The sequence below is a fragment of the Aegilops tauschii genome, chromosome 3, assembly GCF_002575655.3.
Source record: "Aegilops tauschii subsp. strangulata cultivar AL8/78 chromosome 3, Aet v6.0, whole genome shotgun sequence".
Taxonomy (NCBI): Eukaryota; Viridiplantae; Streptophyta; class Magnoliopsida; order Poales; family Poaceae; genus Aegilops; species Aegilops tauschii.
Genome location: NC_053037.3, coordinates 481,675,641 through 481,733,131, shown reverse-complemented (window position 1 = coordinate 481,733,131; position 57,491 = coordinate 481,675,641). Strand labels below are relative to the sequence as shown.

General features: G+C 44.9%; 2 protein-coding genes across 3 annotated transcripts; one reads left to right on the top strand and one right to left on the bottom strand.

Moving 5' to 3' along the window:
• Window positions 1-29,551: 29,551 nt before the first annotated feature.
• On the top strand, window positions 29,552-34,276 carry LOC109761510 (O-fucosyltransferase 19). The gene is made up of 8 exons (XM_020320330.4): window positions 29,552-30,348; window positions 31,876-31,948; window positions 32,065-32,135; window positions 32,236-32,324; window positions 32,401-32,533; window positions 32,641-32,870; window positions 32,968-33,444; window positions 33,520-34,276. The coding sequence occupies exons 1-8, from the start codon at window positions 29,965-29,967 to the stop codon at window positions 33,719-33,721; spliced, it is 1,659 nt and encodes a 552-aa protein (XP_020175919.2). The 5' UTR covers window positions 29,552-29,964; the 3' UTR covers window positions 33,722-34,276.
• On the bottom strand, window positions 31,385-36,551 carry LOC109761511 (fructokinase-like 1, chloroplastic). 2 transcript variants are annotated; one of them, XM_040404442.2, is made up of 4 exons: window positions 35,573-36,550; window positions 34,634-35,443; window positions 34,261-34,401; window positions 31,385-31,671 (listed from the first exon to the last, which is right to left on the bottom strand). In XM_040404442.2, exons 1-2 carry the CDS (start codon window positions 36,458-36,460, stop codon window positions 34,751-34,753), a joined length of 1,581 nt encoding a protein of 526 aa, XP_040260376.1. In that variant the 5' UTR covers window positions 36,461-36,550; the 3' UTR covers window positions 31,385-31,671; window positions 34,261-34,401; window positions 34,634-34,750. The 2 variants fall into 2 exon arrangements, with proteins under 2 accessions (XP_040260376.1, XP_020175920.1); XM_020320331.4 differs by lacking the exon at window positions 34,261-34,401 and having other exon boundaries at window positions 35,573-36,551.
• Window positions 36,552-57,491: the final 20,940 nt, after the last annotated feature.

Sequence of the window (57,491 nt, the reverse complement as noted above, 5' to 3'; positions counted from 1 at the left end):
GTCCACAAAGTACAGTAGTGTCAGTGCTTTGTAGTTGTATGATAATTGATTGATGACAGAGACGCAATTGTCAGCAGAGACAGCCCGATTAGGGTGCAGCATGTTTGGTTCTTCCTCCTCTCATGGTCCCTTTTTTGTGTGTACCAAGCCGGTTTCTTCGACGTGCACATTTCCCCGTTTCCTTTTGCTATCAGCCGTCACGAACTTGATCAATGATCATGGCATGAGGTTGCTCCTAGGTGGACGCCTCATGTAGGCTCGTTGCTGGTTTGTAGGGTCGACCGGTGAGTCCTTGCTGCCGCTGGCAATGGGCTGCACGGGATCATGTGCTTGTTAAGTACAGTTTTGTTGCCATTTTTTTTGTTCGGTTTTGCTACCCATCGGTTGTCTAAAAATGCATATCAGATCAGTTGATTTCGACCAACACCTGAGGGTAGGGCAAGATGGGCGCCGCGACGAGTGACAACGAGGCGTGGGGACATCGGCGAGGCCAACATGAGTGACCCGGCGCCAAGGACAAAGTAGTAGCGGCAACGGGTTCGGGTGCCCGGGGGAGAGAGGGGAGGTTGTTATCGATGGTTGTTGTCGATGGGAAGTGGGTTGTGAGCCACGCTGTTCCATGCATGCCCCGAAATGGGCTATCCGAACCGAAATTCAAGCTCCACAGAGGGCCCGTATTCGGACGAGTAACTCCCCTAGATGGGTACCCCCCCCCCTTCCCTAAAAGGAAGGTGTTCGACTACCTAGCAGAAAAGAGCACGAGTCATCGACGATAGCGAGATCAAGAGGTGGACAGCTGAACCGACCAAGGTAAACTATAGATATGCAATACCCCGAGGAGGAGGAGACAGACTTCTAATTCCCTGACAAAGACAACAGAAGGATCGAAGCCCTAGTTTAGCCATATTTGTTCTAAGCCACCTCGTCTAGTTGGACCACCTCAAACACCAACTAACCTCATATCAAAGTTACTAGCCCCCCCCCCCCCCCCCAATTGTACTCGTTGATACATTTGTTCCATGAGAAAGTTACTTGCATGGCAAGGGCCCGAACCTAGGTAAATATCTTTCATGTGTCTGTCCAGTAGCTAGAGGTTAGGTCTCACTATCATACAAATCCACGTATGTTACAATACCAATGCTGGGTCCTTCTACAAAACACAATCGATAGGTGCCGGCAAATGGGTCGTAGCAGGGTTTAGAGAGAGGTAGCGGCATCGGCTTGGGCAGGGAACTACGGTGGTTCCATGAGGAAGAAGGACAATGCATCTGAGGGGGGGGGGGGATGACCATACCCGTTGGAGCTCACTCTAACGACGGGGACGAAATAGTTTGAAAACATTTTTCCCGGTCAACCATTGAATAGGTGGTCTGCTTATGTTTGATTTATCTTTCATTTGTTGTGTAAGCAGGGCCAGCCCTAATATTTTGGAGGCCCCGGTGCGAATTATATACAATGGACCTAACACGTATAATAGAGTAAAAATAACACTTCGGTCGGTATATATTACATATCAAAGTCATAATTATGTAAAAAAAATGCAATTTTAATTATCAAATAAGGTCTTAATATACCATGCATCCATGATAAATGGTACAAATGATGATTAAATAACACACATATACTCAATCGTAAGCAACCATTTAACAAATATATTATGGTGCCGTGTCGGGGGTGAGGGCAAGGATCCCCTAATATGGGAGCAAGCCCCCTCCTAATATATAAATGTGGAGCGGGCCAAACCCCATAATTCTAACTTAACTTCTTCCTTTAGAGAAATTCTAACTCAACTATGCATTCATGGTTTTTTGTAGGGAAGCCGGACGTGCGGGTGTCCAAGCTGAGCAACGCCAGCGCCAACACCGTCACCACCATCGGCAAGGCGGTGATGCTTTTGAAGAACTGCACATGAGCAACCAAGCACTTCATCGTTCACGTGACGACAAGCACCTACGATGAACATGTCGTCGTACCAAAAGTCTGCAACAACTTGGCGCTGATTGGCGATGGAATCGGCCGGACAATCATCACGGGTAACCTGTCCGACAGGATTGGTCACAACGTGAAGGAATCCACGACGATGAGTAAGCTTCCACCGATCGTCTTCCTCATATCAACACACTAGCAGCTAGTATCCTCTTTCCTAGCTACAGCGGTGCATCTTCCAGTGGGTAGAGTAGTGGCGGAGCTTCCCTAGGGCCAAAGGGGTCCATTGCCCCCCCCCCTACTCTAAAAAATTCATTATGTATACCCTTAATGTTAGGATTAAGTATCAAAGATTACTCAAACTTCAAGCATAATTTGCATTCTTTGCCCTTCAACAATCCCTGTCAAGCTTCGCCACTCTGTACATGCATGCAATCATGCAGGCACGAATAGGACCGGACCAAGGAGAAATTTTGAGGCAAGCATAATAAAGACATATATTGTGAAGAAGAAGATTAAAAGTGCCATATTTCAACTGAAAGATGGGAAAGGTGTTCATGAAAGCGCCAAAGTTCACAAGACCTCTAATAAACAGTATGTCATGCTTGGGGGTAAAGGACTAAAGGTCATTAAAGAAAATGGAGAAAGAGTTATGGAAGGAGTGTCAAATATTTTGGAGGCCCTAGTGCAGATTATATACAATGGACCTAACACGTATAATAGAGTAAACAAAAACACTTTCAGCGGTATATATTGCATATCATGAAAATCAAAGCCATAATTATGTAAAAAAATGTAATTTTAATTATCACACAAGGTCTTAATATACTCCCATGCATGCATGATAAATTGTATAAATGGTGATTATATAACATACATATACTTAGTCATAAGATTTAACAAATATTGTGTTGTGTCGGGGGATGAGGGCAAGGCTCCCCTAACATGGGAGCAAGCCCCCTCCTAATATATAAATGGGGAGTGGGCCAAACCCCATAATTCTTACTTAACTTCTTTTTTTAGGAAAATTCTAACTTAACTGCATTCATGGTTTTTTCTAGGGAAGCCGGACGTGCGGGTGTCCAAGCTGAGTGGTGCCGGCGCCAGCACCGTCACCACCATCGGCGAGGCAGTGATGCTTTCGAAGAATTGCATATGAGCAAGCAAGCACTTCATTGTTCACGTGACGACAGGACTGGTCACAAAAGTCTGCAACAACTTGGCACTGATCAACAATGGAATCGGCCGAACCATCATCACGGGGAACCTGTCCGACAGGACTGGTCACAATGCTAAGGAATCTGCGACGATGAGTAACCGCCGATCGTCTTCCTTACATCAATTCAAGTACATGTAGGGCCAAAGGGGACCATTGCCCCCCGACCCCTACTCTAAAAATTCATGTTAGGATTAAGTATCAGAGATTAGTCAAACTTCAAGCAAAATTTGCATTCCTTCCCCTTCAACAATCTCTGCCAAGCTCAGCCACTATGTACATACATGCAATCATTCAGGCACAAAAATCAAATTTCAGCTAGTCACCACCTTGCTGCACTACAAGTTTGAGCTAGTTATCTGTTGCGGAACGTAGTATTTCAAAAAAATTCCTACGATCATGCAAGATCTATCTAGGAGAAGCATAGCAACGAGCGCGGAGAGTGTGTCCGCGTACCCTCGTAGACCGAAAGCGGAAGCGTTATGACAATGCGGTTGATGTAGTCGTACGTCTTCACGATCCGACCGATCCTACCACCAAAGGTACGGCACCTCCGCGATCTGCACACGTTCAGCTCGGTGACGTCCCACGAACTCTAGATCCAGCTGAGGTCGAGGGAGAGTTTCGTCAGCACGACGGCGTGATGACGGTGATGATGAAGTTACCGACGCAGGGCTTCGCCTAAGCACTATAATGATATGACCGAGGTGGAAATCTGTGGAGGGGGGCACCGCACACGGCTAAGACAAATCTTGGAGTGCCTTTGGGGTGCCCCCTGCCCACGTATATAAAGGAGGGAGGAAGAGGAGGCCGGCCCTAGAAGGGGCGCGCCAAAGGGGGGAGTCCTACTTGGACTCCCGGTCCAAGTAGGATTCGGCCCCCCCTTTCCTATTCCAACTAGGAGAAGGAAGGGAAGGAGAAAGAGGGGAGAAGGAAGGAGGGGGGCGCCGCCCCCTCCTAGTCCAATTCGGACCAGCCCATGGGGGGGGGGCGGACACCCCTTGAGGCCCTTCTCTCCTTTCCCGTATGGCCCATTAAGGCCCACTACTTCCCCCGGTGAATTCCCGTAACTCTCCGATACTCCGAAAAATACCCGAATAACTCGGAACCTTTCCGATGTCTGAATATAGCCTTCCAATATATCAATCTTTACCTCTCGACCATTTCAAGACTCCTCGTCATGTTCGTGATCTCATCCGGGACCCCGAACAAACTTCGGTCACCACATCACATAACTCATAATACAAATCGTCATCGAACGTTAAGCGTGCGGACCCTACGGGTTCGAGAACTATGTAGACATGACCGAGACACATCTCCGGTCAATAACCAATAGCGGAACCTGGATGCTCATATTGGCTCCTACATAGTCTACGAAGATCTTTATCGGTCAAACCGCATAACAACATACGTTGTTCCCTTTGTCATCGGTATGTTACTTGCCCGAGATTCGATCGTCGGTATCATCATACCTAGTTCAATCTCATTACCGGCTAGTCTCTTTACTCGTTCCGTAATGCATCATCCCGCAACTAACTCATTAGTCACATTGCTTGCAAGGCTTATAGTGATGTGCATTACCGAGAGGGCCCAGAGATACCTCTCCGATACACGGAGTGACAAATCCTAATCTCGATCTATGCCAACCCAACAAACACCTTCAGAGACACCTGTAGAGCATATTTATAATCACTTAGTTACGTTGTGACGTTTGATAGCACACTAAGTGTTCCTCCGGTATTCGGGAGTTGCATAATCTCATAGTCATAGGAACACGTATAAGTCATGAAGAAAGCAATAGCAATAAACTAAGCGATCATAGTGCTAAGTTAACGGATGGGTCAAGTCAATCACATCATTCTCTAATGATGTGATCCCGTTCATCAAATGACAACACATGTCTATGGCTAGGAAACTTAACCATCTTTGATTAACGAGCTAGTCAAAGTAGAGGCATACTAGTGACACTCTGTTTGTCTATGTATTCACACATGTACTAAGTTTCCGGTTAATACAATTCTAGCATGAATAATAAACATTTATCATGATATAAGGAAATAAATAATAGCTTTATTATTGCCTCTAGGGCATATTTCTTTCAGTCTCCCACTTGCACTAGAGTCAATAATCTAGTTCACATCGCCATGTGATTTAACACCAATAGTTCACATCGTCATGTGATTTAACACTCTATAGTTCACATCGCCATGTGACCAATACCCAAAGGGTTTACTAGAGTCAATAATCTAGTTCACATCGCCATGTGATTAACACCCAAAGAGTACTAAGGTCTGATAATGTTTTGCTTGTGAGAGAGGTTTAGTCAATGGGTCTACCACATTCAGATCCGTCCGTATTTTGCAAATTTCTATGTCTACAATGCTCTGCGCGGAGCTACTCTAGCTAAATGCTCCCACTTTCAATATGTATCCATATCGAGACTCTGAGTCATTCAGATCAGTGTCAAAGCTTGCATCGACGTAATTCTTTACGACGAACTCTTTATCACCTCAATAACCAAGAAATATTTCCTTAGTCCTCTAAGGATAATTTTGACCAATTGCTAGTGATCTACTCCTAGATCACTATTGTACTCCCTTGCCAAACTCAGGGCAGGGTATATAATAGGTCTGGTACATAGCATGGCATACTTTATAGAACCTATGGCTGAGGCATAGGGAATGACTTTCATTCTCTCTCTATCTTCTACCGTGGTCGGGCTTTGAGTCTTACTTAACTTCACACCTAGCAACACAGGCAAGAACTCCTTCTTTGACTGTTCCATTTTGAACTACTTCAAAATCTTGTCAAGATATGTACTCATTGAAAAAACTTATCAAGCGTCTTGATCTATATCTATAGATCTCGATGCTCAATATGTAAGCAGCTTCACCAAGGTATTTCTTTGAAAAACTCCTTTCAAACACTCCTTTATGCTTTCCAGAAAATTATACATCATTTCCGATCAACAATATGTCTTTCACATATACTTATCAGAAAACTGTAGTGCTCCCACTCACTTTCTTGTAAATACATGCTTCACCGCAAGTCCGTATAAATCTATATGCTTTGATCAACTCATCAAAGCATATATTCCAACTCCGAGATGCTTGCACCTGTCCATAGATGGATCGCTGGAGCTTGCACACTTTGTTAGCACCTTTAGGACTGACAAAACCTTCTTGTTGTATCATATACAACTTTTTTTAAGAAATCCATTAAGGAGTGCAGTTTTGACATCCATTTGCCAGATTTCATCAAATGTGGCAATTGCTAACATGATTCGGACAGACTTAAGCATCGCTACGAGTGAGAAAATCTCATCGTAGTCAACACCTTGAACTTGTCGAAAACTTTTTGCGACAATTCGAGCTTTATAGATAGTAACACTACTATTAGCGTCCGTCTTCCTCTTGTAGATCCATTTAATCTTGGGATAATTAGATTTATGCCCCTAGTTGTGTCCCACTCGTCTGTTTTACCCCTAATTCCCAAAAGTCACTGGTTCTGTCCAAGTCACTTTGCTCCTATTATGCTTTTGCCCTTTGACCGTTTGACCATTAGTTTGAAGACTTCATAACTAATTCATACTAAATCATAAAAATGCAAATAAGATATCAAAATGTTCAGAAAAACATCACCTATATGTCAGTGTCATTTGCATTCATGAAAAAAGTGTTGGAAAGTGCCCATCTGAGTTTTAGCTCTTATGCTACCACCATGAATAGTAAAATCTAAAAAAGTTCAAAAAAATTTAAAAAAATGGTGGCAAAGAATGACAAATGTTTTAAGTGCCTGCCAAGTTTCATCAGGGAATAACATTCGTGGGTGCCGTGGCAAAAAAAACAATCAACACTCCAAAATAGATTACTTTTTTGCCACGACTTCCACGAATGTCGTTCCCTAATGAAACTTGGCAAGCACTTAGAACATTTGTTGTTCTTCGCCACCATATTTTTTTTGAATTTTTTGAATTTTTTTAGAGTTCACTATTCATGGTGGTATCAAAAGAGCTAAAACTCGGATGTGCACTTTCCGACACTTTTTTCATGAATGCAAATAAGACTGACATATAGGTGATGTTTTTCTGAATATTTTGGTATCTTATTTGCATTTTTCTGATTCAGTATGAATTAGTTATGAAGTTTTCAAACTGACGATCAAACGGTCAAAGGGCAAAAGCATAAGAGGAGCAAAGTGACTTGGACAGAACCGGTGACTTTTGGGAATTAGGGGTAAAACAGACGAGTGGGACACAACTAGGGGCATAAATCTAATTATCCCTTTATTCTTACTGGCTCGCCGTGAAGGAAATATGCCCTAGAGGCAATAATAAAGTTATTATTTATTTCCTTATATCATGATAAATGTTTATTATTCATGCTAGAATTGTATTAACCGGAAACATAATACTGTTGGAAATATGCCCTAGAGGCAATAATAAATGGTTATTATTATATTTCTTTGTTCATGATAATCGTCTATTATTCATGCTATAATTGTATTGTCCGGAAATCGTAATACATGTGTGAATACATAGACCACAACCTGTCCCTAGTAAGCCTCTAGTTGACTAGCTCGTTGATCAACAGATAGTCATGGTTTCCTGACTATGGACATTGGATGTCATTGATAACGGGATCACATCATTAGGAGAATGATGTGATGGACAAGACCCAATCCTAAGCATAGCATAAAAGATCGTGTAGTTTCGTTTGCTAGAGCTTTTCCAATGTCAAGTATCTTTTCCTTAGATCATGAGATCGTGCAACTCCCGGATACCATAGGAGTGCTTTGGGTGTGCCAAACGTCACAACGTAACTGGGTGACTATAAAGGTGCATTACGGGTATCTCCGAAAGTGTCTGTTGGGTTGGCACGGATCGAGACTGGGATTTGTCACTCCGTGTGACGGAGAGGTATCTCTGGGCCCACTCGGTAATGCATCATCATAATGAGCTCAATGTGACTAAGGCGTTAGTCACGGGATCATGCATTGCGGTACGAGTAAAGAGACTTGCCGGTAACGAGATTGAACAAGGTATTGGGATACTGACGATCGAATCTCGGGCAAGTAACATACCGATTGACAAAGGGAATTGCATACGGATTGATTGAATCCTCGACACCGTGGTTCATCCGATGATATCATCGTGGAACATGTGGGAGCCAACATGGGTATCCAGATCCCGCTGTTGGTTATTGACCGAAGAGGCGTCTCGGTCATGTCTGCATGTCTCCCGAACCCGTAGGGTCTACACACTTAAGGTCCGGTGACGCTAGGGTTGTAGAGATATATGTATGCGGAAACCCGAAAGTTGTTCGGAGTCCCGGATGAGATCCCGGACGTCACGAGAGGTTCCGGAATGGTCCGGAGGTAAAGATTTATATATGGGAAGTCTTATTTTGCTCGCCGGAAAAGTTTCGCGCTTTATCGGTATTGTACCGGGAGTGCCGAAAGGGGTCCGGGGGTCCACCAAGGGGTTCCACCAGCCCCGGGGGGCCACATGGGCTGTAAGGGGTGCGCCTTGGCCTATATGGGCCAAGGGCACCAGCCCTAAGAGGCCCATGCGCAAGAGATAAGAAAAAAAGGGAGAGTCCTAAAGGGGGAAGGCACCTCCGAGGTGCCTTGGGGGGGAAGGACTCCCCCCTGGCCGCACCCTTCCTTGGAGGAAGGGGCAAGGCTGCGCCCCCCCCTCTCCCTTGGCCCTATATATAGTGGGGGGAAGGGAGGGCAGCAACAGCTAAGCCTTGGGCGCCTCCCTCCTCCCCTGCAACACCTCTCTCTCTCGCAGAAGCTTGGCGAAGCCCTGCCGGAGACCCGCTACATCCACCACCACGCCGCCGTGCTGTTGGATCTCCATCAACCTCTCCTTCCCCCTTGATGGATCAAGAAGGAGGAGACGTCGCTGCACCGTACGTGTGTTGAACGCGGAGGTGCCGTCCGTTCGGCACTCGGTCATCGGTGATTTGGATCATGGCGAGTACGACTCCGTCATCCACGTTCATTGGAACGCTTCCGCTCGCGATCTACAAGGGTATGTAGATCCACTCCTTTCCCCTCGTTGCTAGTAGACTCCATAGATGCATCTTGGTGAGCGTAGGAAAATTTTAAATTATGCTACGATTCCCAACAGTGGCATCATGAGCCAGGTCTATGCGTAGTTACTATGCACGAGTAGAACACAAAGAAGTTGTGGGCGTTGAGTTTGCCAATTCTTCTTGCCGCTACTAGTCTTTTCTTGTTTCGGCGGCATTGTAGGATGAAGCGGCCCGAACCGACCTTACACGTACTCTTACGTGAGACAGGTTCCACCGACTGACATGCACTAGATGCATAAGGTGGCTAGCGGGTGTCTGTCTCTCCTACTTTAGTCGGAACGGATTCGATGAAAAGGGTCCTTATGAAGGGTAAATAGAAATTGGCAAATCACGTTGTGGTCATACGTAGGTAAGAAACGTTCTTGCTAGAAACCTACAAACCACGTAAAAACTTGCAACAACAATTAGAGGACGTCTAACTTGTTTTTGCAGCAAGTTCTATGTGATGTGATATGGCCAAAAGATGTGATGAATGATATATGTGATGTATGAGATTGATCATATTCTTGTAATAGGAATCACGACTTGCATGTCAATGAGTATGACAACCGGCAGGAGCCATAGGAGTTGTCTTTATTATTTTGTATGACCTGCGTGTCATTGAATAACGCCATGTAAATTACTTTACTTTATTGCTAAATGCGTTAGCCATAGAAGTAGAAGTAATCGTTGGCGTGACGACTTCATGAAGACACAATGATGGAGATCATGGTGTCATGCCGGTGACAAAGATGATCATGGTGCCCCGAAGATGGAGATCAAAGGAGCATGATGATATTGGCCATATCATGTCACTATTTGATTGCATGTGATGTTTATCATGTTTTTGCATCTTATTTGCTTAGAACGACGGTAGCAAGTAGGATGATCCCTTATAATAATTTCAAGAAAGTGTTCACCCTAACCGTGCACCGTTGCGAAGGTTCGTCGTTTCGAAGCACCACGTGATGATCGGGTGTGATAGATTCTTACGTTCGAATACAACGGGTGTTGACGAGCCTAGCATGTACAGACATGGCCTCGGAACACACGCAATACACTTAGGTTGACTTGACGAGCCTAGCATGTACAGACATGGCCTCGGAACACGGAGGACCGAAAGGTCGAGCATGAGTCGTATAGAAGATACGATCAACATGGAGATGTTCACCGATCTTGACTAGTCCGTCTCACGTGATGATCGGACACGGCCTAGTTGAACTCGGATCATGTTTCACTTAGATGACTAGAGGGATGTCTATCTGAGTGGGAGTTCATTAAATAATTTGATTAGATGAACTCAATTATCATGAACTTAGTCTAAAATCTTTACACTATGTCTTGTAGATCAAATGGCCAACGTTGTCCTCAATTTCAACGCGTTCCTAGAGAAAACCAAGCTGAAAGATTATGGCAGCAACTATACGGACTGGGTCCGGAACCTGAGGCCCATCCTCATAGTAGCCAAGAAAGATTATGTCTTAGAAGCACCGCTAGGTGATGCACCAATCCCACAGAACCAAGACGTTATGAACGCTTGGCAATCACGTGCTGATGATTACTCCCTCGTTCAGTGCGGCATGCTTTACAGCCTAGAACCGGGTCTCCAAAAGCGTTTTGAGAAACATGGAGCATATGAGATGTTCGAGGAGCTGAAACTAGTTTTCCAAGCTCATGCCCGGGTCGAGAGATATGATGTCTCCGACAAGTTCTTCAGCTGTAAAATGGAGGAGAACAGTTCTGTTAGTGAGCACATACTCAGAATATCTGGGTTGCACAACCGCTTGTCTCAGCTGGGAGTTAATCTCCCGGATGACGCGGTCATTGACAGAATCCTCCAGTCGCTTCCACCAAGCTACAAGAGCTTTGTGATGAACTACAATATGCAGGGGATGGAAAAGACCATTCCCGAGGTATATTCAATGCTGAAATCAGCGAAAGGGGAGATCAGAAAAGAACATCAAGTGTTGATGGTGAATAAAACCACCAAGTTCAAGAAGGGCAAAGGTAAGAAGAACTTCAAGAAGGACGGCAAGGGAGTTTCCGCGCCCGGTAAACCAGTTACTGGGAAGAAGTCAAAGAATGGACCCAAGCCCGGGACTGAGTGCTTTTATTGCAAGGGAAGTGGTCACTGGAAGCGGAACTGCCCCAAATATTTAGCGGACAAGAAGAAGGCCGGCAACACCCAAGGTATATGTGATATACAAGTAATTGATGTGTACCTTACCAGTACTCGTAGTAGCTCCTGGGTATTTGATACCGGTGCGGTTGCTCATATTTGTAACTCAAAGCAGGAACTACGGAATAAACGGAGACTGGCAAAGGACGAGGTGACGATGCGCGTCGGGAATGGTTCCAAGGTCGATGTGATCGCCGTCGGCACGCTACCTCTGCATCTACCCACGGGATTAGTTTTAAACCTCAATAATTGTTATTTAGTGCCAGCTTTGAGCATGAACATTGTGTCTGGATCTCGTTTAATTCGAGATGGCTACTCATTTAAATCCAAGAATAATGGTTGTTCTATTTATTTGAGAGAGATGTTTTATGGTCATGCCCCGCTGGTCAATGGTTTATTTTTGATGAATCTCGAACGTGATGTTACACATGTTCATAGTGTGAATACCAAAAGATGTAAAGTTGATAACGATAGTCCCACATACTTGTGGCACTGCCGCCTTGGTCACATTGGTGTCAAGCGCATGAAGAAGCTCCATGCAGATGGACTTTTGGAGTCTCTTGATTACGAATCATTTGACACGTGCGAACCATGCCTCATGGGTAAGATGACCAAGACTCCGTTCTCCGGAACATTGGAGCGAGCAACCAACTTATTGGAAATCATACATACAGATGTGTGTGGTCCAATGAGTGTTGAGGCTCGCGGAGGATATCGTTATGTTCTCACTCTCACTGATGATTTAAGTAGATATGGATATGTCTACCTAATGAAACACAAGTCTGAAACCTTTGAAAAGTTCAAGGAATTTCAGAGTGAAGTTGAGAATCAACGTGACAGGAGAATAAAATTCCTACGATCAGATCATGGTGGAGAATATTTAAGTCACGAGTTTGGTGCACACTTAAGGAAATGTGGAATAGTTTCACAACTCACGCCGCCTGGAACACCTCAGTGAAATGGTGTGTCCGAACGTCGTAATCGCACTCTATTGGATATGGTGCGATCTATGATGTCTCTTACCGATTTACCGCTCTCATTTTGGGGTTATGCTTTAGGGACTGCCGCATTCACTTTAAATAGGGCTCCGTCGAAATCCGTTGAGACGACACCGTATGAATTATGGTTTGGGAAGAAACCTAAGCTGTAGTTTCTAAAAGTTTGGGGATGCGATGCTTATGTCAAGAAACTTCAACCTGAAAAGCTCGAACCCAAATCGGAAAAATGCGTCTTCATAGGATACCCTAAGGAAACTGTTGGGTATACCTTCTACCTCAGATCCGAAGGCAAGATCTTCGTTGCCAAGAACGGGTCCTTTCTAGAGAAGGAGTTTCTCTCGAAAGAATTGAGTGGGAGGAAAGTGGAACTTGATGAGGTGATAGTCACCCTTCCGAACCGGAAAGTAGCGCAGCGCGGGAAAATGTTCCTGTGGTGCCTACACCGACTAGGGAGGAAGTTAATGATGATGATCATGAAGCTTCAGATCAAGTTACCGAACTTCGTAGGTCCACAAGGACACGTTCCGCACCAGAGTGGTACGGCAACCCTGTCCTGGAAATCATGTTGTTAGACAACGGTGAACCTTCGAACTATGAAGAAGCGATGGCGGGCCCGGATTCCGACAAATGGCTAGAAGCCATGAAATCCGAGATAGAATCCATGTATGAAAACAAAGTATGGACTTTGACTGACTTGCCCGATGAGCGGCGAGCCATAGAAAACAAATGGATCTTTAAGAAGAAGACGGACGCAGATGGTAATGTGACCATCTACAAAGCTCGACTTGTCGCTAAGGGTTATCGACAAGTTCAAGGGGTTGACTACGATGAGACTTTCTCACCCGTAGCGAAGCTGAAGTCCGTCCGAATCATGTTAGCAATTGCCGCATACTATGATTATGAGATATGGCAGATGGACGTCAAAACGGCATTCCTTAACGGCTTCCTTAAGGAAGAGTTGTATATGATGCAGCCGGAAGGTTTTGTCGATCCTAAGAATGCTAACAAAGTGTGCAAGCTCCAGCGCTCAATCTATGGGCTGGTGCAAGCATCTCGGAGTTGGAACATTCGCTTTGATGAGATGATCAAAGCGTTTGGGTTTACACAGACTTATGGAGAAGTCCTATGTTTACAAGAAAGTGAGTGGGAGCTCTGTAGCATTTCTCATATTATATGTGGATGACATACTATTGATGGGAAATGATATAGAATTCTTGGAAAGTATAAAGGCCTATTTGAATAAGTGTTTTTCAATGAAGGACCTTGGAGAAGCTGCTTATATATTAGGCGTCAAGATCTATAGAGATAGATCAAGACGCCTCATTGGTCTTTCACAGAGTACATACCTTGACAAGATATTGAAGAAGTTCAGTATGGATCAGTCCAAGAAGGGGTTCTTGCCTGTATTGCAAGGTGTGCAATTGAGCACGGCTCAATGCCCGACCACGGCAGAAGATATAGAAGAGATGAGTGTCATCCCCTATGCCTCGGCCATAGGGTCTATTATGTATGCCATGCTGTGTACCAGACCTGATGTAAACCTTGCCGTAAGTTTGGTAGGAAGGTACCAAAGTAATCCCGGCAAGGAACACTGGACAGCGGTCAAGAATATCCTGAAGTACCTGAAAAGGACTAAGGATATGTTTCTCGTTTATGGAGGTGACGAAGAGCTCGTCGTAAAGGGTTACGTCGACGCTAGCTTCGACACAGATCTGGATGACTCGAAGTCACAGACCGGATACGTGTATATTTTGAATGGAGGAGCAGTAAGCTGGTGCAGTTGCAAGCAAAGCGTCGTGGCGGGATCTACATGTGAAGTGGAGTACATGGCAGCCTCGGAGGTAGCACAGGAAGCAGTCTGGATGAAGGAGTTCATTACCGACCTAGGGGTGATTCCCAATGCGTCGGGCCCAATGACTCTCGTCTGTGACAACACTGGAGCTATTGCCCTTGCGAAGGAGCCCAGGTTTCACAGGAAGACCAGGCATATCAAGCGTCGCTTCAACTCCATTCGTCAAAGTGTTCAAAATGGAGACATAGATATTTGTAAAGTACACACGGACCTGAATGTAGCAGATCCGTTGACTAAACCTCTCCCTAGGGCAAAACATGATCAACACCAGGACGCAATGGGTGTTCGATTCATCACAATGTAACTAGATTATTGACTCTAGTGCAAGTGGGAGACTGTTGGAAATATGCCCTAGAGGCAATAATAAATGGTTATTATTATATTTCTTTGTTCATGATAATCGTCTATTATTCATGCTATAATTGTATTGTCCGGAAATCGTAATACATGTGTGAATACATAGACCACAACCTGTCCCTAGTAAGCCTCTAGTTGACTAGCTCGTTGATCAACAGATAGTCATGGTTTCCTGACTATGGACATTGGATGTCATTGATAACGGGATCACATCATTAGGAGAATGATGTGATGGACAAGACCCAATCCTAAGCATAGCATAAAAGATCGTGTAGTTTCGTTTGCTAGAGCTTTTCCAATGTCAACTATCTTTTCCTTAGATCATGAGATCGTGCAACTCCCGGATACCGTAGGAGTGCTTTGGGTGTGCCAAACGTCACAATGTAACTGGGTGACTATAAAGGTGCATTACGGGTATCTCCGAAAGTGTCTGTTGGGTTGGCACGGATCGAGACTGGGATTTGTCACTCCGTGTGACGGAGAGGTATCTCTGGGCCCACTCGGTAATGCATCATCATAATGAGCTCAATGTGACTAAGGCGTTAGTCACGGGATCATGCATTGCGGTACGAGTAAAGAGACTTGCCGGTAACGAGATTGAACAAGGTATTGGGATACTGACGATCGAATCTCGGGCAAGTAACATACCGATTGACAAAGGGAATTGCATACGGATTGATTGAATCCTCGACACCGTGGTTCATCCGATGATATCATCGTGGAACATGTGGGAGCCAACATGGGTATCCAGATCCTGCTGTTGGTTATTGACCGAAGAGGCGTCTCGGTCATGTCTGCATGTCTCCCGAACCCGTAGGGTCTACACACTTAAGGTCCGGTGACGCTAGGGTTGTAGAGATATATGTATGCGGAAACCCGAAAGTTGTTCGGAGTCCCGGATGAGATCCCGGACGTCACGAGAGGTTCCGGAATGGTCCGGAGGTAAAGATTTATATATGGGAAGTCTTATTTTGCTCGCCGGAAAAGTTTCGCGCTTTATCGGTATTGTACCGGGAGTGCCGAAAGGGGTCCGGGGGTCCACCAAGGGGTTCCACCAGCCCCGGGGGGCCACATGGGCTTTAAGGGGTGCGCCTTGGCCTATATGGGCCAAGGGCACCAGCCCTAAGAGGCCCATGCGCAAGAGATAAGAAAAAAAGGGAGAGTCCTAAAGGGGGAAGGCACCTCCGAGGTGCCTTGGGGGGGAAGGACTCCCCCCTGGCCGCACCCTTCCTTGGAGGAAGGGGCAAGGCTGCGCCCCCCCTCTCCCTTGGCCCTATATATAGTGGGGGGAAGGGAGGGCAGCAACAGCTAAGCCTTGGGCGCCTCCCTCCTCCCCTGCAACACCTCTCTCTCTCTCTCGCAGAAGCTTGGCGAAGCCCTGCCGGAGACCCGCTACATCCACCACCACGCCGTCGTGCTGTTGGATCTCCATCAACCTCTCCTTCCCCCTTGATGGATCAAGAAGGAGGAGACGTCGCTGCACCGTACGTGTGTTGAACGCGGAGGTGCCGTCCGTTCGGCACTCGGTCATCGGTGATTTGGATCACGGCGAGTACGACTCCGTCATCCACGTTCATTGGAACGCTTCCGCTCGCGATCTACAAGGGTATGTAGATCCACTCCTTTCCCCTCGTTGCTAGTAGACTCCATAGATGCATCTTGGTGAGCGTAGGAAAATTTTAAATTATGCTACGATTCCCAACAAATACTTGTGTGAATACTTGTGTGATCACAAGCACAAGAAGATGATGTTTATCGTTTATGCATCTTATCTTGCTTTGTTTGACGGTAGCATTGTAAGATGATCTCTCACTAAATTATCAAGGTATAAGTGTTCTCCCTGAGTATGCACCGTTGTGAAAGTTCTTCGTGCTGAGACACCACGTGATGATCGGGTGTGATAGGCTCTACGTTCAAATACAACGGGTGCAAAACAGTTGCACACGCGGAATACTCAGGTTAAACTTGACGAGCCTAGCATATAACAGATATGGCCTCAGAACACTGAGACCGAAAGGTCGAGCGTGAATCATATAGTAGATATGATCAACATAGTGATGTTCACCATTGAAACTACTCCATCTCACGTGATGATCGGACATGGTTTAGTTGATTTGGATCACGTGATCACTTAGAGGATTAGAGGGATGTCTATCTAAGTGGGAGGTCTTAAGTAATATGATTAATTGAACTTAAATTTATCATGAACTTAGTACCTGATAGTATTTTGCTTGTCTATGTTGATTGTAGATAGATGGCCCGTGCTGTTGTTCCTTTGAATTTTAATGCGTTCCTTGAGAAAGCAAAGTTGAAAGATGATGGTAGCAATTACATGGACTGGGTCCGTAACTTGAGGATTATCCTCATTGCTGCACAGAAGAATTACGTCCTGGAAGCACCGCTAGGTGCCAGACCTGCTGCAGGAGCAACACCAGATGTTATGAACGGCTGGCAGAGCAAAGCTGATGACTACTCGGTAGTTCAGTGTGCCATGCTTTATGGCTTAGAACCTGGACTTCAACGACATTTTGAATGTCATGGAGCATATGAGATGTTCCAGGAGTTGAAGTTAATATTTCAAGCAAATGCCCGGATTGAGAGATATGAAGTCGCCAATAAGTTCTACAGCTGTAAGATGGAGGAGAATAGTTCTGTCAGTGAGCATATACTCAAAATGTCTGGGTATAACAATCACTTGATTCAACTGGGAGTTAATCTTCCGGATGATAGCGTCATTGGCAGAATTCTTCAATCACTGCCACCAAGCTACAAGAGCATCGTGATGAACTATAACATGCAAGGGATGGATAAGACAATTCCCGAGCTCTTCGCAATGCTAAAGGCTGCGGAGGTAGAAATCAAGAAGGAGCATCAAGTGTTGATGGTCAACAAGACCACTAGTTTCAAGAAAAAGGGCAAAGGGAAGAAGAAGGGGAACTTCAAGAAGAACAACAAACAATTTGCTGCTCAGGAGAAGAAACCCAAGTCTGGACCTAAGCCTGAGACTGAGTGCTTCTACTGCAAACAGACTGGTCACTGGAAGCAGAATTGCCCCAAGTATTTGGCGAATAAGAAGGATGGCAAGGTGAACAAAGGTATATGTGATATACATGTTATTGATGTGTACCTTACTAATGCTCGCAGTAGCACCTAGGTATTTGATACTGGTTCTGTTGCTAATATTTGCAACTCGAAACAGGGACTACGGATTAAGCGAAGATTGGCTAAGGACGAGGTGACGATGCGCGTGGGAAATGGTTCCAAAGTCGATGTGATCGCGGTCGGCACGCTACCTCTACATCTACCTTCGGGATTAGTTTTAGACCTGAATAATTGTTATTTGGTGCCAGCGTTGAGCATGAACATTATATCTGGATCTTGTTTAATGCGAGACGGTTATTCATTTAAATCAGAGAATAATGGTTGTTCTATTTATATGAGTAATATCTTTTATGGTCATGCACCCTTGAAGAGTGGTCTATTTTTGTTGAATCTTGATAGTAGTGATACACATATTCATAATATTGAAGCCAAAAGATGCAGAGTTGATAATGATAGTGCAACTTATTTGTGGCACTGCCGTTTAGGTCATATCGGTGTAAAGCGCATGAAGAAACTCCATACTGATGGACTTTTGGAACCACTTGATTATGAATCACTTGGTACTTGCGAACCGTGCCTCATGGGCAAGATGACTAAAACGCCGTTCTCCGGAACTATGGAGCGAGCAACAGATTTGTTGGAAATCATACATACAGATGTATGTGGTTCGATGAATATTGAGGCTCGCGGCGGGTATCGTTATTTTCTCACCTTCACAGATGATTTAAGCAGATATAGGTATATCTACTTAATAAAACATAAGTCTGGAACATTTGAAAAGTTCAAAGAATTTCAGAGTGAAGTTGAAAATCATCGTAACAAGAAAATAAAGTTTCTACGATCTGATCGTGGATGAGAATATTGGAGTTACGAGTTTGGTCTTCATTTGAAACATGCGGAATAGTTTCGCAACTCACGCCACCCGGAACACCACAGCGTAATGGTGTGTCCGAACGTCGTAATCGTACTTTACTAGATATGGTGCGATCTATGATGTCTCTTACTGATTTACCGCTATCATTTTGGGGTTATGCTTTAGAGACGGCTACATTCACGTTAAATAGGGCACCATCAAAATCCGTTGAGACGACGCCTTATGAACTGTGGTTTGGCAAGAAACCAAAGTTGTCGTTTCTTAAAGTTTGGGGCTGCGATGCTTATGTGAAAAAGCTTCAACCTGATAAGCTCGAACCCAAATCGGAAAAATGTGTCTTCATAGGATACCCAAAAGAGACTGTTGGGTACACCTTCTATCACAGATCCAAAGGCAAGACTTTTGTTGCTAAATTTGGAATCTTTCTAGAGAAGGAGTTTCTCTCGAAAGAAGTGAGTGGGAGGAAAGTAGAACTTGATGAGGTAACTGTACCTGCTCCCTTATTGGAAAGTAGTTCATCACAGAAACCGATTTCTGTGACACCTACACCAATTAGTGAGGAAGTTAATGATGATGATCATGAGACTTCAGATCAAGTTGTTACTGAACCTCGTAGGTCAACCAGAGTAAGATCCGCACCAGAGTGGTACGGTAATCCTGTTCTGGAGGTTATGTTACTAGACCATGACGAACCTACGAACTATGAAGAAGCGATGGTGAGCCCAAATTCCGCAAAATGGCTTGAGGCCATGAAATCTAAGATGGGATCCATGTATGAGAGCAAAGTGTGGACTTTGGTTGACTTGCCCGATGATCGGCAAGCCATTGAGAATAAATGTATCTTCAAGAAAAAGACTGACGCTGACGGTAATGTTACTGTCTATAAAGCTCGACTTGTTGCGAAAGGTTTTCGACAAGTTCAAGGGATTGACAACGATGAGACTTTCTCACCCGTAGCGATGCTTAAGTCTGTCCGAATCATGTTAGCAATTGCCGCATTTTATGATTATGAAATTTGGCAAATGGATGTCAAAACTGCATTCCTGAATGGATTTCTGGAAGAAGAGTTGTATATGATGCAACCGGAAGGTTTTGTCGATCCAAAAGGAGCTAACAAAGTGTGCAAGGTCCAGCGATCCATTTATGGACTGGTGCAAGCCTCTCGGAGTTGGAATAAACGCTTTGATAGTGTGATCAAATCATTTGGTTTTATACAGACTTTTGGAGAAGCCTGTATTTACAAGAAAGTGCGTGGAAGCTCCGTAGCATTTCTGAAATTATATGTGGATGACATATTACTGATTGGAAATGATATAGAATTTTTGGATAGCATAAAAGGATACTTGAATAAGAGTTTTTCAATGAAGGTCCTCGGTGAAGCTGCTTATATATTGGGCATCAAAATCTATAGAGATAGATCAAGATGCTTAATTGGACTTTCACAAAGCACATACCTTGACAAAGTTTTGAAGAAGTTCAAAATGGATCAAGCAAAATTGAGTAAGACTCAATGCCCGACCACTTCAGAAGATAGAGAGAAGATGAAAGATGTTCCCTATGCTTCAGACATAGGCTCTATCATGTATGCAATGTTGTGTGCCAGACCTGATGTGTGCCTTGCTATAAGTTTAGCAGGGAGGTACCAAAGTAATCCAGGAGTGGATCACTGGACAGCGGTCAAGAACATCCTGAAATACCTGAAGAGGACTAAGGATATGTTTCTCGTTTATGGAGGTGACAAAGAGCTAGTCGTAAATGGTTACGTCGATGCAAGCTTTGACACTGATATGGATGATTCTAAATCGCAAACCGGATACGTGTTTACATTGAACGATGGAGCTGTCAGTTGGTGCAGTTCTAAAGAAAGCGTTGTGGCGGGATCTACGTGTGAAGCAGAGTACATAGCTGCTTCGGAAGCAGCAAATGAAGGAGTCCGGATGAAGGAGTTCATATCCGATGTAGGTGTCATACCTAGTGCATCGGGTCCAATGAAAATCTTTTGTGACAATACTGGTGCAATTCCCTTGGCAAAGGAATCCAGATTTCACAAGAGAACCAAGCACATCAAGAGACGCTTCAATTCCAACCGGGATCTAGTCCAGGTGGGAGACATAGAAATTTGCAAGATACATACAGATCTGAATGTTGCAGACCCGTTGACTAAGCCTCTTCCACGAGCAAAACATGATCAGCACCAAGGCTCCATGGGTGTTAGAATCATTACTGTGTAATCTATATTATTGACTCTAGTGGAAGTGGGAGACTGAAGGAAATATGCCCTAGAGGCAATAATAAAGTTATTATTTATTTCCTTATATCATGATAAATGTTTATTATTCATGCTAGAATTGTATTAACCGGAAACATAATACTTGTGTGAATACATAGACAAACAGAGTGTCACTAGTATGCCTCTACTTGACTAGCTCGTTGATCAAAGATGGTTATGTTTCCTAGCCATTGACATGAGTTGTCATTTGATCAACGGGATCACATCATTAGAAGAATGATGTGATTGACTTGACCCATTCCGTTAGCTTAGCACACGATCGTTTAGTATTCTGCTATTGCTTTCTTCATGACTTATACATGTTCCTATGACTATGAGATTATGCAACTCCCGTTTACCGGAGGAACACTTTGTGTGCTACCAAACGTCACAACGTAACTGGGTGATTATAAAGGTGCTCTACAGGTGTCTCCAAAGGTACTTGTTGGGTTGGCGTATTTCGAGATTAGGATTTGTCACTCCGATTGTCGGAGAGGTATCTCTGGGCCCACTCAGTAATGCACATCACTTAAGCCTTGCAAGCATTGCAAATAATGAGTTAGTTGCGGGATGATGTATTACGGAACGAGTAAAGAGACTTGCCGGTAACGAGATTGAACTAGGTATTGAGATACCGACGATCGAATCTCGGGCAAGTAACATACCGATGACAAAGGGAACAACGTATGTTGTTATGCGGTTTGACCGATAAAGATCTTCGTAGAATATGTGGGAGCCAATATGAGCATGCAGGTTCCGCTATTGGTTACTGGCCGAAGACGTGTCTCGGTCATGTCTACATAGTTCTCGAACCCGTAGGGTCCGCACGCTTAAAGTTTCGATGACAGTTATATTATGAGTTTATATGTTTTGATGTACCTAAGGTAGTTCGGAGTCCCGGATGTGATCACGGACATGACGAGGAGTCTCAAAATGGTTGAGACATGAAGATTGATATATTGGACGACTATATTCGGACACCGGAATGGTTCCGGGGGTTATTGGATATATACCAGAGTACCGGGGGTTACCGGAACCCCCCTGGGGGGGGGTTTAATGGGCCTACATGGGCCTTAGTGGAGAAGAGGAGGGGCGTCCAGGGCAGGCCGCGCGCCCCCTCCCCCTCTAGTCCGAATTGGACAAGGAGGGGGGGTGGTGCCCCCCTTTCCTTCCTCTCTCCCTCCTCCTTCCCCCTTCTCCTAATCCAACAAGGAAGGGAGGGAGTCCTACTCCCGGTGGGAGTAGGACTCCTCCTGGCACGCCTCCTCCTGGCCGGCCGCCTCTCCCCCCTTGCTCCTTTATATACGGGGGCAGGGGGCACCCCATAGACACAACAATTGATCATTGATCTTTTAGCCGTGTGCGGTGCCCCCCTCCACCATAGTCCACCTCGATAATATCGTAGCGGTGCTTAGGCGAAGCCCTGCGTCGGTAGAACATCATCATCGTCACCACGCCGTCGTGCTGACAAAACTCTCCCTCAACACTCGGCTGGATCAGAGTTCGAGGGACGTCATCGAGCTGAACGTGTGTTGAACTCAGAGGTGTCGTGCGTTCGGTACTTGATCGGTCGGATCGTGAAGACGTACAACTACATCAACCGCGTTGTGCTAACGCTTCCGCTTTCGGTCTACGAGGGTACGTGGACACACTCTCCCCTCTCGTTGCTATGCATCACCATGATCTTGCGTGTGCGTAGGATGTTTTTTGAAATTACTACGTTCCCCAACACGCCGATCATCGGGCAAGTCAATCAAAGTCCATACTTTGTTCTCGTACATGGATCCCATCTTAGATTTTATGGCCTCAAGCCATTTCGCGGAATCTGGGCTCATCATCGCTTCATCATAGTTCGTAGGTTCATCATGGTCTATTAAGATGACTTCCAGAACATGATTACTGTACCACTCTGGTGCGGATCGTACTCTGGTTGACCTACGAGGTTCGGTAGTAACTTGATCCGAAGTTTCATGATCATTATCATTAGCTTCCTCACTTAGTTGGTGTAGGCATCACTGGAACTGATTTCTATGATGAACTACTTTCTAATTCGAGAGAAGGTACAATTACCTTATCAAGTTCTACTTTCCTCCCACTCACTTCTTTCGAGAGAAACTCCTTCTCTAGAAAGGATCCATTCTTAGCAACAAATATCCTGCCTTCAGATCTGTGATAGAAGGTGTACCCAATAGTCTCCTTTGGGTATCCTATGAAGACACATTTCTCCGATTTGGGTTGGAGCTTATCAGGTTGAAACTTTTTCACATAAGCATCGCCGCCCCAAACTTTAAGAAACGACAGCTTAGGTTTCTTGCCAAACCACAGTTCATATGGTGTCGTCTCAACAGATTTAGATGGTGCCGTATTTAACGTGAATGCAGTTGTCTCTAATGCATAACCCCAAAACGATAGCGGTAAATCAGTAAGAGACATCATAGATCGCACCATATCTAATAAAGTGCGGTCACGATGTTCGTACACACCATTACGCTGTGGTGTTCCGGATGGCGTGAGTTGCAAAACTATTCCGCATTGTTTCAAATGAAGACCAAACTCGTAGCTCTAATATTCTCCTCTACGATCAGATCGTGGAAACTTTATTTTCTTGTTACGATGATTTTCTACTTCACTCTGAAATTCTTTGAACTTTTCAAATGTTTCAGACTTATGTTTCATTAAGTAGATATACCCATATCTACTCAAATCATCTGTGAAGGTCAGAAAATAACGATACCCGCCTCGAGCCTCAACACTCATCGGACCACATACATCAGTATGTATTATTTCCAATAAGTCAGTTGCTCGCTCCATTGTTCCGGAGAACGGAGTTTTAGTCATCTTGCCCATGGTTCGCAAGCATCAAGTGATTCATAATCAAGTGATTCCAAAAACCCATCAGCATGGAGTTTCTTCATGCGCTTTACACCAATATGACCTAAACGGCAGTGCCACAAATAAGTTGCACTATCATTATTAACTTTGCATCTTTTGGCTTCAATATTTATGAATATGTGTATCACTATGATTGAGATTCAATAAACCATTTATATTGAGTGTATGACCATAGAAGGTTTTATTCATGTAAATAGAACAATAATTATTCTTTGACTTAAATGAATAACGGTATTGCAATAAACATGATCCAATCATATTCATGCTCAACGCAAACACCAAATAACATTTATTTTAGGTTCAACACTAATCCCGAAGGTAAAGGGAGTGTGCGATGGTGATCTTATCAACCTTGGAATCACTTCCAAGACACATCATCACCTCGCCCTTAACTAGTCTCTATTTATTTTGCAACTCCCGTTTCAAGTTACTACTCTTAGCAACTGAACCAATATCAAATACTGAGGGGTTGCTATAAACACTAGTAAAATACACATCAATAACATGTATATCAAATATACCTTTGTTCACTTTGCCATCCTTCTTATCCGCCAAGTATCTAGGGCAGTTCCACTTCTAGTGACCATTTCCTTTGCAGTAGAAGCATTCAATTTCAGTCTTGGGTCTAGCTTTGGGATTCTTCATGGGAGTGGCAACTTGCTTGCCATTCTTTCTTGAAGTTTCCTTTCTTTTCCTTTGCTCTTTTACTTGAAACTAGTGGTCTTGTCAACCATCAACACTTGATGCTTTTTCTTGATTTCTACCTTTGCTAATCTTAGCATCGCGAAGAGCTCAGGAATCGTTTTTGTCATCCCTTGCATATTATAGTTCATCACGAAGTTCTAGTAGCTTGCTGATAGTGACTAGAGAATACTATCCATCACTATATTATCTGGAAGATTAACTCCCACTTGATTCAGGCAATTGTAGTACCCAGACAATCTGAGCACATGCTCACTGGTTGAGCTATTCTCCTCCATCTTGTAGGCAAAGTACTGTCAGAGGTCTCATACCTCTTGACACGGGCATGAGTATGAAATACCAGTTTCAACTCTTGGAACATCTTATATGCTCCGTGGCGTTCAAAACGTTTTTTTTAATCCTGGTTCTAAGCCGTATAGCATGGTGCACTAAACTATCAAGTAGTCATCATACTGAGCTTTGTCGAACGTTCATAACATCTGTATCTGCTCCTGCAATAGGTCTGTCACCTAGCGGTGCATCAAGGACATAATTCTTTTGTGCAGCAATGAGGATAATCCTCTGATCACGGACCAAGTCCGCATCATTGCTACTATCAACTTTCAACTTATTTTTCTCTAGGAACATATCAAAATTAAACGGGGAGCTACATCGCGAGCTATTGATCTACAACATAGATATGCAAATACTATCAGGACTAAGTTCATGATAAATTAAAGTTCAATTAATCATATTACTTTAAGAACTCCCACTTAGATAGACATCCCTCTAATCATCTAAGTGATCACGTGATCCATATCAACTAAACCATGTCCGATCATCACGTGAGATGGAGTAGTTTTCAATGTTGAACATCACTCATATCTACTATATGATTCACGCTCGACCTTTCGGTCTCAGTGTTCCGAGGCCATATCTGCATATGCTAGGCTCGTCAAGTTTAACCCGAGTATTCTGCGTGTGCAAAACTGGCTTGCACCCGTTGTATGTGAACGTAGAGCTTATCACACCCGATCATCACATAGTGTCTCGGCTCGACGAACTGTCGCAACGGTGCATACTCAGGGAGAACACTTATACCTTGAAATTTAGTGAGAGATCATCTTATAATGCTACCACCGTACTAAGCAAAATAAGATGCATAAAGGATAAACATCACATGCAATCAATATAAGTGATATGATATGGCCATCATCATCTTGTGCCTTTGATCTCCATCTCCAAAGCACCGTCATGATCACCATCGTCACCGGCTTGACACCTTGATCTCCATCGAAGCATCGTTATCGTCTCGCCAACTATTGCTTCTACGACTGTCGCTACCGCTTAGTGATAAAGTAAAGCAATTACATGGCGATTGAATTTCATACAACAAAGCGACAACCATAAGGCTCCTGCCAGTTACCGATAACGGTTACAAAACATGATCATCTCATACAACAATTTATATCACATCACGTCTTGACCATATCACATCACAACATGCACTGCAAAAACAAGTTAGACGTCCTCTACTTTGTTGTCACAAGTTTTACGTGGCTGCTACGGGCTTAGCAAGAACCGTTCTTACCTACGCATCAAAACTACAACGATTTTTTGTCAAGTATGCAGTTTTAACCTTCAACAAGGACCGGGCGTAGCCACACTTGATTCAACTAAAGTTGGAGAAACAGACACGCACTAGCCACCTCTGTGTGAAGCACGTCGTTAGAACTAGTCTCACGTAAGCGTACGCGTAATGTCGGTCTCGGCCGCTTCATCCAACAATACCGCCGAATCAAAGTATGACATGCTGGTAAGCAGTATGACTATTATCGCCCACAACTCGTTGTGTTCTACTCGTGCATATAACATCTACGCATAGACCTGGCTCGGATGCCACTGTTGGGGAACGTAGTATTTCAAAAAAATTCCTACGATCACGCAAGATCTATCTAGGAGAAGCATAGAAACGAGCGGGGAGAGTGTGTCCACGTACCCTCGTAGACCGAAAGTGGAAGCGTTATGACAACGCGGTTGATGTAGTCATACGTCTTCACGATCGATCCTAGCACCAAAGGAACGGCACCTCCACGATTTGCACACGTTCAGCTCGGTGACGTCCCACGAACTCTAGATCCAACTGAGGTCGAGGGAGAGTTTCGTTAGCACGACGGCCTGATGACGGTGATGATGAAGTTACCGACGCAGGGCTTCGCCTAAGCACTACAACGATATGACCGAGGTGGAAATCTGTGGAGGGAGGCACCGCACATGACTAAGACAAATCTTGGAGTGCCTTTGGGGTGCCCCCTTCCCACGTATATAAAGGAGGGAGGAAGAGGAGGCCGGCCCTAGAAGGGGCGCGCCAAAGGGGGGAGTCCTAGGATTCGGCCCCCCCTTTCCTATTCCAACTAGGAGAAGGAAGGGAAGGAGAAAGAGGGGAGAAGGAAGGAGGGGGCGCCGCCCCCTCCTAGTCCAATTCGGACCAGCCCATGGGGGGGCGCGCGGACACCCCTTGAGGCCCTTCTCTCCTTTCCCGTATGGCCCATTAAGGCCCACTACTTCCCCCGGCGAATTCCCGTAACTCTCCGGTACTCCGAAAAATACCCGAATAACTCGGAACCTTTCCGATATCCGAATATAGCCTTCCAATATATCAATCTTTACCTCTCGACCATTTTAAGACTCCTCGTCATGTCCGTGATCTCATCCGGGACCCCGAACAAACTTCGGTCATCAAATCACATAACTCATAATACAAATCGTCATCGAACGTTAAGCGTGCGGACCCTACGGGTTCGAGAACTATGTAGACATGACCGAGACACATCTCCGGTCAATAACCAATAGCAGAACCTGGATGCTCATATTGGCTCCTACATATTCTACGGAGATCTTTATCGGTCAAACCGCATAACAACATACATTGTTCCCTTTGTCATCGGTATGTTACTTGCCCGAGATTCGATTGCTGGTATCATCATACCTAGTTCAATCTCGTTACCGGCAAGTCTCTTTACTCGTTCTGTAATGCATCATCTCGCAACTAACTCATTAGTCACATTGCTTGCAAGGCTTATAGTGATGTGCATTACCGAGAGGGCCCAGAGATACCTCTCCGATACACGGAGTGACAAATCCTAATCTCGATCTATGCCAACCCAACAAACACCTTCGGAGACACCTGTAGAGCATCTTTATAATCACTCAGTTACGTTGTGACGTTTGATAGCACGCTAAGTGTTCCTCCGGTATTCGGGAGTTGCATAATCTCATAGTCATAGGAACACGTATAAGTCATGAAGAAAGCAATAGCAATAAACTAAACGATCATAGTGCTAAGTTAACGGATGGGTCAAGTCAATCACATCATTCTCTAATGATGTGATCCCGTTCATCAAATGACAACACATGTCTATGGCTAGGAAACTTAACCATCTTTGATTAACGAGCTAGTCAAAGTAGAGGCATATTAGTGACACTCTGTTTGTCTATGTATTCACACATGTACTAAGTTTCCGGTTAATACAATTCTAGCATGAATAATAAATATTTATCATGATATAAGGAAATAAATCATAACTTTATTATTGCCTCTAGGGTATATTTCTTCATTATCGTGAAAGCAGAGTTATTTGAAAGTGTCTAGGACCGGACCAAGGAGGAATCGTCTGAGGCAAGCGTAATAAAGACTTATATTATGGAGAAGATTAAAAGTGCCATATTTCAACTGAAAGATGAAAAATGTGTTCATGAAAGCGCCAAAGTTCACAAGACCTCTAATAAACAGTATGTCAAGCTTGGTGGTAAAGGACTGAAGGTCATTAAAGAAAATGGAGAAAGAGTTATGGAAGGAGTGTCAAATAGTTTCTTTGTGCAGCACCCGCTGAGAGTGATTACCTTTTTCTAAAGATGCTATATACTCCTACAACAATACATTTGATATGAGAGTACCAGTTTTATTACTTTTGCTATTTTCGAACTTTCCAGGCAAGAAAAGCAAAGAGGAGTTGTCACAAGGTTCGTGCTACAAAAGATGTAAATTGCATCTTGATATGGTCTTGACGCACCGAGGTTATAACAAATATGGTTATTTGACGTGCAGAACAGGAAGACAGAACTCCCCAAGTGTAAGGGCATGCACCAGCGTTGACAAGACGAACTTATCTTATGCTGTGCATGCCATTTAGAGCAGATAAAAAAATGTATCATGCAACGGATTACCTCTTAGTGTTATATCTGACAATTAATGTTTTCAACTCCTAAATTTTTGTAGGATGAGTTGGGAGAGAAAGAAATGAGAATATAAAGGCTCACTTTCTCCTAGCTAAGAGATGGTATCTTAGCAAGGAAGATAAGACAATTCTATCTATTGCACGCACTTATATCAATATCATCTCTTAGCTCTATATTTTCTAGTTTAGTACTATTCTCCTATATTGAGAGTTGAAAACGTTAATTGTCAGATATAACTTTTTTTAGCAGTCAACGGGGGCGATCGCCCACCTGAACTCATTTTTGTATTAATAAAAGACAGCGGATCGGTGATTACATAGCTCAACGGAGCAGAGAGAGAGAGAGAGAGAGAGAGAGAGAGAGAGAGAGAGAGAAGGGGGGAATCAGCTACAGATAGATTCACACCATAGCAGCAACGGGGCACAGTCAACGCGGGAGGGGGGGCCGGACGACCCACAATCGGAGGTGCTCCCGGACCGAATGCCGCAAGTCAAGATCGGAGCTCCGAATGTTATCAAACACCATCCGGTTTCGGGTCTTCCAAACAACCCAAAGGACACAACACATCGTCGTGCTTAGAAGCGGACGAGCCCAGGAGGGATGGCAGGCGGTGAAGGCACGCCAAACAAATTCAGCACAACAATCGATGGGCATACTGTGGCGGCCGAGAACGCGCTCCCACATCGGATACAAGTGGGGACACTCATCAGATATTGTCTGCCTCTTTACATCAGTTTAAACTTTTGGAGCCACTGGCTACAACATGAATTCTGTATGGTATCCCAGGTAAGAAGTCTTGAGTTGAAAACGCTGCGAAACGCAGTATCTTGAACGAACCTAACCAGGGCCCCCATCGGCTAAGCCCGCGCAACACGCCCGGAAAGGCGATCGATATAAAACGACGTGCCCGGCCACGCCAGGGAGCGTGCGAGGCGAGCGAGGGATCCATCGTCCGAGGCGCGAACTCTACCCAGCGCGCAACTTTTAACTTCCCCTACCCACACGAGCTCCAGCCGAGCCGCGAAACGCACGACTGCTCTCCTCTTCTCGGGCGAACCGAATCCCCCACTCTCGCCCCCCACGTTCTCCGAGCGCAGTTGCTCGCTCGCGTGGGCGCGCGCGGCGGGCGGCGGCGCACGGACGGAGGCTTGCGGCGAAGGCAAGCCAGCTAGCGAAGCGTCGGCCCCCGCCCGATCGATTCCCGGCCGGGCCTCTCTCTCCCCGATCGCAACCGACCGACCGATCGATCAGGCTCCTATCCTTGGGCCGTACCACGTCGCCGAACGAGGCCGGCCGGCCATGGCAGTGGCGGCGGCACCAGCGGCGGCGTCCTCCGTCGGCCCCGACCCGTCGTCCTCGTCCGTGGCGCACCGGCGCCGCCTCACCGACGTCGAGCGGCCGGACGCCGACGGCTGCGGCAGGCACCGCGGGGTCCGGGCGCTGTTCTCCGTGAGGAGGAGCTACGGCAAGAGGGCGTCGTCCGTGGTCGACCAGGCGTGGGTGCGCAACGCGGTGGCGTCGCTGCTGGGCCTCCTCGTCCTCGTCGGGCTCCTCGGCTCGCACCGGGCCGTCGGCGGCGGCGACGGCGACGGCGGGAGGCTGCTGCGGAGGGTGGACGGGGAGGCGCTGGGCTGGCGGGAGGAGAACCTGACGGCCCTCGCTCGCCGGTCGCCCGACACGCCGGTAAGTGCTGCGTCTCGCCGCTGCCCGCTCGGCTCATTGCCGCCAAGTTCGTTGCAAAAAGGCAAGCTAAGAACCAGAGTACACATGTGTAGACACCGCATGCACTAAAGTAGTTAGCACTTTTGGTTTTGTTAAAACGGGAAAGCTCGGACGAATTCCGTTTGGGAACGCGCCGTGCGTGCATGGGGCCAAAAACGGGTGGGAAATCGTCGCCGAACGGCGGAGCCAGAGGCGTGCCCAGGTCTTCGTCTCCGTCTCCGTGCGTGTGTGCGCACGCAAGAGAAGAGAAGAGAATTCGAGGAGTTTCTTGGCGGGCGTTCAGCTCAGCTCAGGTCGTAGCAGTAGCCTAGTTGTATTCTTGCCGTAGAATCATACTCCCTCCGATTTCTAAATATAAACCCTTTTAGAGATTTCAAATATAAACCCTTTTAGAGATTTCAGTACGTACAACATACTGATATATATACACGTATTTTAAAATGTAGATTCACTCATTTTGCTCCACATGTAGTTCATATTAAAATCTTTAAAAGGGCTTATATTTAGGAACGGAGCGAGTTCGAAGCAAGTAGACCGAGTAGTACAAAATACCCTTCGCAGCTTCGAGGGGAAGCGTCCCCGTCCGTGTCTCTGTCGACGGATGAATGCTGAGTGCCCCTTCTTTTCGTTTCGTCTGTGGTGCGGCCGTATACCTGTATTCTCATCCACATCGCTATTTCTTCTTTTTCCTGCGTATTCATGATTGGTGGTCACCCCGCTGGAAAATTCAACTCATTCTGGGTAGAGTAGTGGCTCCCTGTGGTTTAAGGCCATGGGTGATGTCGATGCTCAAGTTGAGGTTCCCAGAACCGGGATTCGCTCGCTTGCAACGACACTTGTAGAAACACACCGTCAATTTCTACCGCCGCGGTACTCCCTCCGATCAGAAATAAGTGCCGTGGTTTTACTTCAAATTTGAACTAAAACCACGACACTTATTTCCGATCGGAGGGAGTAGTGGAAAGCGGTTTTAAAACCAAAAAAAGGGCCATGGGGATTCAAGATAGAAATGACCAGCAGAGGCTCTGAGTTCTGCAGATGAACAAAATTACTAGAGGTTCCTAGCTTTGCTTAGTCTACAAAACTTCTACATAAGCTTCTAGGAAAAGAGAATTCGAGTGCTGCATTCTCTCCGGTCTCACATCAATCAATCCTATCCCCACGAAGTGCTACAATAGTGCTTCTGTGACTGGAAACACTCGCACAAAAGAGTTCCCCGCTGATTGGACAGTACGAAACGTGGCTCGCTGCCTGTGTTACACGCTGATTAAAGCGTCCTTATACCTGAAAATGATGTAGCAGAATGGGTGTCAGTCAGATACCGATGTTCATTCTCTAGAAAAAAGAAGATACTGATGTTCCTAGCGGCGATCCAGACCGTCTAGTTTTGCTTAGCTAGCTTTCCTTCTTACATGAAAAGCAAACACTTGTTCAAATGATATGATCAGCTAGCTATGTAGTACTGAGGTTCAGTGACAACACAAACAGATTCCCAAGATATGGACGATGCCAGCTAGCGAGGGTTACAGCAAATGCATCGAACGCCCGAGAAACCACCGCAGTAAGTCCCCACTTCCACATCCAATAGTTTGAACTAACGACCTTCAACCTTCAAAGTTAATACTACCCTGAAATGAGCGTGTAAACTTGACCAAAATTGCTATGCTCCTTTTGCAGGAACAAACAATGCAACAGCTGGCTATATTATGGTTGATGCCAATGGTGGACTGAACCAGATGAGAATGGGAGTGAGTGCACATTCATGTTTTTCTTCCAGAAAGACTAAATTTAGAGTCTGAAGATGCCTTTCAGTAGTTCACTTACATTTGTTTGAAATCATCCTCCCAGATAAGCGATATGGTTGCAGTTGCTAAGCTCATGAATGCGACACTAGTAATCCCTACACTGGATCACAGATCATTTTGGACCGATCCAAGGTGCTTCTCTTCACCACAATAACGAGGATCCTATCAAACTATTCCAGTGACTGATGTTTTTGGTTTTGGCATGCAGTGATTTCGAAGATATATTTGATGTGGAGCATTTCAAGAAAACTCTAGAGAATGATATTGTGATTGTGGACTCCTTGCCGCCAGCTTACAGAAGGTCGAAACTCTATATGAGGGCACCATCTTCCTGGTCCAGGGTATGAACAAACTACTCCAGGAACTACTCAAGTTGACATTGTAGTTGCTTACAAATAAGGACAGTTCTATGGCTGAACGATGATGGATTTCTAGTTCCTTTTTGCAGGCTTCTTACTACAGAGCTTTCACGAGGACACTAAAGAAGGTCAAAGTTGTTAGATTCACACATACAGATTCACGAATTGTCAACAACGGTCTTGCTCCTCATATCCAACAACTCCGCTGCCGAACGAATTACGAGGCACTAAAATTCAAGAAAGAAATTGAAGATCTAGGTAATACTCTAGTTGATAGACTGAGGAATGGGTCCAACCATTATATCGCACTTCATTTAAGGTGACCGCAACTGCACATGTTTAATAAATCTAATATCATTTCGCTGCAGAGGAATATGTAGCTCAGTAATATATTTGTTTTCCTTATCAACTCACAGATATGAGAAGGACATGCTCTCATTTACTGGCTGCAGCCATAATCTAACACGTCAGGAGGCAGAGGAGCTGAGAGAAATGAGACTCAAGGTGCGGCACTGGAAAGAAAAGGAAATTAACAGCAAGGAGAGGCGACTTCAAGGAGGCTGCCCTATGACTCCTCGTGAAGCAGCTCTTTTTCTTAAAGCTATGGGCTATCCTTCCACGACAAATATCTACATTGTAGCAGGTGAAATATATGGTGGGCATAGCATGGACGAATTAAAGGCCGCATATCCAAATGTCTACACACATTATAGTCTAGCAACAGTAGATGAATTAGAGCCCCTCAAGCCGTACCAAAACAGATTAGCTGCAGTGGACTACAATGTAGCCCTCCAGAGTGATGTTTTTGTGTATACATATGACGGAAATATGGCCAAAGCAGTACAGGGTCATAGAAGATTTGAAGGATTCCGGACAACCATTAACCCTGACAGGTACATTCATGGGAATGCTGCTATAAGTTATTAGTACATCTCAACTCTAAGTGCTAATTCTTTAACTGTTTACAGGCAGAAGCTTGTGGAGCTCATTGACAAGCTTGATGAGGGTACAATTACTTGGAACGACTTTCAAAGCAAAGTGAAAACACATCATGAAAACAGACTTGGAGGTCCATATCAGAGGTTGTCTGGTCAAAGTCCCAGGCAAGAGGAGCATTTTTATGCAAATCCTCTCCCAGGGTGCTTGTGCAAAAAAACACAAAGGATTTAGCGACATGGACTTACTCTAAAGAGGTGGGGACTGGGGATATTTCAGCCCTCTTCGCTGCATGTGAGATGTGAAATGGAAATAGGTAGACATCTCTTAGGATGATTGAGATAAACCAAATAGTGCAACTCCTAGTAATCTGACAGCAACATACCACAGATTATTTTCCAGACTATGTATGCAATACTCGTTCTTGCATATGGAGGTGGGAAAGAGAGGTTCACTAATTGTCCTCCGAGAAGTGCATTTTCAACAAATTGGTTATTCAAGTGTACGATGGATCGGAAGACAAAGAGATTTCGAGTAGTTTCAGAGGACATATGTACAACAGAGGATAGGATTAGCAAGACAGAAGACTTTCGATACATGTTTGTACTTCGTTTATACTGTGAATGTACAGTCTTTGCTCTCTTTTTTAAAAATTTGTATTCATTTAGGAAGTATCGACTTTATTCAGGATGGATTTGTGTATATGCAATATTTATCAGCTACAGACCAAGTTGTAACCGGCAAGTGATGAATAATAATAAGAAGAAAATAACCTTGTTCATTACTTCATTTGATGTATTCTTTCCTTTAGCTGCTATTGAAATGATTGAATTCTGTTGTAGCATTTTTTGTCTATCATCAGATATATTGCAGGTAGTTCCTCGCATTAAACTTCTATATTCCTCTGTGGCTTGCTGTGTGGCATATCAGTTATGCTTAGTGGGTAGGCATTAAACATAAAAAAGTAAAAAAGAGGTGGCTTTAACAGTAGCATATAAGGCATCACTATGTATTTGATATACAATAAAAAATCACCAGGCAATATAAGTCTTTCTTGACAGGCACATTTTCCTACTGAAGTTTACATTTGTTATGATAGAAATTGGATGATAAAATAATATCTGATAAACTGGTAGACAAAGGTACCTGTCAACTTTTGTGGTAAAATAGTATCCCTGTTCACTTCTGCTGCACCACTCATGAACCACGCTCGCAAAATAAGTTTCTGCCTCCTTCATCAGAAATGATTTACTAGTTCACCAATCACCACATAGAAGGCACATATACTTGCTCCTTCAAGTTCTGGGTAGCACTTTCAGTGGGGAACCCTCGCACGGCACCAATAGTCCACTGCGAAATGATACCAGCAGCAACAGCAAATCTGAGCTCCCTCTCCAATGTATCCTGGTCCTCATACATCTCAGGGCAAGTTGTCAACTTCCTAATAGCAGCAGCAACAATAGCATCACCAGAACCTGTCCGGTCAGTTGTGGTCGGAGTTATGAGTGCATCCTCCGTTCCAACCACACAGCCATGAAACTTGGGTGTGTAGTAGTGGATACGAAGTGTTCCATAGGTCACCAGCAAGAGTTTTATTCCATCATGCCAAATCGGAGCAATTTCTTCAGGGGTATAGTGGTAGTACTGTGGCCAGTTCCTTGTTAGATGGAACCCATCCAAATAATACTGAGGCGGGGTGGCTCGCTTATATTCGTAATACTTGTGATCGAGGAGGAATTCAAGCTCATCCCTTGACACCTCTATGATATCAGCCTCCTTCCATGCCCTATTTATGAACTCTTTTGTCTCATCCCTTGACCTCCACAAAGGCAATGGCAAATTGAGATCAAAGAATATCTTGCTTCCAAATTTCTTGGACAGCTCAATGGTTCTGAAGAGCGTGTCGTGCATTGACGGCGTCAGCAGTACTTCAGAATTGAAATGCAACATTTTCGCCTGTGCAATTATCACATATTAGATCTGAAATTCATTCTGTGCTTATAACAAATATGGTATATAATGCAGTTTCTCGCCTATGGAGACGGCATCAAACTAAATCTTTTACCACAAAGAACACGCACTCACCTCTTTCAGCACATCTGCATTGATCTCGTCCTTGTGGAGCGAGTCCTCGGCAGAGCTCTTCACCGTCTCGGCCACCAGACATGTCCCGCCCTCGCCGTCCTCTCTGTCCTGGAACGCCACCTTCATCCGGGCGATGGCTGTGGACGCGGCGCCGTCAAACCTGATGGCGCGGGTCTGCACCCGCTCGCGGTTCATGCGGTACACGAGCTCGTGGCCGAAGTCGTCGTCGCCGACCTTGCCAAGCACCGCGGCGCGGCCGCCGAGCCGGGTGAGCGCGATGGCGACGTTGCTCGAGGCGCTCCCCGGCGAGCGCGCGAACTCGGGCGGCTCCCACTGCAGGTGCAGCCAGGTGGAGTACTGGTCGGGGTGCATCTGCTGGTCCGACACCCGCACCGTCGGCACGAACTCCCACCGCGGCGCCCCGAAGCAGCACACCAGCGGCGGCCACTCGTACGGCAAATCCGCCCCGTCGTCGCCGTCGCTTCCCGCGTCCTCCTCGCGGGCCGCGCTCCGAGGCTCCTCCGCGTGGGCCTCCTCCTCCTCCTCCTGCTGCTTCTTGGCTTCCTGCTTTGGGGACTTCTTGGTCCGGCGGGTCTTCGGCTTCGCAGCCGGCTCCTCCTCGCCCTCTGAGTCGGAGTCCTGCCCCGCCTTCTTGGTCTTGCGCCTCGTCGCCTTCGCCTTGGGCGGCGACGAGCCCGGCTCCGACGCCTTCTTCCGCCCGCGGCGTGGGGTGGGTTTAGGAGGGGGTTCCGGCGCCGCGCCGCCGTTGGGCGAGCAGCGGAGGAGGCGGGTCCGGAGGAGGCTGGGGTGTAGAGGTCCGAAAGGGCGATGGGCCTTGGGCGCTAGAGGTTGCAGGAGGAGGAACGGGGAGGCGGCGGCCATGGCCATTGCCCCTCTCTTCTTCGCGGAATTCGTCGCCGGTGAACAGGAGGGGGGAGAAGCTAGTGTTCGACTCTATCCAGTGCGACCCGGTAAGGGTTTAGCGACCGTTAACATCGTTGGGTTGCTCCTTAACGGGCGAAGTGGATCTGACCAGTTGTCACAAGTTGTCAACCCCCTGGGCGCGCCCTGTAGAGCCTCAGAGCATCTTTAGTACTACCCTAAACTCCCAAATCTGTAAAAATAACTGTTTTTTTTTTTTACAGTTTTGACAGAAGAAAATGCGTAGACTAGACCCCTTTAATCCTTAGACCCTTAAATTTTTTTAGAGGCCCAACCCGGAAACACATCTCCAACCTGTAGAAGTGAGGGTTTGGGAGGAAAACAGAGGTCGACCTGCAATCGTAGCAACGACGCGCGGGAGGGAAGTTTCATCCTCCCCAACCTCCGCGCCGCCGCGCGGATCCGGCCGCCCGCCCGCCGCCGTCTCCGCCATCCCGCCGGCGCCTCACGCCTCGGCCGCGTCCATCCCCGGCCCCGGAGGCCGCGCCTCCTCCTCTCCGCGCGGATCGCCGCCCCTGCCCGCCCTCCGCCCCGCCGCGGTCTTCCCCGGCCCCGGCCGCCACGCGTCCTCCCCGCCGCGTCCTCCCCAACCCGCCTCGGCCTCCGCCCCGCCGCGTCCTCCCCAACCCACCTCTGCCGCGCCCCCTGCCCGCCTCGGCCTCCGCCCCGCCGTCCTCGCCCGGCGGCGCCGTCCACGCCACGCCTCGGCCGCGCCCCGCGCCGCCGCCTCGGCCTCTGCTCCGCCTCGGCCGCGCCCGAAGGTATGTTAATTGTTTTCTTTTTTGTTTCATTTTCTTTATTGTTTCAATTTGTAGCACTAAATATTGAATGCCTTTTGTAGATGGAGATGAACACCGATGACGTTGCCACGGACTCGTTTTCCGATTCGTCGGTTTGGTCGTCATCCGACGATTCGGACATTGACGAGTTGTTGCAAGACGACGACGTCGAGACGATGAGCCTCCTCGTCGACGTGCAAGCGATTGAAGACCGCGCGAAGCTGATGGATCAGAGGAGAGGGTCGAAGATGGGGCGAGTCACCATCTATCGGAACCGCGCTCTTGGGCACGAGCATTTGATGCAAGACTACTTCGACGAGGTACCTACATACCCTCCCCGCCTCTTCCGCAGAAGGTACCGAATGCGCCGTAGTCTTTTTGTGAAGATTGTCATCGATTGTGAGGCGGCCTCCCATTATTTCAAGCGTCGTAGATCCGCCGCCGGTATCATGGGGTTTAGTGCATACCAAAAGATATCGGCGGCAATGCGGGTACTCGCCTATGGCATACCCGCGGACTATACCGACGAGTATCTTCGCATTGGACAAGATACAACCACAGAGTCCTCCGTAGGTTTGCAAAGTTGGTTATCAAGTTGTATGGTGAGAAGTATCTTCGAGCACCAAACGAGGAAGATACAAAGAGACTGATGGAAATCAATGAAAAAAGGGGATGGCCAGGGATGCTAGGTAGTCTTGATTGCATGCATTGGACATGGAAAAATTGCCCAAAGGCATGGCACGGCATGTATTGCGGTAAAAGCCGTGATGCTACCATTGTGCTTGAGGCCGTAGCATCGGAGGACACATGGATTTGGCATGCATTCTTTGGGTTGCCGGGAACACTCAATGATATCAATGTCCTCAATAGATCTCCTTTGTTCAAAAGATTAATTTCTGGGGATGCTCCAGCTTGCAACTACAAAATCATGGACAATGAGTACTCAATGGAATACTATCTCACCGATGGCATCTATCCCGAATGGGCAACTCTTGTGAAGTCCATCAAGGAGAAAAATGGGGTGCCCTTAACAAGAAAAGAGGCTCATTTCACCAAGGCACAAGAGGCAGCCCGCAAGGATATTGAGAGAGCTTTCGGTGTTTTGCAAGCAAGGTTTGCCATAGTTCGGGGTCCAGCTCGGTTTTGGGACAAAAAAACCTTGGTGAACATCATGAAATGTTGTGTGATTCTACACAACATGATCCTAGAGGATGAGAGAGGGTTAAACCTCCCTTGTTTCTATGACAATGTTGGTACCCGTGTGCAACCGGAAAGAAACCCTTCTCGCATACACACTTTTCTTCAAGCACATCGTGAGATTGAGGATGCAACCACTCATGGTCGGCTCCGGGATGATCTAGTAGAGCACCACTGGCAGTTGGATGGGCGGCGCATTGGCCCATGATGTATCTTTGTTTTACTTTTCTATGTCCTATTTGATTCGAACAATTATTGTAATTTGCTCAAACATTGTTGTAATAATTTGAATGATTATTGTTTTATTCGGTGGTGTAATGATAACTAGAATGATTATTGTTTTATGTCAAATGTGATGGAATTTGTGATATGTCATATGATGAAATGTGTGATATGTGAAATGACAGTTTTAAAGGTTGGGGTTGATGCAAAGACTAGAACCCTCAAATCCAACCCTTAAAGTAGTTTAGGGGTTGGGTTTGAGGGTTCTAGTCTTTGCCCCTGTTTTACCCTTAAAAGTGCCAAAAACTGGCACTTCTCAACTCTTAAAACTGCTTTAAGGGTTTGAGGGTTCTACTAGACCTGCTCTTAGAGCATCTACAGCCAAGGACCTGTAAATCCGGTCCTCGAACGCCCACAGACGCTGGTACTAACCGGACACTTCTCAAATCATGTCGTCCACATCCGTGTATCTAAGGCTGGCCATAGTGGAGGTAACATAAGTAGTATCATGCACTTGGGACTCACAACCATGCTTATGTGACAGACAATTAAAGAAGAGAGAAATGGTTATAGTAATATAGGTAGATACCGTAACATAATAAATATGATGCTACTATGTGTCATGCATGGCAATAAATGAGACCATCTATGATACTAATCTATGATACTATGCACTATAAAGGTAGTAACATAGACTAGTAACATATGCATGTTACTAGTCTAAGTTACTCCCCACTATGATCAACCTAATATCCGGTACCTCATTCCATACTAAGCATGTAACGTAGATAAAAACAACGTAAATCATCACACAAACATAGAATCGGAGATAAAAATGCACATTCCGATCACCAAAAGATCACCGACGGATGTTCAAAAGACCATATTCCACATAAACGACGGACAAGTCTAAACTTCTTCTTTTTTTTATAAAAGAGAGATCATCTCTCCTATTTCCATTACTAGAAATCACCAAGTCTTACAAGAGAACCAAAAGAAAGTAGCCTACTCTTCTAAACCGCGCATCTTCAGCTCACTCCAGAAGAAAAAGGGAAGGAGCCACCCCTCCCCCCCTCCAAACTTTCCCTACAGCAACCCAAAGATCTAAGGCCGGGCTCAAACTAAGGTCCGGCACCAGTAGCATATCATTACATAGTATCAACCATAAGGGAAGGTTTTATGCATAATTCCGTATTACCAGGACAAGTTTAAACAAGATTACTAAAAACTTGAAACTGAAGATAGAGACGCCGGAGCTTCACCACTTCCTCGCCGGTCCTTTACCCTTTCGGTCACCAGCGTTGTTGTAGGAGTCGGCGGCTGGTGGCAGATCGTCCGAGTCGGCGGACGAGTCCACCCCGTGGAGAGATGAAACAGAGGGTCAAGTCCACCCCGTGGCCACTTCTTTCAGTTTACCAATTTATCACACACTAGAACTCCTTGCTCCCAATTGTTAGGTATGTGGTTTAGTTTCTTTGAATGTTTGATACGTCTCCAACGTATCTATAATTTTGTATTGTTCCATGCTGTTATTTATGATTCTTGGATATTTTATATTCATTTTATAGCAACTTTATATCATTTTTGGGACTAACCTATTGACATAGTGCCTAGTGCCAGTTGTTGTTTTTGCTTGTTTTTACTTTGCAGAATATCAGTACCAAACGGAGTCCAAAAGCAGCGAAACTTTTTGGAGATTTTTTCTGGACCAGAAGACACCTTGCGGGCCAAGAAAGTGCCAGAGGGGAGGCCCGTGGGGAGCACAACCCAACAGGGCATGCCCAGGGGGGTTGTGCCCCCCACATAGCCCCCCTGCACCGCCTCTTCGCCCTATAAATCCCCAAATATTCCAGAAACCCTAGGAGAGTCGACGAAACACAATTCCAGCCGCCGCAAGTTCCAGAACCACAAGATCCAATCTAACACCATCACGAAGGGGTTCATCATCCTCATTGGTGCCTCTCCGATGATGCGTGAGTAGTCCACCATAGACCTAAGGGTCCGTAGGCAGTAGCTAGATGGCTTCCTCTCTCTCTTTTGATTCTCAATACAATGGTCTCTTAAAGATCTATTTGATGTAACTCTTTTTGCGGTGTGTTTGTTGGGATCCGATGAACTTTGAGTTTATAATCATATCTATATCCATGAATATTATTTGAGTCTTCTTTGATCTCTTATATGCATGATTATTTATAGCCTCGTATTTCTTCATCGAATCTTTGGTTTAGTTAGGCCAACTGATCGATTTTTCTTGCCATGGGAAGAGGTGCTTTGTGATGGGTTCAATCTTGCGGTGTTCTTTCCCAGTGACAGAAGGGGCAGGAAGACACGCATGTATCGTTGCTATTAAGGATAACAATATGGAGGCTATTCTTGCATGAATAGATCTCGTGTACATCATGTCATCGTTCTTATTGCATTACTCCGTTTCTCCATGAACTTAATACACTAGATGCATGCTGGATAGCGGTCGATATGTGGAGTAATAGTAGTAGATGCAAGTGAAGGAAATATGCCCTAGAGGCAATAATAAAGATGTTATTTATATTTCCTTATATCATAATAAATGTTTATTATTCATGCTAGAATTGTATTAACCGGAAACTTGATACATGTGTGAATACATAGACAAAACAGAATGTCCCTAGTATGCCTCTACTTGACTAGCTCGTTAAATCAAAGATGGTTAAGTTTCCTGACCATAGACATGTGTTGTCATTTGATGAACGGGATCACATCATTAGGAGAATGATGTGATGGACAAGACCCATCCGTTAGCTTAGCATTATGATCATTAAGTTGCTATTGCTTTCTTCCTGACTTATACATATTCCTCTGACTATGAAATTATGCAACTCCCGAATACCGGAGGAACACCTTGTGTGCTATCAAACGTCACAAAACTGGGTGATTATAAAGATGCTCTACAGGTGTCTCCGAAGGTGTTTGTTGGGTTGGCATAGATCAAGAATAGGATTTGTCACTCCGTGTATCGGAGAGGTATCTCTGGGCCCTCTCGGTAATGCACATCACTATAAGCCTTGCAAGCAATGTGACTAACGAGTTAGTTACAGGATGATGCATTACAGAACGAGTAAAGAGACTAGCCGGTAATGAGATTGAACTAGGTATGATGATACCGACGATCGAATCTCGGGCAAGTAACATACCGATGACAAAGGGAACAACGTATGTTGTTATGCGGTTTGACCGATAAAGATCTTCGTAGAATATGTAGGAGCCAATACGAGCATCCAGGTTCCGCTATTGGTTATTGACCGGAGATGTGTCTCGGTCATGTCTACATAGTTCTCGAACCCGTAGGGTCCGCACGCTTAACGTTCGATGACGATTTGTATTATGAGTTATGTGACCGAAGTTTGTTCGGAGTCTCGGATGAGATCACGGACATGACGAGGAGTCTCGAAATGGTCGAGAGGTAAAGATTCATATATTGGAAGGCTATATTCGGACATCGGAAAGGTTCCAAGTGATTCGGGTGTTTTTCGGAGTACCGGGGAGTTACGAGAATTCACCGGGAGAAGTATGGGCCTTATTGGGCCATACGGGAAAAGAGGAGGCGGGCCAAGGGGAGGTGGCGCCCCCCCCCCCCCCATGGGTCCGAATTGGACTAGAGGAAGGGGGCGACGCCCCCCTTGCCTTTTCCTACTCCCTCTCTCTTTCCCTCTTTCCTTTTGTCCTACTCCAAAAAGGAAAGGGATTCCTACTAGGACTTGGAAGTCCTAGTAGGACTCCATACTCTTGGCGCGCCCCTAGAGGGCCGGCCTCTCTCCCTCCCTCCTTTATATACGTGGGAGGGGGTGATACGTCTCCATCGTATCTACTTTTCCAAACACTTTTGCCCTTGTTTTGGACTCTAACTTGCATGATTTGGATGGAACTAACCCGGACTGACGCTGTTTCCAGCAGAATTGCCATGGTGTTATTTTTGTGCAGAAATAAAAGTTCTCGGAATGACCTGAAACTTCACGGAGAATATTTTTGGAATTAATAAAAAATACTGGCGAAAGGATCAAGGCCAGGGGGCCCACACCCTGTCCACGAGGGTGGGGGGGCGCCTACCCCCCTGGGCGCGCCCCCGCCTCATGGGCCCCCTGGTGCTCCACCGACCTCAACTCCAACTCTATATATTCATGTTCGGGGAGAAAAAAATCAGAGAGAAGGGTTCATCGCGTTTTACGATACGGAGCCGCCGCCAAGCCCTAATCTCTCTCGGGAGGGCTGATCTGGAGTCCGATCGGGGCTCCGGAGAGGGGAATCCGTCGCCATCGTCGTCATCAACCTTCCTCCATCACCAATTTCATGATGCTCACCGCCGTGCGTGAGTAATTCCATCATAGGCTTGTTGGACAATGATGGGTTGGATGAGATTTATCATGTAATCGAGTTAGTTTTGTTAGGGTTTGATCCCTAGTATCCACTATGTTCTGAGATTGATGTTGCTATGACTTTGCTATGCTTAATGCTTGTCACTAGGGCCCGAGTGCCATGATTTCAGATCTGAACCTATTATGTTTTCATGAATATATGTGAGTTCTTGATCCTATCTTCCAAGTCAATAGTCACCTAATATGTGTTATGATCTGGCAACCCCGACGTGGCAATAATCGGGACCACTCCCGGTGATGACCGTAGTTTGAGGAGTTCATGTATTCACTAAGTGTTAATGCTTTGGTCTGGTACTCTATTGAAAGGAGGCCTTAATATCCCTTAGTTTCCAATAGGACCCCGCTGCCACGGGAGGGTAGGACAAAAGATGTCATGCAAGTTCTTTTCCATAAGCACGTATGGCTATATTCGGAATACATGCCTACATTACATTGATGAATTGGAGCTAGTTCTGTGTCACCCTATGTTATAACTATTGCATGAGGAATCGCATCCGACATAATTCTCCATCACCGATCCAATGCCTACGAGCTTTTCACATATTGTTCTTTGCTTAGTTACTTTACCATTGCCACTGTTACAATTACTACAAAACTGCCACTGTTACCTTTGCCACTGTTACCGTTACTTCCATACTACTTTGCTACTAAATACTTTGCTGCAGATACTAAGTTATCCAGGTGTGGTTGAATTGACAACTCAACTGCTAATACTTGAGAATATTCTTTGGCTCCCCTTGTGTCGAATCAATAAATTTGGATTGAATACTCTACCCTCGAAAACTGTTGCGATCCCCTATACTTGTGGGTTATCAAGACTATTCTCTGGCGCCGTTGCCGGGGAGCATAGCTCTATTCTTTGAGTCACTTGGGATTTATATCTATTGATCACTATGAGGAACTTGAAAGACGAAAGAACTAAGATTTATCCCTCAACTACGAGGGGAGGTAAGGAACTGCCATCTAGCTCTGCACTTGATTCACCCTCTGTTTTGAGTAAGCTTGCGACACCTAAACCTGCTTCTGCTATTGATTCTGGTATGTTGCATATTATTGATGATGCCACTTCTGCTATGCAAGATACTTATGATGAAACTACTTCTATGCTTGATAATACTGTGCCACTAGGTGAATTTCTTGATGAACAACTTGCTAGGGCTAGAGAGAATGAAATTATTGAAACTGATAATATTGATGAAAGTGATGATGAAGATTCTCCCCCTAGATATGAATTGCCTATTGTGCCTGAGGGTTATGTTATGGATGAAGAAACTGCTAGAGACTTTCTTGCTTGCAATGATAGAAATGATCTTAAGAAATTATTAGTTAAGCTGAAAGAAAAGTCTTTGGATGCTAGAATGAAATATGACCCTGCTTTTGCTACTTCACCTATATGTATTTCTGATAAGGATTATGATTTCTCTGTTGACCCTGAGATAATTACTTTGGTTGAATCTGATCCTTTTTATGGCTATGAATCTGAAACTGTTGTGGCACATCTTACTAAATTAAATGATATAGCCACCCTATTCACTAATGATGAGAAAACTCGCTACTACTATATCCTTAAGTTATTTCCGTTCTCATTAAAGGGTGATGCTAAAACATGGTTTAATTCTCTTGATCCTGGTTGTGTGCGTAGTCCCCAGGATATGATTTATTACTTCTCTGCTAAATTTTTCCCCGCTCATAAGAAACAAGCTACTTTAAGGGAAATATATAATTTTGTGCAAATTGAAGAAGAGAGTCTCCCACAAGCTTGGGGGAGGCTTCTCCAATTACTTAATGCTTTGCCTGATCATCCTCTCAAGAAAAATGAAATACTTGATATCTTTTATAATGGACTAACTGATGCTTCTAGAGACCACCTGGATAGTTGTGCTGGTTGTGTTTTCAGGGAAAGAACTATTGATCAAGCTGAATTGCTATTGAATAATATGTTGACTAATGAAAATAATTGGACAATTCCTGAACCAACTCCTAAGCCAACTCCGAAGAAAAGGGGTATTCTATTTCTCAGTCCTGAAGATATGCAAGTGGCAAAGAAATCTATGAAAGAAAAGGGTATTAAAGCTGAAGATGTTAAGAATTTACCACCTATTGAAGAAATACATGGTCTTGATAATCCGACACAGGTAGTAAAGGTAAATTCTCTCTATAGGTTTGATGAAGGTGATATTCCTCGTTATAAGTCTGCTAGCCAATGCTTAGATGAGTTTGATAATTTTATTGTTAAACAAGAAAACTTCAATGCTTATGTTGGTAGACAATTGAAACGTAATGCTTATATGATTGAACACTTGAGTGATTATATGTCTAGAGTTAAAGGTGAACTTAAACTCATTAGTAAACATGCTTCTATGGTTACCACTCAAGTAGAACAACTGCTTAAAGCTCAAAATGATTTGCTCAATGAATTAAATAATAAGAAAAATGATAATGCTGTTAGAGTTGTGACTAGAGGGGGTAGAATGACTCAGGAACCTTTGTATCCTGAGGGCCACCCTAAGAGAATTGAGCAAGATTCTCAGAGAACTAATGTTGATACACCTAGTCCTTCTAAAAAGAAGAAAAATAAAAATGATAGGACTTTGCATGCTTCTAGTGAACCTGTTGTAGACACACCTGAGAATCCCAATGATATTTCTATTTCTAATGCTGAAACACAATCTGGTGATGAACATGAACCTAGTGATAATGTTAATGATAATGTTCATGTTGATGATCAACCTAGCAATAATAATGGTGTAGAGATTGAACCTGCTGTTGATCTTGATAACCCACAATCAAAGAATCAACGCTATGATAAGAGAGACTTTGTTGTTAGGAAGCACGGTAAAGAAAGAGAACCATGGGTTCAGAAACCCATGCCTTTTCCTCCTAAACCATCCAAGAAAAAGGATGATGAGGATTTTGAGTGCTTTGCTGAAATGATTAGACCTATCTTCTTGCGTATGCGTTTTACTGATATGCTTAAAATGAATCCTTATGCTAAGTATATGAAAGATATTGTCACAAATAAAAGAAAGATACCGGAAGCTGAAATTTCCACCATGCTTGCTAATTATACTTTTAAGGGTGGAATACCAAAGAAACTTGGAGATCCAGGAGTACCAACTATACCATGCCCCATTAAAAGAAACTATGTTAAAACTGCTTTATGTGATCTTGGAGCCGGTGTTAGTGTTATGCCCCTCTCTTTATATCATAGACTTGATTTGAATAAGTTGACACCTACTGAAATATCTTTGCAAATGGCCGATAAATCAACCGCTATACCTGTCGGTATTTGTGAGGATGTGCCTGTCGTGGTTGCAAACGTTACCATTTTAACGGACTTTGTTATTCTTGATATTCCCGAGGATGATAGTATGTCGATTATCCTTGGTAGACCCTTTTTAATACTGCAGGGGCTGTTATTGATTGCAACTAAGGCAATGTCACTTTTCATGTTAATGGTAGTGAGCATACGGTACACTTTCCGAGGAAACAACCTCAAGTCCACAGTATCAATTCTATTGGAAAATTTTCATCGATTATATTGGAGGTTTTGAATTTCCTCTTGCTACTTTCAAGAAGAAATATGATATTCTTATTGTTGGGGATGTGCATATCCCTGTTGAGGTAACCTAGTGTTATTCGAAATTTCTTCGGTTCCAGGTTATTCGAAATGAGTTTGTTAACAAGACTTGATCAACCTTGTTAGTGGATTCCTTTTAATGAGCATGAGATGGATGAAGTTAGAAAGCACAACTCTCTGTACCCTCCTTTTACTTTCTGTTATTTAGATTAAATAAAGCAAAAATAGTATTTTCTGTCTGTTTTCTGAATTATTTGAAATAAAAAATACCCCGAAAATAAAAGTTCTCCAAATGCCCTGAAAATGGAATATGATTTTTTTCTAGAATATTTGAGAATATTTGGCACTGAGAACACATCAGGGGGAGCAAGCACCTGGCCACGAGGGTCCAGGGCGCGCCCCCTGCCTCGTGGACCCCACGTGGCCCCCTCCACTTATTCCAGCAACCACACACTCCTTCTTCCTCCCAAAAAAATCACCAACCAGCTCAAGCACGAGTTCTAGCTCATCTTGCTGCCATTTTTTATCTCCTTGCTCAAAGCTCCACTCACAAAACTGCTTTGGGGGATTGTTCTTCGGTATGTGACTCCTCCAATGGTCCAATTAATTTTTGTTCTAGTGCTCTATTTATTGCAAATTTTTGTTGCCTAGGTGACCCTGTTCTTGAGCTTGCATGTCAAATTTATATGGCCCCAAGTAGTTCTAATGCATGATATAGTCTTTAGGCACTTGTGGGAGTAGTTGCTATCAATTTTGTTGAGTTTGGTCCACTTTTATTTTGAGTCACTAAAAATTTCAGAAATTTTTCAGAGGAAGAAATATGTTTAGGAAAATGCACCAAGGTGGTTCTTCAAGGAAGCAAGGACCCAGGCCTGCAATACGTGAGCCAGACCATGAACCACCAAGAGAAGCTCAAGTGCAGCCTTGTGAATGGCTGTCAGAAGATTTCATGGTTCGAGCAGGAAGGAATTTGACGCATATGTGCATAATGCTGAACTTGAGGGCTTCATGCTAGATAAGTGCCCCCAGTATTATTACCTAACTGATTCCTTTGTGAGAAGGTTCAAATTTACATCTTCACGCAATTCTCACACTGTCCTATTTGATCTCTATGGCAAATCTTATACTATGGACTTAGAAGATTTTAATACTGCTTGTAAACTTCCGCAATGGGGTTGTGCTAGTGAACCTCGCAAATCTGAGTTTAAAGATTTTCTTGCTAGTATCACTGTGGGGGAATCTAGAGAAATAACACAAGCTACCATAGGGAGCATTCATTTTCCTGCTATACATTATTTTGCTCTCTTTATAGATAGATGCATAAACGGTAAGGATGAAGCATGTCACATGTGTGTTCCTGACCTTAGTGTTCTCAAGAGTGCCGTATTAGGAGATAAACAATACAACTTGGGGGCCATTGTTGCACGAAGGTTGCATAATAATGGTTTAAGTGGAGACTTGTTTGGTGGGATTTATGCAACCCGTGTGGCTAATTTTCTTGAGATACCCATACATGAAAATGATATGGAATTGCCTTCCGCTTATCTAGATTATGATGCTATGGTTCGCCATCAGTTTATTGAGAGGAATGAACAGCCTCTCCAGTACCGACTAATGTTTGACAGGCGCTGCACTTTCCATGTTGCTCTCCCTGCTCCTACTTTCTTTGACTTTCAGGCAAAAGGGAGATATATTATAACCAGGGATGAGGCGAACGAGTATAAGAGGAGGACGGAGGCAGCTCGCCTCCAAGCTGCAACTCATGAGGCAATAGCTGCTGCATCTCAGTACGACCCCAGCTACAACTTTGATCCTTGGGCATAGACCAACTTAGGCCAAAAGCCTAAGCTTGGGGGAGTATGTATTTCTCACCGACATTACATTCATGATCACACACTCATTTTAGTTGTCGGTGCTCATACTTTTTCATTGTAATATCCATGCTAGTTTATTTCCTTTTTCTAGTCTTCTTCTTGTGTGTTTGAAAAGCCTTAAGAAAAAAAATAGTTGTAGCTTTTAGCTAGTTTACTTTCCATGCCTGTAGTAGTAGTAATTAAAAAGAAAACACAAAAAGATTTCTCGTTCTTCTTTTGCTTGTTGGGAGCTTTCCCGTGTAAATAATTTTATTTCTTTTCTTGTTCTTTGGGGGTCGAGAGGAGAAGACCATAATGAAAATGTTGAAGTGGCTCTCATATGCATTATTGTTGATTTAACCAAGAGCCCATATTATCTTGTCTTCTCCCATGTATTAAGATGCTTGCAGACTCTAGCTTAGTCCAATGCACACGCACTATTATTATTACCACACCGTTCGGTCATGCAAGCAAAAGGCAATAATGATGATATATGATGGACTGATTGAGATGAGAGAAGCTGGTATGAACTCGACCTCTCTTGTTTTTGTAAATATGATTAGTTCATCGTTCCTGATTCAGCCTATTATGAATGAAACATGTTTGCAATGACAATTAGAGATTATAGTTGCTTATGCCATGCTTAATTAGCTAGGAGTTTATAATGGTTTAGCTTGCGTGCCAACATGCTATGAAAATGGTTGTGATGTGGTATGATAGGGTGGTATCCTCCTTTGAATGATTCAAGTGGCTTGACTTGGCACATGTTCACACATGTAGTTGAAACAAAATCAACATAGCCTCCACGATATTTATGTTCATGGTAGATTATATCCTACTCATGCTTGCACTCAATGTTTATTAATTTTAATGCATGTTCATGACTGTTGTCGCTCTCTAGTTGGTCGCTTCCCAGTCTTTTTCTAGCCTTCACTTGTACTAAGCGGGAATACTGCTTGTGCATCCACTTCCATAAACCCCAAAGTTATTCCATATGATTCCACCATACCTTCCTATATGCGGTATCTACCTGCCGTTCCAAGTAAATTTGTATGTGCCAAACTCTAAACCTTCAAATGAAATTCTGTTTTGCATGCTCGAATAGCTCATGTATCAACTAGGGCTGTTTGTATCTCCCATGCTAGGCGGGTTATTCTCAAGAGGAGTGGACTCCGCTCCTCACTCACGAGAAAATGGCTGGTCACCGGGATGCCTAGTCCCACGCTCTAAGCAAATCAAATCGAAATAATTGCAAACAAAACTCCCCCAGGGCTGTTGCTAGTTGGAGGCACTCGTTGTTTCGAGCCAGCCATGGATTGATGCTTGTTGGTGGTGGGGGAGTATAAACTTTACCATTCTGTTTGGGAACCGCCTATAATGTGTGTAGCATGGAAGATATCGAGATCTGTCGGTTGTTATGTTGACAATGAAAGTATGCCACTCAAAATATTATTTATCTCCATTTCAAAATCGAGCTCTGGCACCTCTACAAATCCCTGCTTCCCTCTGCGAAGGGCCTATCTATTTACTTTTATGTCGAGTCATCATCCTCTTATTAAAAAGCACCAGTTGGAGAGCACCGCTGTCATTTGCATCCATTACTATTAATTTATATTGAGTATGACTATGACTGGATCTCTTTTACCATGAATTACAATGTTTAGTCAGTCCTTGATCTTCAGAGGTTCTCTGCATTTATGTTTTGCGGTCTTAGAAAGGGCTAGCGAGATACCATCCTGTTATATCATATTATGATTGTTTTGAGAAAGTGTTGTCATCCGAGATTTATTATTATTGCTCGCTAGTTGATTATGCCATTGATATGAGTAAATATGAGACCTAAGTGTTATTGTGAATATGGTTAGTTCATAATCTTTGCTGAAAACTTGAATGCTGGCTTTACATATTTACAACAACAAGAGCAAACAATGCTTGTAAAAGTTTTTTCTTTATCACTTTCAGTTTGTCAACTGAATTGCTTGAGGACAAGCAAAGGTTTAAGCTTGGGGGAGTTTATACGTCTCCGTCGTATCTACTTTTCCAAACACTTTTGCCCTTGTTTTGGACTCTAACTTGCATGATTTGGATGGAACTAACCCGGACTGACGCTGTTTTCAGCAGAATTGCCATGGTGTTATTTTTATGCAGAAATAAAAGTTCTCGGAATGACCTGAAACTTCACGGAGAATATTTTTGGAATTAATAAAAAATATTGGCGAAAGAATCAAGGCCAGGGGGCCCACACCATGTCCACAAGGGTGGGGGGCGCGCCCCCTGCCTTGTGGGCCCCGGTGCTCCACCGAGCTCAACTCCAACTCTATATATTCACGTTCGAGGAGAAAAAATCAGAGAGAAGGATTCATCGCGTTTTACGATACGGAGCCGCCGCCAAGCCCTAATCTCTCTCGGGAGGGCTGATCTGGAGTCCGTTCGGGGCTCCGGAGAGGGGAATCCGTCGCCATCGTCATCATCAACCTTCCTCCATCACCAATTTCATGATGCTCACCGCCGTGCGTGAGTAATTCCATCGTAGGCTTGCTGGACGGTGATGGGTTGGATGAGATTTATCATGTAATTGAGTTAGTTTTGTTAGGGTTTGATCCCTAATATCCACTATGTTCTGAGATTGATGTTGCTATGACTTTGCTATGCTTAATGCTTGTCACTAGGGCCCGAGTGCCATGATTTCAGATCTGAACCTATTATGTTTTCATGAATATATGTGAGTTCTTGATCCTATCTTCCAAGTCAATAGTCACCTAATATGTGTTATGATCTGGCAACCCCGACGTGGCAATCGCCATGTAATTGCTTTACTTTATCACTAAGCGGTAGCGATAGTCGAGGAAGCAATAGTTGGCGAGACGACAATGATGCTACGATGGAGATCAAGGTGTCAAGCCGGTGATGATGGAGATCATGACGGTGCTTTGGAGATGGAGATCAAAGGCACAAGATGATGATGGCCATATCATGTCACATATTTTGATTGCATGTGATGTTTATCTTTTATGCATCTTATTTTGCTTAGTACGGCGGTAGCATTATAAGATGACCCCTCACTAAATTTCAAGGTATAAGTGTTCTCCCTGAGTATGCACCGTTGCTACAGTTCGTCGTGCCGAGACACCACGTGATGATCGGGTGTGATAAGCTCTACGTTCACATACAACGGGTGCAAGCCAGTTTTGCACACGCAGAATACTCGGGTTAAACTTGACGAGCCTAGCATATGCAGATATGGCCTCGGAACACTGAGACCGAAAGGTCGAACATGAATCATATAGTAGATATGATCAACATAGTGATGTTCACCATTGAAAACTACTCCATCTCAAGTGATGATCGGACATGGTTTAGTTGATATGGATCACGTGATCATTTAGATGACTAGAGGGATGTCTATCTAAGTGGGAGTTCTTAAGTAATATGATTAATTGAACTTTAATTTATCATGAACTTAGTCCTGATAGTATTTGCAAATTATGTTGTAGATCAATAGCTCGCGATGTAGTTCCCCGTTTATTTTTGATATGTTCCTAGAGAAAAATAAGTTGAAAGATGATGGTAGCAAATGATGCGGACTTGGTCCATGATCTGAGGATTATCCTCATTGCTGCACAGAAGAATTATGTCCTTGATGCACCTCTAGGTGATAGACCTAATGCAGGAGCAGATGCAGATGTTATGAACATTTGACAAGCTCGGTATGATGACTACTTGATAGTTTAGTGCACCATGCTTTATGGCTTAGAACCGGGACTTCAAAAATGTTTTGGAATGCCATGGAGCATATGAGATGTTCCAAGAGTTGAAATTAGTATTTCAGACTCATGCTCGTGTCGAGAGGTATGAGACCTCTGACAAGTACTTTGCTTACAAGATGGAGGAGAATAGCTCAGCCAGTGAGCATGTGTTCAGAATGTCTGGGTACTATCGCTTGAATCAAGTGGGAGTTAATCTTCCAGATAAGATAGTGATTGACAAAGTTCTCTAGTCACTATCACCAAGTTGCTAGAACTTCATGATGAATTATAATACGCAAGGGATAACGAAAACGATTCCCTAGCTCTTCGCGATGCTGAAATCGGCGAAGGTAGAAATCAAGAAAGAGCATCAAGTGTTGATGGTTAAAGAGACCACTAGTTTCAAGAAAAGGGCAAAGGGAAAGAAAGGGAACTTCAAGAAGAATGACAAACAAGTTGTCACTCCCGTGAAGAAGCCCAAAGCTAGACCTAAGCCTGAAACTGAGTGCTTCTACTGCAAAGGGAATGGCCACTGGAAGCGGAACTACCCCAAATAATTGTCCGATAAGAAGGATGGCAAAGTGAACAAAGGTATATTTGATATACATGTTATTGATGTGTATTTTACTAGTGTTCATAGTAACCCTAGGGTATTTCATACCAGTTCAGTTGCTAAGATTAGTAACTCGAAACAGGAGTTACAAAATGAACAAAGACTAGTTCAGGGCGAGGTGACGATTTGTGTTGGAAATGATTCCAAGGTTGATAAGATCACCATCACATACTCCCTCTACCTTCGGGATTAGTATTGGAACTAAATAAATGTTATTTGGTGTTTGCGTTGAGCATAAATATGATTGGATCATGTTTATTGCGATACAGTTATTCATTTAAGTCAGAGAATAATTGTTGTTCTGTTTACATGAATAAAACCTTCTATGGTATTACATCCAATGTAAATGGTTTACTGAATCTCGATCACAGTGATACACATAATATTGATGCCAAAAGATGCAAAGTTAATATTGATAGTGCAACTTATTTGTGGCACTGCCGTTTAGGTTATATTGGTGTAAAGCGTATGAAGAAACTCCATGCTGATGGGCTTTTGGAATCACTTGATTATGAATCACTTGATGCTTGCGAACCAGGCCTCATGGGCAAGATGACTAAGACTCCATTCTCCGAACAATGGAGCGAGCAACCAACTTATTGGAAATAATACATACTGATGTATGCGGTCCGATGAGTGTTGAGGCTCGCGGCGGATATCGTTATTTTCTGACCTTCACAGATGATTTAAGAAGATATGGATATATCTACTTGATGACACATCAGTCTGAAACATTTGATAAGTTCAAAGAATTTCAGAATGAAGTGGAAAATCATCGTAACAAGAAAATAAAGTTTCTACGATCTGATCGTGGAGGAGAATATTTGAGTTATGAGTTTGGTCTTCATTTGAAACAATGTGGAATAGTTTCGCAACTCACGCCACCTGGAACACCACAGCGTAATGGTGTTCCGAACATCATAACCGTACTTTATTAGATATAGTGCGATCTATGATGTCTCTTACCGATTTACCACTATCGTTTTGGGGTTATGCATTAGAGACAGCTGCATTCACGTTAAATAGGGAACCGTCTAAATCCGTTGAGACGACACCGTATGAACTCTGGTTTGGCAAGAAACCTAAGCTATTGTTTCTTAAAGTTTGAGGTTGCGATGCTTATGTGAAAAAGCTTCTACCTGATAAGCTTGAACCCAAATCGGAGAAATGTGTCTTCATAGGATACCTAAAGGAGACTGTTGGGTACACCTTCTATCACAGATCCGAAGGCAACATATTCGTTGCTAAAAATGGATCCTTTCTAGAGAAGGAGTTTCTCTCGAAAGAAGTGAGTGGGAGGAAAGTAGAACTTGATGAGGTATGTGTACCTTCTCCCGAATTGGAAAGTAGTATATCACTGAAATCAGTTCCAGTGATTCCTACACCAATCAGTGAGGAAGCTAATGATGATGATCATGAAACTTCAGATCAAGTTACTACTGAACCTCGTAGGTCAACTAGAGTATGGTCCACACCAGAGTGTTACAATAATCCTTTCTGGAAGTCATGTTACTAGATCATGACGAACCTACGAACTATGAGGAAGTGATGATGATCCCAGATTTCGCGAAAAGGCTTGAGGCCATGAAATCTGAGATGGGATCCATGTATGAGAACAAAGTATGGACTTTGATTGACTTGCCCGATGATCAGCAAGCCATTGAGAATAAATGGAACTTCAAGAGGAAGATGGACGCTGATAGTAGTGTTACTATCTACAAAGCTCGAATTGTCGAAAAAAAGTTTTCGACAAGTTCAAGGTGTTGACTATGATGAGATTTTCTCACTCGTAGTGATGCTTAAGTGTGTCCAAATCATGTTAGCAATTGCCACATTTTATGAAATCTGGCAAATGGATGTCAAAACTGCATTCCTTAATGGATCTCTTAAAGAAGAGTTGTATATGATGCAACAAGAAGGTTTTGTCAATCCTAAAGGTGCTAACAAAGTGTGCAAGCTCCAGTGATCCATCTATGGACTGGTGCAAGCATCTCGGAGTTGGAATATACGCTTTGATGAGTTGATTCAAGCATATAGTTTTATACAGACTTGCGGTGAAGCCTGTATTTACAAGAAAGTGAGTGGGAGCACTACAACATTTCTGATAAGTATATGTGAATGACATCACTACAAAAAAAAGACACATCCGTGACATTTTGGGCCGAACAAAATTTTTTCCTGTCATACTTATGACACTTCTATGACGATAATTGTGACAAAACCCGGTATCATCATAGATGTGGTGGGGTCCTACTTCTATGACAAAAAATCATGACAGAAAATGGGCTTTTCGTCCTGGGCGGGCCGGAGACGCAGCTGCATGACATTCTTTGGGCTGTCCATGACGGAAAAAACCATGGTAGAAGCGAGGACGAGGAAAATATCGGGGTGTTCCCGGTTACGGTGGGTGGTCGGGGCCGAGCGATGCGCGTTTCTCTCGTACACGCACACGCGTGGGTGCGAGGCGTTGGGCTCTAACTGAACCCGAGCGAGGCGTTGGGCTCTAACTGAACCCGAGCGATTGCACTGCAGGCTACGCGTTACTGAACCCGAGAGATCGATCGATGGCTGTTAACTGAACCCGATCGAGCGATTCCTTCGCTACTGCTGCTAACCGAAGCCGATCGATGTTGCCTCTGGATGAACAGCGAGCGTTGCTGGGGGGGGGGGGTTGGTAGAACAGTTTTCGGTGGGGGTGGATGAACAGGACCCCGTGGTGTTGCCTCTAGATGAACAGGACCCCGATTGATCGAGACGGTTGGGGCTGGATGAACAGGACCCCGTGGAGGGCTGGATGAACAGGACCACCCCGTGGAGGGCTGGATGAACAGTAGATGGTGGAGGGCAGGATGAACAGTAGCCCGTGGAGGGGTGGTTGAACAGGAGCCCGTGGAGAGAGCTGGTTGAACAATAGCCGATGGAGTAGCGCGCGGTGGAGGCTGGATGAACAGGAGTCCGTGGATGAACAGTCGCAGGTGGAGGCTGGAGGAGGTCGACGGTGGATGAACAGTAGCCCGTGGAGGCTGGAGGGGCTTGATGGTGGAGATGAACAGTATCCCGTGGAGTCCCGTTTTGTGGTACGCCACAGCCCTCCCGATGAACAGGACCCCCGTTTCGACCGTAGCGCTCCAACACAAGTCCATTTCCTCCGTTTTGCGGTACGCCACACCCCTCCCGATCAACAGGACCCCCGTTTCGACCGTAGGAGGTCCGTTTCCTCAGTTTTGCGGTATGCTAGACCCCTCCCGATGAACAGGATCCTGTTTCGAACGTGGCCGATCGAACACAAGGCCGTTTCCTCCGTTCTGCGGTATGCCAGGCCTCGTTTCCATCGGTTGTTCCGTCCAAGCCGGTTGGCTCCCACGCATTCCGTTGCCTCCCGATGAACACGACGCATTCTGTTGCCTCCCCATGAACACGACGATGACGCAGTTTCTCCGTTCCGACCCAGCCATGTACATGAGCCCTGGCCGTACGTACGCGCGAGTAGGTGTTCGAGACCCCGCCCCTATGTACGTACGTGGCCGTATTTACTTTCTTGCACCCTGTCCGTTGTACGTACGTGTACATGCTTGTGCACACCTCTACTACGACACGTGCATGCCTCTACATCGACTAGTATGTACGTACACGTTCGCGACCAGAATGACAACGCTCCGTACGCTTTGACCAGGTGGGTCCCGACTATCAGGCACTTCCTTGCGTGTGAAGATGTTGCTGGTGGGTCCCAGCAGTCAGGGGGGAGAATCGTTTTTTTGCCCGAACGCACTTCCTTGCGTGTGAAGATGTCGCTGGTAGGTCCCAGCAGTCAGGGGGGAAACATTTTTTCGCGAAATACGGTTGCCCGTCCGATGGGTCCCTGCTGTCAAGTGGAGGAATCATTATTTTCTGCATAATAAGGAGGCACTTCCTTGCTGCGGCCGTGGACCCAGCTGTTAGCCTCTCCACGTACAATCCACGTCCGATGGAAGTCGTTCCTTGACCACGTTGACCAGGCCGCGCCGAGAGCACCAGGGCGGTGGACGACGGCGAGGCCTAGGAAGGGGATGACGCGAAGCCGGGGAAGATGCGGCAGTGGAAGCCCGCGCGGAGTGGAGTACGAGGGTTCACTGGTTCGGCTGCGGTGTGAGGCTGCCGTCACCGCAGGGCCTGGCCAGCGGTGGGAATAGTAGGGGGCGGTGAGGCCTCCGCGGCAGCACAGCCGGCCACGGGAGGCAGGAGCATGCAGCACGACCGGTGCTGCTTTGGGCGGCTGGATCAAGAAGACCAGAGGTTGAAGAAGCACTACGGCCGTTGGATGGACATCGTACGGTCACAGGAGCTAGAATCGTTCATATTGACTAAGTTGACAAAGCACTCCGTCCCCGTCAACTTAGTAGGCCCACAAGTCAGCCTCCCACCAAGGTGGGTCCCAACTAGCAGGGGGAGTATTCATTTTTTTTGTGCGTAATAAGGAGGCACTTCTGGTGGGTCCGAGCTGACAGCGGGGGGAATGTTTTTTTCGCGAAATACGGTGGCCCGTCCGGTGGGTCCCAGCAGTCAGGGGGGAAACTTTTTTTCGCCAAATACGGTGGCCCG

What these genes read in the sequence shown, in the direction of transcription:
- LOC109761511 (XM_020320331.4), bottom strand. Translation starts at nt 36,460, where the DNA reads ATGGCCATGGCCGCCGCCTCCCCGTTCCTCCTCCTGCAACCTCTAGCG. An exon ending in ATGCAGATGTGCTGAAAGAG is followed by an intron (nt 35,444 to 35,572) that starts GTGAGTGCGTGT and finishes ATAATTGCACAG; the next exon opens with GCGAAAATGTTGCATTTCAA.
- LOC109761510 (XM_020320330.4), top strand. Translation starts at nt 29,965, where the DNA reads ATGGCAGTGGCGGCGGCACCAGCGGCGGCGTCCTCCGTCGGCCCCGAC. An exon ending in TGAACCAGATGAGAATGGGA is followed by an intron (nt 32,136 to 32,235) that starts GTGAGTGCACAT and finishes TCATCCTCCCAG; the next exon opens with ATAAGCGATATGGTTGCAGT. An exon ending in CACCATCTTCCTGGTCCAGG is followed by an intron (nt 32,534 to 32,640) that starts GTATGAACAAAC and finishes TCCTTTTTGCAG; the next exon opens with GCTTCTTACTACAGAGCTTT.